At 38.1% G+C, this 72,089-nt stretch overlaps 1 non-coding gene and 1 pseudogene across 1 annotated transcript; one reads left to right on the forward strand and one right to left on the reverse strand.

The window, feature by feature from the left end:
- Nucleotides 1-12,738: 12,738 nt before the first annotated feature.
- LOC789990 (zinc finger protein 3-like) lies at nucleotides 12,739-13,642 on the forward strand (annotated as a pseudogene).
- Nucleotides 13,643-15,646: 2,004 nt separating this feature from the next.
- On the reverse strand, nucleotides 15,647-15,718 carry TRNAC-GCA (transfer RNA cysteine (anticodon GCA)). Its single transcript has one exon. It is a non-coding gene; the product is annotated as a tRNA-Cys (tRNA).
- Between the last annotated feature and the right edge of the window lie 56,371 nt (nucleotides 15,719-72,089).

A 72,089-nucleotide genomic window follows, 5' to 3' on the forward strand; every position in this document is an offset into this window, starting at 1 on the left:
TGGTGATGGACAGGGAGGCCTGGCGTGCTGCGATTCATGGGGTCGCAAAGAGTCGGACACTACTGAGTGACTGAACTGAACTGAACTGAGAAAATAGGAAAGATAATGGACTTGAGATATGGAGAAGAATTTCTAGTTGGTTAAAAGTGGAAACCATGAGTACATTTTAAGACACAAAACAATTTTTAGGATATTATAGTTCTTACAGTCACTTAGGCCAAATCCTTGGAGTTATCCTTGAATATTGTTACATTTTGTAATCCATCAGCAAACTCTGTTGATTGTGAATAGAAAATATATTTACAATTTGGCTATGTTTTTTAATTTGCACAATCTCCAAATGAGTTCAAGTTTATAATGATCCCCCTGTGTTACTTAGTAGCCTTTCACTCTTGCTGTCCTATCATATATTATGCTCTTTTCTCTTCTTGTACACACCAAGGACACTCCTGCCACAAAGCCTATCCATTTGCCAGGTGTCTTTATGGTTCAATTCATCACTGCATTTAGTTGTCCTCTCAAATGCCACTTGGCTTTATTTGATTTCAAAATATCATATGGTACACACACCATTGACATTTTTGCCTTCCATTATTTATTTTGGACTGACAAATTCATTTATTTAGCTGTTCCTTTGTTAACTGCCATTCATTTCTACTAGAATATAGGCTCTATCAAAGAAGGGCCTTTGTTTTATTCAGTGCCATTTCCTTTACTTAGCACCAGTGCAGTGCCCAGATATAGCAAATAATCAATATTAGAAAAACATTTTTTAAATGAGTGAATGAATGGTAAATTGATGCAGTTATCTTGAGCTCTATTCAATTTATTAAGTGTGGCAGCACAGAAGCAGATTGAACCACATTTTTTCCTTTTCTCTTTCAAATTGTGCAAGTGAAGTCGCTCAGTCATGCCTGACTCTTTGAGACCCCATGGACAGTAGCCTGCACCAAGCTCCTCTGTCCATGGGATTTTCTAGGCAAGAGTACTGGAGTGGGTTGTCATTTCCTTCTCTGGGGAATCTTCCCAACCAAGGGATCAAACCCAGGTCTCCCACATTGTAGACAGATGCTTTACTGAGAAGCATTTACCCCAAATATCTTGGGGATGGTAATAAGTGTAGTTGGTAAGTTGAAGAGATGAATCATTCACTCTAAGTCAATAAAATTGAAGAGCAGATGAGATTGATAGCTTTGAAGAAATAGATCAGCCTCAACAAAACTGAAAATACTTTGTAGGAAAACACTAAGAGTTTTGTAGCAAAGAGATTGTGTTCAGAACAAAGTAGGGAAAAAAGTGTCCTCAACACATGTACAGTATTTTATAGAAATTATTCATATGGAGTTAAAACTCAATTTCTAAGCCTCTAAGCTTTAGGAATTTTTAAAATATACCAGATAATTTCTATATCCTTCAATCAAGCTAAATGTGTCCAGAAATTTTCTAGTTTTGTTTACTGATAGTTACCAAATATCTTAGTGAACACAGGAGGAATTTGATGCTTGGGTTTCCTCAGCTCTGCTGAGGGCTCCATATGCTCTCACTGACTGTAGACATTTGTATTGGCTAATGTGGTTCAGATCTTAGTGCATAGTCTTACTATTTTGATGGACACCAGTCATATGTTGCTATTTAAATTAAAATTCATACGTGCCTCTGTGTGTGCTAAGTTGCTTCAGTCATGTCTGACTCTGTGTGACCATATGGACTGTAGCCTGCCAGGCTTCTCTGTCCATGGGTTCTCCAGGCAAGAATACTGGAGTAGTTTGCCATGCCCTCCTCCAGAGGATCTTCCCAACACAAGGATCAAACCCAGGTCTCTTATATCTTGCATTTTCAGGTGGGTTCTTTACCATTAGTGCCACCTGGAAAGCTCCTAAAATTCATATTCATTACAATTAATGAAATAAAAATCCCATTCCTGAACCCAAGTAGGTACATTTTAAGTTCTCAAGAACCACATGTAGCTAGTGGCTGCCATATTGAGCAGTGCAGATATAGAATATTTTCTTATTTCCAAAAGTACTATTGGAGAGTGCTAGTGGAGTAGCTGATTAACAAGGCTCTGTGGGAGCCCAGGAGAGCTGCAAAATTTCTATATCTATAGAAATAGATGTCTATTATATTCTATATAATTTTATACCTATATTCTTAATATAAATAACCTGTTAGTTTGCTAATTTTGACATACTAGTTAGTAAGTTTATTCACTTGCATGACAAATAAATAACCATCATCTCACTCAAAAGGTAACAGTTGTATGCTTGAATAAATTGATAAAAGGTATGGTAATTATTAGGTACTGAAGATCTCTGGACAGATATATTCCCCTGGACTCTAGTAACTGACTAATTAAAAAAAACATTTGACTAATTTTCTCATAGACAGAAAAGAGAGACATTCTTTGTACTTGATCATTTCATACTAGAAGTGAAACTTAGCAAACAATTCCATGTTTTAATTTCAATTGAACAATATATTATTCCTGTAATTTTCAGATGGGTTTGAAACAAAATGAGTTGCTAAAAATATATCAGAGAATAGTACGCTCAAAGATCAACATTATTGGACATATATACATTCACTGCAAAGTGTGAGGATGTTCAGCAGGAAGGATTTGGACCACAGGAGTACGAACTTACTTGCATATAATTGAAAGGTTGTTGCGGAACCATGAAAATACGCTGGGATACTTGGCCTCTGGAGGAGAAGAATTCAATCCGGGGCCAGAGACGAGGCTTGATCACTCAGAGCTTTTATGTAATAAAGTTTTATTAAAGTCTAAAGGAGATAGAGAAAGCTTCTGACATAGGCATCAGAAGGGGGCAGAAAGAGAGTACCCCCTTTCCAGTGTTAGCAATGGAGTTATATACTCTCTAATTAGTTATTACAGTGAATCAAAAGAGTGTCTGGAGGTTGTAAAGACCTCACTAGACCTACTCCCATAATTTACATTTTAAGATAACAGGATTAGCCAGAAGATTTTTTCCAGAGACTGTCCTCAAGCAGGATACATTATTGCTATATAATCCTAAGGAATGTAGAAGGAAAAAAAAAAAAAAAGTTTGCCCTTTCTTCCTCCTTGAGAACTCCAGACTCCTCTCTCCTTGGGGTTCCCTAGCCTTCTTATCAACCTGCCTAGGAAATGACTCTCTCATCCCCACCTTTTCTTTTAGGAGAATTATGTTGCCAAGGGAAAGGGGCATCATTTTCTTTCCATAACTACTTCCTGCTGTTTAGGGGCATGGTCCCTAAATTGTTGAGGCAATATATTCTCCCAACCCTCATATTGAGGGTCTCTGAAACAGGGGCCCCAAGTAATAGTTGGAGGAGGCTGTGGCACTCGTAGGAGCCCGGACAACCATTTGTAACTTAAAAGCTTTTAGAGGGTTAGAAAACCCTATTATACAATTACAGACATAAGGCAAAATAGTCATTAAACCAAGTTAAAATCAAAATGAAAAGTCATATTATGTCCATAGTTACATCAGTCCATCTTAAGGTTGTTAGATGTCATCAATTTAAGAAGAGGCATCACATGCGATTGTTGTTGAAGGTATTTGCAGACTTGGAGAAAGTCTTTTCCTCAAAGTGGAGATGTCCACCATGGGAAGTCTTCCACTGATGAAGAGGGGAGTGCTCCATAGACCCAGTAGTTAGACTGATTGTGGAATTCAGCGTAGGAGTGAGCCCAGGACAGGAAGGCATTGTCTTGAGGATCAAACCGCAGACTCATGATTTGTTGGAGTCAGCAGAAGTGGGCTCACATAGATTATCAGGCCCATGTGAAAAGTACAAAGTCAGAACATAGAAAATAAAGACAAAATTAAGTCACTTAGTTCTGGTCAGGGTGCCACCTCTTAACTCGAGTATGATGTATCCATGAATCAATTTCTGGCACTTTGACAGCTATGGGAGAAGAAAGAATAACTTGGTAAGGGCCTTCCCAGAGGGCCTCAAGAGGTGGACCCCCAGACCCCAATGTTTTTATGAGGACCTCGGTTTCTGGCTCAAATAGAGGCTTGCTTGACTCAGAGGCTGGATCAGGAGTCGTCTCCTGGAGTTCTGTTAATGCCTGTTGCAAAGCTGAGAGCTGAGTTACATAATTAGTTAATTCCAAGGCTTTAGGTTCTATAACAATATCTGTGCATAAGAAAGGCCGTCCATAAGTACATTCAAAGGGGGACAGTCCCTCTTTTTTGGGGGCAGTTCGAGCCCTCATTAAAGTTATGGGTAGGACTTTAGTCCAATTGTCCTGGGTCTCTTGAGTTAATTTGCGCAGATGTCTTTTGATAATGTCATTACCTTTTTCAACCTTTCCTGAGGATTGGGGTCTCCAGGAACAGTGTAAGTGATATTCTAGTCCTAGAGCTTTAGATACCCCCTGAGTTACAGCAGCTTTAAAGGCGGAGCCATTGTCACTCTGAAGGCTCTGTGCCAGCCCAAACGTGGGGATAATTTCATGGATTAAAATCTTTATAACCTCCTTAGCCTGTTCACTACGACAGGGAAAAGCCTCAATTCATCTAGTAAAAGTATCCATCCAAACTTGTAAGCAAGAATACCCATTAGCTTTTGGCATATGAGTAAAATCAATTTCCCAGTCCTCTTCAGGATACTTTCCACTTCGTTGTAATCCAGATTCTGCTAGCTTTTCAGTCTTTGGGTTATTTTTCTGACAAACCTCACACCTTTTGATAATGTTCTTTAAAGTTTTCATTACATTTTAACCTTCAAACAAGTGAAAAGCCATCTGGTAAGTACTCTCTGCACCCAAATGAAAACTCTGGTGTAAACCCTTAAGAATTTTTCATTGAGAATTTTCAGGAATTATTAATCACCCATCTTTGGGCTGTAACCATCCTTTATCAGTAATCTTTGCTCCTCGTTTCTCATATCTTTCTAATTCTTCCTCAGTATATTGTGGTTTTCCCTGTTCCACAGGACCTGTCCAGATCAAAGGCTTCTGTAGTGAAGGGGTTTCATAAAGTGCCGCTTTTCTGGCTTGACAGTCAGCCAGCTGATTACCTTCAGCTACTTTACTCCCATCTCTGTTGTGTCCTTTGCAATGCATAACAGCTACTTCTTTAGGACAATATATAGCAGTTAAAAGTCTCTTGATCTTTCTGAAATGTTTATTAGGTGCTCCTGTTGCTGTTTTGAACTGTCTTTCTTTCCATATTGCAGCATGAGCATGTAAAGTCAAATAAGCATACTTAGAATTAGTGCAGATATTTACCCGCTGCCCTTTGCTTAACTCTAGAGCTCAGGTCAGAGCCATAAGCTCTGCTAACTGAGCACTGATTCCCTGGGGGAGAGATTTTGCTTCTAAAACCTGTTCAGCAGTCACCACGGCATAACCTGCTTTATGCTTTCCATCCTGAACAAAAGAACTGCCATCGGTAAATATTTCCATGTCAGGATTGTCTAATGGGGTATCCATTAGACCTTCCCAAGCTGCATAGTTTAAAGTTAGGAAGTGGGAACAATCATGATCAGGTTTTTCATTTTCCTTCTCAGGAAGGAAAGTGGCAGGATTTAAATTTCCACAAACTTTAAGCTTAGTTACTGGTCTTTCTAACAACAATGACTGATATTTAAGAAGCCTATTGTCTGTCATCCAAATATTAACCTTAGAATTTAAGATTCCACTCACAGCATGAGAAGTCAGTACAATAAGGTTTCATCCATTAATTATTTTTAAAGCTTCAGGTGTTAATAAAGCTGCTGCCCCAATTACTCTTAGGCAGTGGGGCCACCCATGTGAAATTACATCTAATTCTCTGCTTAGATAAGCAATACGTTGCTGGTGAGGCCCTCAGGGTTGTGTCAAAACTCCCAAGGCCACACCTTTTCTTTCAGTGACAAACAAATTAAATTCTGACCCTGTGGGCAAGCTTAGAGCTGGAGCTTGCAGGAGAGCAGTATGAAGAACCTTAAAAGTCTTTTGAGTATCTGGAGACCAAACCAGTTTTTTGGTTTGGGCCTGCTGAGTTTCAGCTATAAGTTTATAATGAGGCCAGGCAATTTCCCTGTAACCCGGAATCCAAATACGACAGTAGCCTATGATTCCCAAAAGTCCTCTCAATTGTCTTAAAGTCATAGGTAGGAGATGATTTAGTTTAGGTTTAATTCTCTAGGGCCTATGGCCCTAGTCCCTTCTGATATGATTAGGCCCAGATATCTAACAGATTGTTGACAAAGCTGAGCCTTTTCTCTTGATGCCTTGTAACCGCAGCCTGCCAGAAAGTTTAAGAAGTCTTCTGAGGCTCTTGAACAAGCTTCCTCTGTCTCAGCACAGAGCAAAATATCATCTACATACTGTAACACCACTGCTTTGGAGCTATTAAAGTTTTGTAGATCCCATGACAAACTTTGTCCAAATAAGTGAGGACTGTCACGAAATCGCTGGGGCAAAATGTCCAGGTTAACTGAGAAGCTGGTTGTGTCGGGTCCTCAAAGGCAAATAGAAATTTACTTTCCTCCGCCAAAGGCACTGAATAAAAGGCATCTTTTAAATCAATTACAGAGAAATATTTGGCTTGTTCAGGAATTTCAGACAATAGCATGTAACGATTAGGCACCACGGGGTGTAAAGGAACTACGGCCTCATTTATTATTCATAAAACTTGAACTAGTCTCCATTTACCATTTGATTTCCTTATACCCGAAATAGGAGTGTTGCATGGACTGTTACAGGGAATTAATAGTCCCTGTTCCTTTAAATTTTCGATGATGGGTTTTAACCCTTCCTTAATCTCAGGTTTCAGTGGATACTGCTTCTTATGTGGAAATAAGTGCAGGTCTTTGAGCTTGACAACTATAGGAATAGCATTTTTCGCTCGACCCACAGATTTTCCATCAGTTCATACTCTAGGATTTACATTTTGTTCAATTAAAGGGAGATAAAGGGAAGGCTCCATATTTATGAAAACTGAGGCATGGACTTTGCTCAGTATATCCCTCTCCAAAAGGGGTGAGGGAGACTCTGACACAATCAGAAACTCGTATGAAAATAGCACAGAGTCCCAGTCACAACTTACAGAAACAATACCTTTTGGCTCGTTCAGACAGTCCTATTACGGAAGCAGATTGGGAAGAAAGTGGGCCAGGGGCTTCAGTAAGCAAAGAGTAAGTTGCCCAGTGTCTAAAAGGAAATCGATGGATTGGCCCCCCACAGTTATTAATACCCGGGGTTCCTCAGGTGTAATTAGGACAGGAGCTTGTGTGGGGACCCCTGGGCACCTTCAGTTCTGTTTGTCTTGAGAGTCCGACCACTGAAACCTATGCCTCTGGGGGCAGTCTCTCTTACAGTGTGGTCCTTTGCAGACCCGACATGGAGCTGGGGGCAGCTTGGATGTCTGAGGGTAATCTCACTTGATGTGCCCCTCCTTTCCACAGTAATAGCAAGCCCATCCCTTTTCACCTGGGTCCCCTGGGCATTTTTCTCAGGCTGTTTAAGAACGGTTCTCATAGCCATTGTGAAGGCTTCCGCCTGTTCCTTTGTCTTTTTCTGCCTTTCTTTCCTTTCCTCATATTCCCTACCATAATAAACTGTCTGAGCCAGTTGTAACAGATTATCTAAAGACTGATTTGGTCCATATGCCCATTTTAATAGCTTGCAGCAGATATCTGGAGCTGACTGAGTGAGAAATCTATCTTTTAAGATCACTTTTCCCTCTTCACTTTCCAGATCAATTTCAGTGAATCTGCGAAGGGCTTCTCTGTCTATCTAGGAATTTACCAGGAGCTTCCTTCTCCTCCTGTTCTATGTTTGCCAATTTGCCATAGTTTAAAGGCTTAGCATGCGCCTGCCTGAGTCCTTTAAGAATACACCTGACAAAATGACTCTGATCTCATCTTCCTTTAGCTGTGTTGTAGTCCCAGTCTGGTTCTGTACTTGGGACCGCCTGATTCCCATTGGGGAGGGCAGTTATCTCGTCCTCCCTCTTCCCTACTGATTAATTACCAAACCATTCATCTCCATAAGCAATCGCTTTCCCCAAAACTCGACTTTTTGAGTCAGCATTTGTCCCAAGATATACATCACATCCTTCCAAGTAAGGTCATAAAGCAGAGTAACACCTTTAAAAGCTCTAATATATTTTTCTGGGTCCTCTAAATAGTCTCCCAGATCTTCCTTGATTTTTTGTATTTCTTGATAAGAAAAAGGCTTATTAACTCTCATAGACTGATTATTTCTCCCGGTGGGTGCTTCATGAAGAGGCAACAGCTTGTGTGGCTGTTTCTCAGTCTTTCTGGCTGCTCTGTGCATATGATCCCAGGGATAGATTGGAGAAACCTGCTTTCCTTTTTCTCTTTGTCTCCTGTCCTCCTTCTCATCTAGCAAAGTAGGAGGACAGGAGGGAGCTGAAGGAGTCACACCCAAATCTATACCCTTAGGACATAAGTCTGGCATATTTCTCAGAGAGAAAAAGGGCAACACATATGCTACTTCTACACATTTTCCTTATTTTCTACAGAACCGGTGTAATTGTATAACAGTATTATACTTAAGAGACCCTCCAACTGGCCACTGTTCGCCATCCTCCAGTGGGTACCACGGCCATGCAGTATCACATAGGAAGACCAGGTGTGTCTTCTTTAAGCCCTGGGGATCAAATCTATGCGTTTTTCAGGATACAGTTCAAAGGAATGAGGCTGGAATTGTTAGCTCCCATCTGTAAGAGAGAAAAAAATGGACCAGCACCCTCTTTCTACTAGAGGCGTCCCTCCCTATTCTAGATGGGGGTGTAGACAGACTTTACACCAAAGCTTTTCTTTCCTGGTTGGACTTAGTCTGTCCCTTACCAATGCAGGTGACCTACTCGTCCCTCCAGGTTCTATCACCGAGATGGGGTGGAGATGCACCAGGGGTAGACCTGATGGCATCCCTGACTGACGTCCAGCTCCTCACCATTAAAATCTTGCTTGCCTCTGATGCCACCTGGGTTGCAATCAGAGTAACTTTCCAGAATGCCTCCAAGGTTTAACCGATGGGGGAAACATTAATCACCTGAGTGCCTGTGCACAACCCTGAGTATATTCCTGACCACAACAAGACCAATACGAACATAAAACTGAGATGTTCCTTCCAAGCATCACCACACCAGTATAAGAGCCTCCTCTGGTCCACTAAAAGCCAGCATTACCAAAGGAAAAACAAATCCCTTGTAGTTCCAATCTGAGTAACCTTTAACCTCAGAGATGCTCTTGGAGCTAGAGCTCCATCTAGCTTCCAAACTTACCATGCCTAGCGAGGCTAGGCGCCTCCTGACTACCAATCCAAGCTTGGGATCTAGGTAATAGTACACAGTAACAGCATAGATCACAAGTCCCTTGAAAGTGTATGATCTGATAGATTAGGTTAGTACTTCTTATTTCCAAGGAATTACAAAGTGGTCAGAGAGACTGAAAAGTTTGACTGAGAAAGGAGAGTTTGGTCCACATGCTTTGCCCATTTCTGGTTGGTCCCCAAAGGAGACACTGGGTGCCTTTTGGCATTGGCAAGTCGGTATAAACCCCCGACAGGTTTCAGCCATAAGCCATATGAGGTCACCGCAGAACCACAGAGCAGGGTTCCTCACTTGCTTCACGCAGGGCATTTCATTCATTCACGCTCAGCACACTGTAGAGTTAGTAAAGTACAACAGAAAACATGTTCGCTAGGAGAACAAAGAACTAGAGCTCCAAGCATCCTTACCTTGTCCTGAAGAATCCCGGATGAGCCCCCAGGATGAAAAGTTTTCACAGAACCACAAAAAGACGCCAGGATTCTTGGCCTCCGGAGGAGAAGAATTCAATCCGGGGCCAGAGACGAGGCTTAATCACTCAGAGCTTTTATGTAATAAAGTTTTATTAAAGTATAAAAGAGATAGAGAAAGCTTCTGACATAGGCATCAGAAGGGGGCAGAAAGAGTACCCCCTTTCCAGTGTTAGCAATGGAGTTATATACTCTCTAATTAGTTATTACAGTGAATCAAAAGAGTACCTGGAGGTTGTAAAGACCTCACTAGACCTACTCCCATAATTTACATTTTAAGATAACAGGATTAGCCAGAAGATTTTTTCCAGAGACTGTCCTCAAGCAGGATACATTATTGCTATATAATCCTAAAGAATGTAGAAGGAAAAAAAAAGTTTGTTCTTCCTTCCTCCTTGAGAACTCCAGACCCCTCTCTCCTTGGGGTCCCCTAGCCTTCTTATCAACCTGCCTAGGAAATGACTCTCTCATAATCAAAGACAGTAGTTATAAGATTGCCCACTTACACCTCAATTTATGCTGCAGTGTCATTCCTGGAATATATTTGACTTGATAGACGATTAGCAAATAATGCCCAGTAAGATGAAAGTTCATGAGAAAAGAGTGTCACAGGATGAGCGACTAGAGGGGTTTAGAGAAGAGCCACTTTCACAAAACATTCATAATACATAACTGAGGGTGTACCTAGGTACCCACATCCCTTATTGGGAGAAATGACTAATATCAGTAGATTGTAACCAGTACTTCCTATATGTATACTTACAAGCTAGGTTTCATTAGGGAAGACTTCATGGGCTAGTGAAACTGAGAAGTGTTAGTTGCTCAGTTGTGTCTGACTCTTTACAATCCCATGTACAGTAGCTCACCAGAGTCCTTTGTCCATGGGATTCTCCAGGCAAGAATACTGGAGTAGGTAGCCATTCCCTTCTCCAGGAGATCTTCACAACCCAGGGTTCGAACCCAGAACTCCTTTGCAGGTGGATTCTTTGCTGTCCAAGCCACCAGCAAAGCCCTCTCATAGGCTAGTAAAGATACTTAAATAATTGGATTTTAACTGGTCATTCATAATACCAAGGGCAAGGATCTGTCTCTGTCAGACTTACGTTTCTGTGTGCCACCCAGGGATGTGGAGAATAGTTAATAAAAACACCACAAGTAAAAGGCAGCATAAGTTTGAAACAGTATTGAAAAATAGGAGGAACAGTTGACATTTTTTTTGTTCCATCAATATTTTACTTAAGAATGAACTATATATGTGGAATCTAGAAAAAATGATACAGATGAACATATTTGTAGGATAGGTAGGACACAGACTTACAGAACAGACATGTGACACAAGAACAGGAGGGTGTGATGAACTGGGAGATTAGGATTGACATAAATGCACTACTATGTGTAAAATAGATAGCTAGTGGGAACTTACTGTATAGCACAGGGAGTTCAGCTCAGTGCTCTGTGATGACCTAGAGGGCTGAGATGGAGGGGGAGGGAGGGAGGTCTGAGAGGGAGGTGTATGTATGTATGTATACATACTTACAGCTGATTTGGGCTTCCCTCGTGGCTCAGAAAATAAAGAATCTGCATGAAATGAAGGAGACCTGGGATCAGCCCTTGGGTTGGGAAGATCCTCTGTAGAAGGGAAAGACTACCCACTCTAGTATTCTTGCCTGGATAATTCCATGGACAGAGGAGCCTGATGGGCTACAGTCCATGGGGTAGCAAAGAGTTGGACACAACTGAGTGAATAACACTTTCACTTTCATAGCTGATACACTTCATTGTACAGCAGAAACTAATACAACAATGTAAAGAAATTATACTCAGAAAAAAACAAAAAAAGAAGAATGAACTGCATTTCACCAACTTGATGTTTAGTGCTCCTTCAGGGGCTGTTAAGAATACTAATGACAGAAGGGACTCCTGGCATCCTCTTTGTGGCAGTGATTTTTTCGTGCCCTTTGGGTCCTTTCCAGCTCCAGACCATTGTGTCAGGATCGAGGTGACCACATCAAGAAGGTCTGAGAGGAAAGCCTGTTTCCGCTGCGCGGAGGCAGATCTGAGACTCGGTAACATCGCCCAGGGTGACCCGTGTTAGGCCTGGGAGAGGCCTTGCAGTGCTTGAGTCCTCAGGCCGCTTCCAGCCCTCCTCCGGCCAAAGTCCGATGGCAGCAGCAGCGCGGAGGGACCCGCCTTAGGGTGGTGTGACCTTTGAGAACATTGCCCTGTCCTTCATCTGGAAGGAATGGAAGATTCTTGACGTGGCTCAGAGATGCCTGTACCGCGATGTGATGCTGGAGAACTTATATCCTCACTGTGTTTCTTCAGTGGAGAGGAGAAATTGAGGCTTCCTTTGAACAAAGTGTTTCTGTGGCAGTGTCACAGGCCAGGACTTCCAAGAAGCCTTGATCTTCTCAGAAGACTCACCCATGTGAAGTTTGTGGTCTGTCAAGTTTGTGGCTTTACATTGTCTCTCAAGCCTGAGCAGCAGGGTACACAACACAGCAAGAAACAACTGAAGTGTAGGGAATGTGCAAAAGTATTTTATTTCAGTGCAGACCCTCAACAGCACCAGGAGCAGCACATGCAAGAGAAACTATTCATAATCAGTGTGGACAGGCCTTCATTTATGCATAGCTCCAATTTCCATGTGTCAGAGAAACCTTTAACCAGCAAGGAAGTTGGGGATGACTTCTGAGCCACCTCAGAGTATCTGAAGCAACAGGTCAGTCACATTGGGGAGAAGCCAAATACAGTTACCTACTGCATGGAAACTTTACAAAGCAAAAAAAGTCATTGTACCAGGGGAGAATGCAATAAAGTCTTCAGCCCCAAACACACACTTGTTCAGGACCAGAGTGCCTACACTGAAAAGGAGTTTTGTGTGCAGTAAATGTGGGGGGAAAATCAAGTATAGATCCTCATTTGTTGTGCACCAGAAAGTCTACACTGGTGACAGGCTTTGAGTGTGGTGACTGTGCAAATCTTTTAGAGGAAGTTCAGCCCTCATTCAACATCAAAAAATTCATACTAGGGCAAGGCAGTACAAGTGCAGCAAATGTGGGAAATCCTTTAGCCAAGAATTTGCTCTCATTTATCCTCAGAGGAGTAACACTGGAGAAAATTGCCATGGTGCTATCATTGTGCACAATCTTCTGGCCATAGCTCCATATTTATTCAGCAACAGACAGTTCACACTGGAGAAATGAGTTATGAATGCCCTGAATGTAGAAATTTCTTTAAATGAAAATCTGATGTAATTGAATACTGGAGGGTTCATACAGGAGAAAAGCCTTATGAGTGCAGTGAATGTGGGAATTTTTTTACTTCTAGCTTTGCCCTCCATTGTTATCAGAGAGTTCACACTGGAGAGAAGACTCATAAATGTCGGGGATGTGGGAAGTCTTTACCTCTAGCTCTGGCTTGCATTATCAACAGAGAATTTACGCTGGAGAAAGGCCATATGAGTGTACTGATTGTGGGAAGTCTTTTACCCAAATAAATCACCTCATTATACGCCGAAGAATTCACACAGGAGAAAGGCCTTATGAGTGCAGTGAATGTGGGAAATCCTTTAGCCATAAATCTTTCCTATCTCAACATCAGAGAGTTCACACTGGAGAAAGGGCTTTTGAATGTAGTGAATGTGGGAAATCTTTTACCTCTGGTTCTGCCTTCTGTTATCTTCAAAGAGTTCATACAAGAGAAAAATCTTATGAGTGCAGTGACTGTGGGAAATCCTTTACCAATGGACCAATACTCCTTTGACACTGTAGAGTTCACACAGGAGAAAGGCCTTATGAGTGCAGCAAATGTTTTACCTCTAACTCTGCCCTCCATTGTCATCAGAGCGTTCACAGAGTAGAAAGGACTTTTGACTGAAGTGAATGTGGGAAATCTTTTAGGGATAGTTCCCAACTGAATAACACCAGAGAGTTCACACTGGAGAAAAGCATTATGAATGTACTGATTGTGGGAGATCCTTTAGCCAGATTTTCATACCTCTTTAAACACCAGAGAGTTCACACTGGAGAAAGGCCTTATGAGTGCAGTGAATGTGAGAACTCTTGTACTTTTGTCTATGCCCTTGGCTATTATCAGAGGGTTCACAATGGAGAATGAACTTATAAGTGCGGTGACTGTGAGAAGTCTTTTACCAATAGCTCAATATTCATTTGACATTGGAGAGTTGATACAGGAGAAAGGCCTCGTGAATGTAGTGACTGTGGGAAATCCTTTACCCAAAGAATTCACCTCATTATTCATCAGAGAGTTCACACAGGAGGAAGGCCTTATGAATGCAGTGAATGTGGGAAGTCTTTTACCTCTCGTTCCACCCTTCATTATCATCAGAGAGTTCACACAGGAGAAAAGCCATATGACTGACTCAAATGTGGGAAGTCTTTTAGCCAAAAATCTAACCTCTCTCAGCACCAGAGAATTCACACTGGCAAAAGGCCTTAGACTTATAAGGAATGTATAGTTTCCTTGTTCAGTGTAATGCCACTGGACCAAAATTTGAGACATTAATTGCCTCATAAATCCAAACACTAAGAGTAAAGAGATTCTTCATAATTACATGAAATAAGTGTAACTGTGTTTCACACTAATCTGCTCTTGATAGATTAACATCACTTCCAGTTTCTGTCACCATATCCATTTCATCTCTAACCTGGCAGGTCTCCAAAGTATGCATTAGTCACTACCCTAGAAAGCTCAGGGAGGTACACTCTGTTCTCTCATTTGTTGGAGGAAATTAGGATTAGCCTGAATCCTTGGGATGTCTTCCTTTCCTTTCAGAACAGCTTGTGCATGGGCATGATGCAGTATTGGCCCAGAGAACGTCAGGAGTTCATCTGGCAGCATGCAGAGAAGGACCACCATTTTCAGGGACATGTTGGTATGAAGATACTTGTGATGACTTTTTCTAGTCTCCGAGTCACCAATTAAGAATTTACAGGGATTGCTGGCATATCTGCCTGACCATTGCTTTGGTGTGTACCATAACCAAGACTTTACTGTTTAAGACCTCCTTAATCTTGGACATTCCATTTATGATGTAGTGTGTTTTATAAACAGAATTGGGCTCTATAAGCATGAAGAGGTGTACAAATTTCATGTGGGTATCAAACTTTCTGTGCCTCATAAGAATCAATACAGAGGCAGAAATTAACTTACTAGTTTTTGCCAAATATGCATTTCTGCCCATTGCCTTCTGTGAAAGACTGCAGAGCTTTCTTGTCCTCACTTCAGGCCTGGATGTTATGATGAGTTTCAGGAGACTTAGATCACCCTGAGGAGGGGTCAGGTGCGACAATATAACTGCTTCTGGGAGCAGCATAAATATTTTCTCTTGTTCACAGGGGATGTCAGCAGTGCTGAGGGGAAAATTTCCCCCAGGTTCTACCAAGAGCAAGGCAGGTAAAAAAGAATAAAGATAGAAAAAAGGAGAATCCAGTCCACAAATGTATCTGTGACCCAGGTCACATTCCTGTTGGCTCAGGTGGAAGGTCCTTCAATGCTCACTCTATTTACTGTCTTTGAGGTAAAACCGATCTACAAAGGGCCTGAGAAAGTGGAATGAATGTAGGATTACCAAACTTACTTTCCAGAAAGTTGGACATAGAGTTTTTTTTTTGTTGTTGTTGGTTTTTTTTTAATCATGAATCATTTCAAAAGCTATCTGATAAGTTCTGAAACATGTATGGAAGTAAAAGCATGATCACAGTGATGGTAATGACTATGTTAGTGAAGTGAACGTGAAGTCGCTCAGTCGTGTCCGACTTTTTGCTACCCCATGGACTGTAGCCTATAAGGATCCTCCATCCATGGGATTTTCCAGGCAAAAGTGCTGGAGTGGATTGCCATTTCCTTCTGTAGGGGATCTTCCCAACCCAGGAATCGAACCTGGGTCTCCTGCATTGCAGGCAGACGCTTTACCGTCTGAGCCACCAGGGAAGATTCCAATGACTATGTTACTGTATATTAATTTCATGACCTTTTATACTCTCTCTTCTTGTCCTCCACAGCCCTCCATGTAACCACTGGTTTATTTTCCATTATAATAGATAACTTTTCATTTTCTAGAATTCAAATGATGGAAATCAAAGTATTCACTCTTTCTCCTGCTTTTATTTATGTTGGATAAATACTTGAAGAGTCATCAATAATGTATGCGCAGCTCATACTTTTTTTTCTAAGAAATATTCCTGTTTTAGGATATACCACTATTACCCATTCATTTGCTTATGGACATTTGCTGTTTTCCTAATCTTTCACTATTGAAAAAAAAAAAAAATCTGGTAAAACATTTGTGTATAATTCTTTATGTGGATATATGTTTCATTTATCTTTTCTTCAATAACTCAGAGTGCAAGGTGTGAGTCATAAGATAGGTGAGTGTTAACTTTAACAAATTAGCAAATTATGATCTGAAATAATTATTCCTTTTTTTCCTTTTTTTTTTTTTTTTTTTTGCCACACTTCATGGCTTGGGGGAATCTTAATTTCCCAAGTAGGGATTGAACCTGGGCCCTGAGCACTGAACACCTAGGTCCAGGCACTGGACTGCCTGGGATTTTATTTTTTTCCATTCTTCCCAGCAGTGTTTGAGAGGTCCATTTCCTCCTGTATCCTAGTGAATACTTCACTTGGTCAATCTTTTTTTTAAGGAAGCTGTCACTTTAATATATTGTATACATATATATATATATATATATATATATATATATATATATATATATATCTTTCTACATACATAGGGTAGAGGATAACCTTCCAGGTTATTAGTGTTTTTATTAGGAATATGCTTATCTTTATTTTTTAATTATTATTTTTCTTCTGATCCATTATTGTTAACTTTAAACCTTTTGATAAGTTTGTCATGCTATCTCACTGTTGTTTTATTAGCATTTACCTAAGGATTAATTATCAGTTTTTTCAGATGTGTATTTACTATCTCTACATCTTTAGTGAAATGTTCATATTTGCCACCTAGTCTATGAATTTTGGCTATTTTCTTCCTTTCACGAAAGAACAGTGAAACAGACAAGTCATTGTCTGTTTTCACTCATGGAATTTCACTCATTTTGTGACTTTTTAATTTATGGTGTATTTTTATACCAGAGTAATATGTTCTAATTTTTTAAGTTTTTTAATGCTGTGTGCAGTATAATGTACATCATTCACCTTTAATCTGTTATTAATGTACTCTCCATCACTTTCTAAAGTACAGACATTTAATAAAACCACAAATCCTTGCTTAAAAAAAAAGAACACTAATGACAAGTGGCACCTGAAAATATCCTATAAACCTGCACTGCCCAATACAGAGCTGTTAGCCACTGTCCCTACTGAGCATTGAAATGTGGCTGATCCAACCTGAGATATACTCTCAGAGTAAAATGCAACATAATCCAAAGTAGGACAACAAGATGTAAAATATGTCATAGTAACATTGCATTAATTACAAGTTAACATAATAAAGTTTTGGATATGTAGATGTGCTGGTGAGGGACTAATTTAATCAATAAATTATTTTCTATCCAATTTGACCAGTAATTTCTTTTCTATCCAATTTGACCAATGCCTACCCTAATTGGCCCACTGCAAAATCCAGTTAATTATATCACTACTGGTCAAAAATAAAAGTCTAGTTGTTATTACAACATAGTGTGCTAGGATTTAGATTGAATCTGAAAGGTTTTCTTTTCCTGTATATTAATGATTTACTCTGATTTGAAATAATAAAAAGTAAGTGCTTTTAGATAAAAGTTGGATAAGAATCCATATATTGAAATGTGAGGGAGAAATTAACCTCTAATGTTTAAAGTTCTGCTCACTGGAAAAAAAAAACTTACAGAGGCACTGCCCAGCAATCTGTGCATTAACAAGCCTTCTGCATTTCTCTGATATCTACTAACTTTTGAAAACCTCTGCCCTCAAAGTAATTTGAAATCATTTCTTCTGGAAAAAGAATCCCAAACTTGTGGAAATGGCTGGATAATTTTATGATTGTTTTACCAGAGATTTCCATCTCAGGAGTTTCCTTTTAACAATTTGGGGGTGGGAGGATGGGAGAGGGGGGCAGCCCCAAGATGGCAGAGGAATAGGACAGGGAGACCACTTTCTCCCTCTCAAATTCATCAGAAGATCATTTGAATGCTGAGAAAATTCCACAAAACAACTTCTGAATGCTGGCAGAAGACACCAGACATCCAGAAAGGCAGCCCATTCTCTTCGAAAGGAGGTAGGACAAAATATAAAAGACAAAGAGAGAGACATTCTGGGGAGGGAGTTGTGAATGAGAAGTTTTCAAACAGCAGGAAGCCCTCTCACCAGCGGGTCTTTGGGGAGTTTTGGAATCTCAGAGGGAAACATAACTGGGAGGGAAAAAAAAAAAAAAAAAGGAGTTGCCTAACTGCAACTCCCAGCAGAGAAGTATCCCAGATGCTCTCTTCCACTACCAGCAAGCAGGGGCTGAACAGGGAGGTGAGGGTTGTGTGCTAAGGGTAAGGACTGGGCCTGGATGCCCTGAGGACAATCTGAGGGAGCTAACGTGAAGTAGCAGTCCAAACAGTGGATAGCCAGAGAGAGGGGAAAAAAAAAAAGAGAGAGAGAACTTTCCCATCAAAGACTCTAACCTAATACACAGCTTGGCCCACTCACAGAACAAAGGATTGAGCGAATATGGAAGGAGGGCTAGTCAGCTGCAAACAGGCCCCTCCCCCAGCACCGTAGGCAGAGAGGCAGGCATGCAACAGCCAGAGCTGGAAGACAAGGGGCAATCTCATCCCCAGAGACTGGCATTCTCAACCAAACTGTGAGCAGGCTCCCAGTTGCTGACCACGTCTTCCTGGGATCCTGAATTGTTGACAACTGCCAGGAGGGTCTAAGCCTGAGATCAGCTCCCCAGAGGAGACACACTGCAGACCTCGGACAGTGCTCTTGTGGTGCACCCGGGAAACCAAGTGGCTGGGACCATAGAAGTGATTAAGACACACGTCCCACCTGGGAGGGTGTGCTTGCCAAGCACCTGGTCGTCTGAGCTGCTCAGACCTGGGAAGGGGAAAAAATGTACACCCAACCAAGTCTGTGCACTTGCGGAGTACATGAGAACCTAAACCTGAGCATCTCAGACCTGGGAAGTGCATGAAATGTAGGGTCCATTTTGGACAGTACCCCTGCAGAGCAACCTGGAGCCTGAGCAGTGTAGACCAGGAAAGCACATGCTGCCATGAGCTAGGGCAAACCCAGTGTGGTCCATACACAGTGAGCACTCTTCATACACACCAGTGATATTTGTTTGCAATGTTCCTCCCTCCCCACAACACAACTCAACAAGTGAGCCTAAATAAGTGACCACCTTTACCCCCTTGTGTCAGGGTGGAAATTAGATACTGAAGAGACTTGCAATCAGAGGAATTCAAAATAAACAAAGAAGAGGGCTCTGCTCTGGAAATGACAGGTACAACAGATTAAAACCCTGTAGTTAACATTGACTAAGCATTGGATGGGAGTTGGTGATGGACAGGGAGGCCTGGCGTGCTGTGATTCATGGGGTCACAGAGTGGGACACGACTGAGTGACTGAACTGAACTGAAGCATTGGAAGGGGCCTATAGACCTTGAGAACAAGTACAAGCTGGAATAAGGAACTATCTGAAACGGAACTGACCCATCATTGCCCACAGCAGCTCCAGAGAAATTCCTAGATATATTTTTACTATTTTCATTAAAACAATTTTTTTTTTTACTATTTAAGTTCTTTATTACTCCCTTAATTTTAATTTTATAAACTACTATTACATTGCAAAATAAAGACCCTATTTTTAAAGCAAATTTCATATTCTTTTAACAATTTTTGTGATTGATTTTGTTTTGTATTTTTAATATTGTATTTTTGAGAGTGTAACGTCTAATCTAGATTTTTAATCTTTGCTTTTTGTATTTGTGATCAATTTCATACCTTTAAGAATCCAATCTTCAGTATCCATTTTTACTTAGGGGTGTGCTTACTGTCTTGATTGCTCTCTCCCTTTTTGACTCTGCCTTATCTCCTCCCTCCCACTTCTCTTCTCTACTTAACTCTATGAATCTGGATAATCCAGGCTGTGGAGAACACTTAGGGAACTGATTGCTGCTAGATTGGTCTCTACCCTTTTGATTCCCCTCTCCTCCTCCTGGTCACCTCTATCTTCTTACTCTCTCTTCTCTTCTCCATGTAACTCTGTGAATACCTCTTGGTGGCCCTCACTGTGGAGAATTATTTCACCATTAGATAGATGTTTTACCATCTGTACTGTATGGATAGAGATGTCTTGAGGCTACTGTAAGAATAAGACTGAAAGCCAGAGGCACGAGTTTAACTCCAAAACTTGACAACATCAGAGAACTCCTGATTGCAGGAAACATTAATAGACAAGAGCTCACCCAAATGCCTCCAAACCTACACTGAAACCAAGATCAAACCAAGAGCCAACAAGTTCCAGAGCAAGACATACCATGGTAATTCCCCAGAAAAACAGGAACATAGCCCTGAGCATTAAAAGACAGGCTGCCCAAATCCATGCCAAACCCATAGATGTCCCAAAACTCATTACTGGACACTTCATTGCACTTTAGAGAGAAGAAATCCAGCTCCACCCACCAGAACACAGACATAAGCTCCCCTAACCAGGAAACCTTGACAAGCCACTAGTACAACCCCACCAACAGGGAGCACTCTCCACAGTGAAGAGGAACCATGAACTTCCAGCCTACAGAAAGGGCATCCTAGACACAGTAATCCTAACAAAATGAAAAGGCAGAGAAATATGCAGCAGGTAAAGGAACATGATAAATGCCCACCAAACCAAACAAAAGAGGAGGAGAAAAGGAGTCTACCTGAAAAAGAATTCAGAATAATGATAGTAAAGATGATCCAAAATTTTGAAAACAAAATGGAGTTACAGATAAGTAGACTAGAGACAAGGATTGAGAAGTTGCAAGAAATGTGTAACAAGGACCTAGAAGAAATAAAGGAGATTCAATCAATAATGAATAATGCAATAACTGAGATCAACATCACTCTGGAGAGAACTAACATAAAATAACTAGGCAGAGTATAAGATAAGTGAATTGGAAGATAGAATGGTGGAAATAAATGAAGCATAGAAGAAAAAAGAAAAAAAGAATTAAAAGAAATGAAGACAACCTCAGAGACCTCTGGGATAATGTTAAGTGCCCCAACATTTAAATCATAGGAGTCCCAGAAGAAGACAAAAAGAAAGGGCATGAGAAAATACTTGAGGAGATAATAGTTGAAAACTTCCCTAAAATGGGGAAGGAAATAGCCCCGCAAGTCCAAGAAACCCAGAAGGTCCCAAACAGGATAAACCCAAGGCAAAACACTCCAAGAACACATTAATCAAATTAACAAAGATCAAACACAAAGAGCAAATATTAAAAGCAAAAAGGGAAAAGCAACAAATAACACACAAGGGGATTCCCATAAGGGTAACAGCTGATCTTTCAATGGAAACTCTTCACGCCAGAAGGGAACGGCAGGACATACATAAAGTGATGAAAAATAAAAACCTACAACCCAGATTATTATACCCAGCAAGGATATCATTCAAATATGAAGGAGAAATCAAAAGCTTTACAGGCAAGCAAAAGCTGAGAGAATTCAGCACCACCAAACCAGCTCTTCAACAAATGCTAAAGGATCTTCTCTAGAACACAGAAACACAGAAAAGGTTTATAAACTCGAACCCAAAACAACAAAGTAAATGGAAATGGGATCATACTTATCAATAATTACCCCCAAATGTAAATCGATTGAATGCACCAATGAAAAGAAAAAGACTGGCTGAATGTATACAAAAAGAAGACCCTTATATATGCTGTCTATAAGAGACCCACCTCAACACAAGGGATGCATACAGACTGAAAGTAAAGAGCTGTAAAAATATATTTCACACAAATGGAGACCAAAGGAAAGCAGGAGTAGCAATACTCATATCAGATAAAATAGATATTGAAATAAAGGCCATGAAAAGAGAAAAAGAAGGACACTACATAATAATCAAAGGATCAATCCAATAAGAAGATATAACAATGATAAATATACATATACACCCAAACTAGGAGCACCACAATATGTAAGGCAAATGCTAGCAAGAATGAAAGGGGAAAATAACAGTAATCCAATGATAGTGGGAGACTTCAATACCCCACTCACACCTATGGAGAGATCAACTAAACAGAAAATTAGCAAGGAAACACAAACTTTATATGATAAAATGGACCAGTTAGACCTAAATGATATCTATAGGACATTTCAGCACAAAACAATGAATTTCACCTTTTTCTCAAGTGCACACAGAACTTTCTTCAGGATAGATCACATCCTGGGCCATAAATCTAGCCTTGGTAAATTCAAAAAAATTGAAATCATTTCAAGCATCTTTTCAGATCACAATGTGATAAGATTAGATGTCAACTACATGAAAAAATTATTAAAAATACAAACTTATGGAGGCTAAAAAGTACGCTTCTGAATAACCAACAAATCACAGAACAAATCAAAAAATAAATCAAAATATGCATAGAAATGAATGAAAATGAAAACATGACAACCCCAAACCTATGGGATTCAGTAAAAGCAGTGCTAAGCGGAAGATTTAGAGCAATACAAGCTTACCTCAAGAAACAAGAGAAAAATCAAATAAATAACCTAACTCTACATCTAAAACAACTAGAGAAAGAAGAAATGAAGAACCCTAGAGTTAGTAGGAGGAAAGATATCATAAAAATTACGGCAGACACAAATGAAAAAGAAACAAAGGAGACTATAGCAAAAAACAAAAATTTAAAGCTGGTTCTTTGAGAAGATAAATAAAGTAGACAAACCATTAGCCAGAGTAATCAAGAAAAAAAAAAAAAGGTGGGGGAGAAGAATCAAATCAACAAATCAGAAATGAAAATGGAGAAATCACAACAGACAACACAGAAATACAAAAGATCACAAGAGACTACTATCAGCAACTAATGTCAATAAAAATGACAACTTGGAAGAAATGGATGAATTATTAGAAAATTATAACCTTCCAAAACTGAACCAGGAAAAGATAGATTTTCTATCTTAACAGACCAATCATAAGCACGGAAATCAAAACTGTAATCAAAAATCTTCTAGCAAACAAAAGCCTGGGACCAGAAGGCTTTACAGGTAAATTGTACCAAAAATTTAGAGAAGAGATAACACTTATCCTACTCAAACCCTTCCAGAAAATTGCAGGGTAAGGTAAACTTACAAACTCATTCTATGAGGCCACCACCACCCTAATACCAAAACTACAAAGATGCTACCAAAAAAAAGAAAAAAGAAAAGAAAAGAAAACTACAGGCAAATATCACTTATGAACATAGATGTAAAAATCCCCAACAAAATTCTAGCAAACAGAATCCAAAAACATATTAAAAAGATCATACATCATGACCAAGTGAGCTTTATCCCAGGGATGCAAGGATTCTTCAATACTTGCAAGTCAATCAATGTGATACACCACATTGACAAATTGAAAGATAAAAGCCATATGATTATCTCAATAGATGCAGAGAAAGCCTTTGACAAAATTCAACATCCATTTATGATAAAAACCTTCCAGAAAGCAGGCATATAAGGAACGTACCGCAACATAGTAAAAGCCATACATGATAAACCCACAGCAAACATTATCCTCAATGGTGAAAAATTGAAAGCATTTCCCCTAAATTCAGGAAGAAGACAAGGGTGCCCACTTTCACCACTACTATTCAACATAGTTTTGGAAGTTTTAACCACAGCAATCAGAGAAGAAAAGGAAATAAAAGGAATGCAGATTGGAATAGAAGAAACAAAATCTTCCCTGTTTGCAGATGACATGATCCTCTACTGAGAAAACCCTAAAGACACCACCAGAAAATTACTAGAGCTAATCAATGAATATAGTAAAGTTGCAGGATGTAAAATTAACATACAGAAATCCCTTGTATTCCTATACACTAACAATGAGAAAACAGAAAGAGAAATTAAGGAAGCAATTCCATTGACCATTGCAATGAAAAGAATAAAATACTTAAAGAAACAAAAGACCTATATATAGAAAACTATAAAACACTGATGAAAGAAATCAAAAATGACACAACTAGAAGGAGAATTATACCATATTCATGGATCAGAAGAATCAATAGAGTGAAAATGAGTATACTACCCAAAGCAATCTATAGATTCAATGCAATCCCTATCAAGCTACCAATGGTATTTTTCAGAGAACTAGAACAAAGAATTTCACAATTTGTATGGAAATACAAAAAATCTCGAATAGCCAAAGCAATCTTAAGAAAGAAGAATGGAACTGGAGGAATCAACCTGCCTGACTTCAGGCTATACTACAAAGCCACAGTTATCAAGACAGTATGGTACTGGCACAAAGACAGAAATATGGATCAATGGAACAAAATAGAAAGCCCAGAGATCAATCCATGCACCTATGGACACCTTATCTTTGACAAAGGGGGCAAGAATATATAATGGAGAAAAGACAATCTCTTTAACAAGTGGTGCTAGGAAAACTGGTCAACCACTTTTAAAAAATGAAACTAGAACACTTTCTAACATCATACACAAAAGCTAAAAATGGATTAAAGATCTAAATATAAGACCAGAAACTATAAAACTCCTAGAGGAGAACATAGGCTCTCACTCTCTGACATAAATCACAGCAGGATCCTCTATGACCCACCTCCCAGAGTAAAGGAAATAAAAGCAAAAATAACCAAATGGGACATAATTAAGCTTCAAAGCTTTTGCACAATGAAGGAAACTATAAGCAAGGTGAAAAGACAGCCTTCAGAAAGGGAGAAAATAATAGCAAAAGAAGCAACTGACAAATAATTGATCTCAAAAGTATGCAAGCAGCTCCTGCAGCTCAATTCCAGAAAAATAAATGACCCAATAAAAAAATGGGCCAAAGAACTAAACAGACATTTCTCCAAAGACATACAGATGGCTAACAAACACATGAAAAGATGCTCAACATCACTCATTATCAGAGAAATGAAAAGCAAAACCACAATGAGGTACCATCTCACCCCAGTCAGAATGGCTGCTGTCAAAAAGTCTACAAACAATAAATGCTGGAGAGGGTATGGAGAAAAGGGAACCCTCTTACACTATTGGTGGGAATGCAAGCTAGTACAGCCACTATGGAGAACAGTGTGGAGATTCCTTAAAAAACTGGAAATAGAACTGCCATATGACCTAGCAATCCCACTGCTGGGCATACATACCAGGAAACCAGAATTGAAAGAGACACATGTACTTCAATGTTCATCGCAGCACTGTTTACAATAGCTAGGACATGGAAGCAACCTAGATGTCCATTAGCAGATAAATGGGTTAGAAAGCTGTGGTACATATACAGAATGGAATATTACTCAGCTATTAAAATAATGCATTTGAATCAGTTCTCATGAGGTGGATGAAACTGGAGTCTATTATACAGAGTGAAGTGAGTCAGAAAGAAAAACATCAATACAGTATATTAATACATATAAATGGAATTTAGAAAGATGCTAACTATGACCCTATATGTGAGACAGCAATAGAGACACAAATGTAAAGAACAGATATTTGGACTCTGTGGGAGAAGGTGAGGGTGGAATGATTTGAGAGAATAATATTGACACATCTACATTACCATATGTGAAACAGATTGCCAGTCCAGGTTTGATGCATGAGATAGGATGCTCAGGGCCAGAGCACTGGGATGACCCTGAGGGATGGGAAAGGTAAGGAGGTGGGAGGGGTTTTCTGGATGGGCAACACCTGTACACTCATGGCTGATTCATGTCAATGTATGGCAAAAACCACCACAATATTGTAGCGTCATTAGCCTCCAATTAAAATAAATAATTAAAAAAGAGAAAAACACCAATACAGTATATTAATGTATATATATATGGAATTTAGGAAGATGGTAATGATGACCCTATATGCGAGACAGCAAAGGATGCACAGATATAAAGAACAGACTTTTGGACTCTGTGGGAGAAGGTAAGGGTGGGATGATTAGAGAGAATAGCATTGAAACATGTATATCATGACATGTGAAATAGATGACCAGTCCACATTCGATGCATGAAACAGGGCACTCAAAGCCAGTGCACTGGGATAACCCTGAGGGATGGGATGTGGAGGGAGGTGGGAGGGGGGGTTCAGGATGGGGAACACATGTACACCCATGGATGATTCATGTCAATGTATGGCAAAAAACACTGCAATATTGTAAAGTAATATACCTCTAGTTTAAATAAATAAATTTTAAAAATTACACATAGGCCATCATGGGAAAGACCGGTTAAGGAAACTATAATAATAATCAGAAATTCTCCTAAACCAGTTCTGAGCATTTCCACTTAGAAGTCCATCACTAGGGTATGGAGAGACTGTGGCGGCCACTGCAGAAAGGTTGAATGGTAATGTGGGAATAAGAATGTCTTGTGCTTGTTCATGAAATTCTCCCTCTCATCTAGTTTTATGTTAGAGGTATTTGTGGATGGGGTAGGTATTGTTTCCCTTAATTATTAGGATCAAGGTGCTTTATAATTCTGTCATTTAGTTGGGGAGCACTTCTAATTGGAAAGAACATATTGGGTAACCAAAACTTCTAATAGTCTCTGAAAAACATTGTTTGTATATCTCTATACAAACGGGCTACCTCTAATGCTTTTTCAATTCAGGTAGGAAAAGCTTCTACCCATCCCGAGAACATGCATACTATGACAAGCAGGTAATGGTAGTGTCGGTGAGGTTTCATTTCAGTGAAGTCCACTTCCAGGTCCCAGTTGGGCCTCTCATCAGGGGTGGCTAGTTCTGCCCACTGCTGCAGGTTTGCATTACCCTCAGGTGCCATTTCTCTTAACCATTTAACCATTTTCTGGCCTGTTCTGAATCTGTGTCTGTCCTTAGTGCTGAAGAGGGAGACTAGTAGTTGGATTATGTCATCCCATGTAGGGCAGTGGGTTTGAAAAATAGTCTCCATTAGCCTAATCTGGTAATAATAGGCTATGGGAGGCTGATGGTAGTGGCCGTCTTCACCCTGAACTGGAGGCTGCTGTAACTCTCTGAGGGGCATTTGTGGCGGGACCCGTTCCTCTGGCTCCTTAGTGAAGTGCAGCCTCTGTTTGATTCTGGTGTCACCTTTCCCCTTCCTGTCAGTACTTACCAGGAGAGGCATGTATAGCTGGGGTGGCTGGCTGGAGCTGGGTCCTGGAAGTGTTGGCTAGAGGCTTCTGCCACCGGGATCGGAGCCTCTGAGGAAGCGGCTCTACGACCTCTGGGAGAGCTGGCAGAGGAGCAGCGGCTGCTGCAGGAACTTCACCTGGCCCTGGATTGGGCATTAAGGGGATCACTGGGTGGCGGGTGCGTCATCATCCAGTATAGGGGGTGGGGCACAGGTCATCCTCGACCAAACCCTGCCAGATCCCAGAGGGAGAAGGGGGATCAGCATGTCTTCACCTGCCGGTCAGCATGGCAGAACCAGAACACCATGTGGTCCAAGACTGTTTCTCCCTTAAAGTCCATTCTGCCTTGGTAGGCTTGATCAGGTGTGGATGAAAACACAGGTGGGTTAAATATCCCACGTCCCAGGCCATCTCCAGAAAAGCCAATTCATACTCATTTATATATCCCCCTCCTTCTAGCCTGACAATTGCGAGGGGGTCAAGAATTTCACAGCAGATGGGACACCTCCTGGGGGAGGGTACAATATGAGCACACAAGGACCAAGTTTCTTCTCCTAAAAAAATCCCCTAGTGATTGCTTGGTAATAATGTCCCCCGAGACAACGTGGACACACCTCCTAAATGACCTTCACAAATTTCCTTCCTAAGCCCTAACATGCTCGTTGACCCGTGTACCAAGCAAACCTGCCACCTGCCTATTCCAGGTTCCTGTGGGTCCATGCCCCTACTAATCCCTCCCAGGGGTGTGATTAGGCCCCTTCTTCCACCCTGCTGGGTGGGTTCCTCTTCACCTGAGCACTCAGTTCTCTTGCTGCTGTCCACTACCTTCTAATGTGAAAGGTCTAGGTGTTGAGAAGCAGAATCCTTCCAGAAGGGCAAGGAACACCCCCCCTCCCCCCGCCTCTTGAAGATTCAAGCCACAAGGCCTCGGAGTAGCCCCAAATTGGACTTGTCTCCTCAAAGGGAGGAGTTTCCCAGCCAATGCACCAAATGTTGTAGCTACGTGCTCTGGGAAACAAACTCACTCAGAAGGACAATGCAGATAGTGGAGTGCAGTTTATTCCACCGGCGGGCCCAAGGCAGTTTTCTCTTTGCCAAGGACCCTGACCAGTTTTTGTGAAAACCTTATATGCCCTAAGTGTATAAGGACCTGAAACTGGTCTGAACAAAGGAAAAAGAAAGATAAAATCAAAGTTAACCCATGATCATATGCCTTAAGCCTAGGTAGTTTAACAGTGGACACTTATCAACAGGCCTGTGGTCGTACTTCAATAAGCATAATAGAATGCATGATTCTGTTCAGTTACACAGATAATTAGGGTATTCTTTTAGGCGATGGAGAGCCCTGGGGCTCTTTTTCCAGGGGCCTACTTTTCCGGTTGGTATGTCATTTCCATAGATACTGGACATATAGCTCAAAGTCCACAGTCTGGCCCAAGATGGAGTCCCGCTTTCAAGATAGAGCCTGTTCTGTTTCCTCCTTCTACAGGACTGGGAAGAGGGGGGTTGGAGGGTTAGGAAGTAGTTGAAAAAAAGAAAGCAAGAGCTTTCCTCAAATGTTCATAGGATTGAATCATCAGAGTTAAGAAACAACGTTCTATGATATAAATGATAAAATAGAATCCCAAGTTTTGGAGACCTAGCTGTCTCAGTAATGAGGTAGTGAAAGTAATGGACATTTGCCTACCTTTCCAGGCCCAGTGTTGCCATTTTCCTTTCATGTTCTCATTTCACGCTGCTATTGCAATACAGATGTTAGAGTCTCCTTAACCATCATGGAGAGACAGGGAAATAGTGACAGCAGCCACAGGGTTTCTGTGACTAGATAAGCCTCCCTATGAGACTCAAAACATCCCTAAGTGTGATTAGAGAATGTTTCTAACAATGCACAAGCCTCTTCCAAAACCATGATTGCAAAACAATCCATGTGAGAGCAGTCTCACTTTCCAAACTCTAGTCTATGCTGTGTGAAATGTATGCCAAATAAAAACCCCATCTAAATATATATTTTATATATTTATGCTTCTTCAAGTCACTGGATTTTTGAGCCATCAATAAAATAGCTACATATCCTTCTTTATCAGTTTACATTTCTTTGGTCTATTAAATGATAACTAGAACAATCAAGCAGCTTTCAATAGCTGTCATTAAAAAGATACTTCTGGAAAACATTTAGAAATCAGAATTTAAGACAAACAAAATTCAAATGTAGACCATGGTTTCATGACATGATGGTTTATTTAATTGATTTAGAGTATAAAGAGTCATTTATGGTGCATACAGTCCTTCTGAAAAGCCTTAATTCAACAAAACATGAGGACTGAAAATCTAAGTTTGCTTAAAGGTTTGTATTTTTCCTTTTAGCAATATAGGTTTGAAGAATAATTGATGGTGTAGTATAAAATATAAAAATCTGAATTGCCCTCTCCTATTGCACTAAGTAATCTCTTACAGGTTAATGGGAGGTTTAATGAGATGATTCATGCATTTGTGATGACAGTGAGTGGCAAGGAGCAAAGAAGCAGTCAAGACAGAGCCAGACATGGAGATTCAGCTTGTTTTCTTTTGCCCTTAAAGATGCTCTATGTGGGAACCCTGGTTTATCAACTACCGTTCTGGTCAGATGGAACTTCCAAGAGAGCGAAGACAAATGAAGAGAGCAAAAGGTTCCTCTATACAGAGTGTAATAAGGAAAAAAATGTATAGAAGCACAGCAGAGTTTCCACTGAATATTTTATGAATAGAAGTAGGGGTGGGATATGGGGAGGGTGATACTGATTCAGAAAGTCAATGCAAATAAAATGAAGTATCACAGACAATGGAAATATTAATAAATTGATAATACTATTTGGACTGCTTCATTTCATACCTAACAATATAAAGGGTAATAAAAGTATGTTATTGAATAAAATGTTCAGTTATGAAGAGAAACTCAGGCGATACAAATTAAAAGGTTACTATAGGTTCAAAATTAAGATATGAAAATAATATTAGTGACAATAATAACAATATTGCCAAGATCTAAAATAGTAATACTACTACTAGTAATAGTAATACTATTACCAGTATTACTAGTGACTAGTAATACTAGTCACTCTAGTAATTTCTTGCTTAGGACAAAATTTTGACATTACTTTAACATCTCTTATCTCTCACACCTTACATCTCTTCTGCCAGTAAATCCTACCAAATTTATCTTTAAAATGTATCCAGGTTATGATCATGATAACTGTGGGAAATTCTTAAAGAGGTAGGAATACCAGACCCCTTACCTGCCTCCTGAGAAATCTGTATGCAGGTCATGAAGCAACATTTAGAACTGGACAAGTAACCATGGACTGGTTCCAAATTGGGAAAGGAGTACGTCAAGGCTGTACACTGACACCTTGCTTATTTAACTTATATGCAGAGCACATCATGCAAAATGCTGGACTTAATGAAGCACAAGTTGGAATAAAGATTGCAGGGAGAAATATCCATAACGTCAGATTCGCAGATGACACCACCCTATGGCAGAAAACAAATAGGAACCAAAGAGCCTCTTGATGAAGGTGGAAGAAAACAGTGAAAAAACTACCTTAAAACTCAACATTCAAAAAACAAAGATCATGGCATCTGTTCACATCACTTCATGGCAAATAGATGGGGAAACAATGGAAACAGTGAGACTTTATTCTTTGGGGCTCCAAAATCACTGCAGATGCTGAGTGCAACTATGAAATTAAAATATGCTTGCTCCTTGGAAGAAAATCTGTGACAAACCTAGACAGCATATTAAAAAGCAGAGACATTTCTTTATCAACAAAGGTCCGTCTAGTCAAAGCTATGGTTTTACCAGTAGTCATGATGATGCTGTAAAAGTGCTGCACTCAATGTGCCAGAAAATTTGGAAAACTCAGCAGTGGCCACAGGACTGGAAAAGGTCAGTTTTCGTTCCAATCCCAAAGAAAGGCAATGCCAAAAAATGCTCAAACTACCGCACAATTGCACTCATCTCACACGCTAGTAAAGTAATGCTCAAAATTCTCCAAGTCAGGCTTCAGCAGTATGTGAACCATGAACTTCCAGATGTTCAAGCTGGTTTTAGAAAAGGCAGGGGAACCAGAGATCAAATTGCCAACATCCGCTGGATCATCAAAAAAGCAAGAGAGTTCAAGAAAAACATCTATTTCTGCTTTATTAACTTTTCCAAAGCCTTTGACTGTGTGGATCACAATAAACTGTGGAAAATTCTGAAAGAGATGGGAATACAAGGCCACCTGACCTGCCTCTTGAGAAACCTGTATGCAGGTCAGGAAGCCATAGTTAGAACTGGACATGGAACAACAGACTGGTTCCAAATAGGAAAATGAGTACGTCAAGGCTGTATATTGTCACCCTGCTTATTTAACTTCTATGCAGAGTACATCATGAGAAACGCTGGGCTGGAAGAAGTACAAGCTGGAATCAAGATTGCTGGGAGAAATCTCAATAACCTCAGAAATGCAGATGATACCACCCTTATGGCAGAAAGTAAAAAGGAACTAAAAAGCCTCTTGATAAAAGTGAAAGAGGAGAGTGAAAAAGTTGGCTTAAAGCTCAACATTCAGAAAACGAAGATTATGGCATCTGATCCCATCACTTCATGGGAAATAGATGGGGAAACAGTGGAAACAGTGGCTGACTTTATTTTTTGGAGCTCCAAAATCACTGCAGATGGTGACTGCAGCCATGAAATTAAAAGACGCTTACTCCTTGGAAGGAAAGTTATGACCAACGTAGATAGCATATTCAAAAGCAGAGACATTACTTTGCCAACAAAGGTCCATCTATTCAAGGCTATGGCTTTTCCAGTGGTCATGTATGGATGTGAGAGTTGGACTATAAAGAAAGCTGAGTGCTGAAGAATTGATGCTTTAGAACTGTGGTTTTGGAGAAGACTCTTGAGAGTCCCTTGGACTGCAAGGAGATCCAAACAGTCCATTCTGAAGGAGATCAGCCCTGGGATTTCTTTGGAAGGAATGATGTTAAAGCTGAAACTCCAGTACTTTGGCCACCTCATGTGAAGAGTTGACTCATTGGAAAAGACTCTGATGGTGGGAGGGATTGAGGGCAGGAGGAGAATGGGACGACAGAGGATGAGATGGCTGGATGGCATCACTGACTCGATGGACATGAGTCTGAGTGAACTCTGAGAATTGGTGATGGACAGGAAGGCCTGGCGTGCTGCGATTCATGGAGTCACAAAGAGTCGGACACGACTGAGCAACTGAACGGAACTGAACTGATGTATGGATATGAGAGTTGGACTATAATGAAAGCTGAGCACCAAAGAATTGATGGTTTTGATCTGTGGTGTTGTAGAAGTCTCTTGAGAGTCCCTTGGACTACAAGGAAATCAAACCAGTCAATCCTAACAGAAATCAGTCCTGAATATTCAATTGGAAGGACTGATGCTAAAGCTGAAACTCCAATACTTTGGCCACCTTATGCGAAGAACTGACTCATTGAAAAAGGTCCTGATGCTGGGAAATTTTGAAGGCAGGAGGAGATGGGGATGACACAGAATGAGATGGTTGGAAGGCTTCACCGACTCAACAGACATGAGTTTGAGCAAGCTCCAGGAGTTGGTGATGGGCAGGGAAGCCTGGCATGCTGCAGTCCATGGGGTCTCAAGCAGTAGGACATAATTTAGCAACTGAACTGTACTATGATTATGATAAACCATACTGATATTAGTTATCATCACAGGCTTTTTAGACCTACTCTTCACCAGAGTATATAGGAATTGCCTCCTAATTGGTGACCCATCTTCACAGCTTAATTGCTGTCATTCTATTCCCTACATAACAGCCAAGGGGAAACCATAAAATCTCATTAGACCACATCCCTCTTTGCACATTGCTCCAATGGCTCACCATCGGGTCAACGTCCTTCCCGTTACTAAAGCCTCTCAACATAAGAGTCTTGAAAATGACTTCAATTCAGTTCATCCTTCACTCCTTTTATCCCACTCCAGTACTGGGGGCCTTCACTCTGTTTTGGACACACAAAGTAGATGCCTGCATCATGGTTTTGGATTTGTTCTCTCTGCCCTAAATGATCTTCTGTGTCTGCATGACTTATATCTTCCAGACATTTATCAAATGTGGATTTCTTTTCAGTCTTACCAAAAATATTCACACTCATCCATTCATATTCCTCTTCTTTGCTTTACTTTTTGATTTTAATCCTACTCACTTTCTGGCTTACACTACTCATTTATGTTTTCTTTGTTGCCATATCCTATACTGGAATGCCAGTTCCATGAAAACAAAGGATATTATTTATCTTCTAGCCTGCTGAAACTTCAGCTGCTGGTCTACTGCAGGCACTCAATAAATATTTGGAGAATGAAATGATAATAAGGCCTTCTGAAGAAATAATAGTTAATATTGATTTACTATTAATACTTAGTAGGCACCAAAGGCATATTTAATGCATTCTATATATAATCTCATTTATTCTTTACAATAAATCTATGGGATATATACTAATAACTAGACTTATTTTATAGAGGAAGCAATAGACTAGGGGGATTAAATAGGGTTATAAGGCAGTTTTGTTGATGTAATTTGAGTCTCCTGACACCAGAGCTTCTGTTCTTTAATTTGCATTTATCTAGATATGATTTAAAGCTTTCATTGATTTATAAGTGAGAAGAGCTTTATATAGTTATTGAGACAAAACATTGGATAGAACTGTATATATTAATCCTATAAGCAAGGTAATAGACTAAAAATTATTTGCAACTACAATGTATTTACTTTGTTTTAGTAACTAATATTAGAGAAAATTTATCCTTTTGAAAGAACAGAATTCAACCAAGTTGAGCTTTATCTTTCAGGAAATGTTATTATGTTACCATTTCCCCCTGAAGGGCCTCAGAATCTGTTTTGTAAAGCAAAATTAATACAGGACAGAGTGATGCTCTTCACTGTTTTTCAGTTCAGTTCAGTTCAGTCGCTCAGTCGTGTCTGACTCTTTGTGACCCCATGAATCGCAGCACGCCAGGCCTCCCTGTCCATCACCAACCCCCGGAGTTCACTCAAACTCACGTCCATGGAGTCAGTGATGCCATCCAGCCATCTCATCCTCTGTCATCCGCTTTTCCTCCTGCCCCAAATCCCTCCCAGCATCAGAGTCTTTTCCAATGAGTCAACTCTTCACATCAGGTGGCCAAAGTACTGGAGTTTCAGCTTTAGCATCATTCCTTTCAAAGAACACCCAGGACTGATCTCCTTTAGAATGGACTGGTTGGATCTCCTTGCAGTTCAAGGGACTTGCAAGAGTCTTCTCCAGCACCACAGGTCAAACGTATGATTTCTTCGGTGCGCAGCTTTCTTCACAGTCCAACTCTCACATCCATCCATACATGACCACTGGAAAAACCATAGCCTTGATGAGATGGACGTTTGTTGGCAAAGTAATATCTCTGCTTTTTAATATGCTATCTAGGTTGGTCATAACTTTCCTTCCAAGGAGTAAGCGTCTTTTAATTACATGGCTGCAATCACCATCTGCAGTGATATTGGAGACCAAAAAAACAAAGTCTGACAATATTTCCCCATCTATTTGCCATGAAGTGATGGGACCAGATGCTATGATCTTAGTTTTCTGAATGTTGAGCTTTAAGCCAATTTTTTCACTCTCCACTTTCACTTTTATCAAGAGGCTTTTTAGTTCCTCTTTACTTTCTGCCATAAGGGTGGGGTCATCTGCATATTTGAGGTTATTGATATTTCTCCCAGCAATCTTGATTTCACCTTGTGCTTCTTCCAGCCCAGAGTTTCTCATGATGTACTCTGCATATAAGTTAAATAAGCAGGGTGACAATATACAGCCTTGATGTACTACTTTTCCTATTTGGAACCAGCCTGTGTTCAACATTATTCTGTTTCAAAGGGTATTGTGCACTTACAATTCATTTCTTTTGCTGTGACTGGTATCTATGACAGGAGAAAGCATAACACTCAAGAGTAGAAAAAGAAAAATTACTTAAAAACGTAATAGTGGTTTAAAATAATTACTGAGATAGATACCACCTGGTCATGAGTCTTTTTAAGTATGATACCCATTGATGACTAATTACCACTGTAAGTCACACAAGTACAGGTAACAAGATAGTAGTCACACTTACATTGTTACTTGAATTATATCATTCAAGGAACAATTTGCTTATGCTAGTAAACTGAATTTCAAATTATTCTGAATTATGTTTATGCTAGTAATCTGAATATTCAAATAATCAATTAAGCACCAAGGTAAAGTTGGAAATTTTAGGTCAGATCATAGCAATAGAAACTATTCAGTGGTTTGAGTCCAGTAATATATTTATGTTCCTATCAATTTTTAACTATTTTCAAGCATTTCTTGAAATATTTCATAATTTCATGTTTGAACCATATAATCTCCAATTTTCCAAGCTGATTGATCTTTTTTGCATGATAAAAGAATTAAATAATCTGATGTATTTTGCTCATCAACATCAATTTGAAAGCCTATCAGAATTAATGAGAAAGACTACAACTTTTGATGACATATCAAATTAATCAACAAGCAGCTCTTTATTGAAAATGTTCTATGTATATGAAATATCCTAGGGCTAGGAGTGGATAAAACTATAAAGTCTATTCTTCAAGTAAGAATATTCTACTTAAAATGTGCAGCTATAAAATAAAACAGGGCAGTGTTGCTGGCACCAGGACTGGGACTCCCCAGCTGATGCAGCCAATCATGTCAGAATTTGTCCCCACCGACCAGCACTGGCAGCCTATGCATAAGGCAGGATCTGGCAATCAACCTGTCTAGGGACCAGCCATGCTTACCAGCATACCCACAGTAGTCACCCCCCACCATAACAGAAGGGCCCATATAGCCCACATAGGAGACACCCTTGAAGTATATCGATCTGATGAACAGAGGGGAGTATGCCCCTGGCGGAACCCCAAAGGTCATGTCCTACATAAGGCCACTTCTCCAAGATCAGGAAATGTAACTGACTTACCTAATACATAGAAATGAAAACATAAAATCAAGCAAAATGAAGTGACAGAAATTTCTTTTAAATGAAATAACAAGAACCCAGGAGAGCTAAGCAACATGGAGATAAACAATGTACCCAATAAAGAGTTCAAGAAGGTAATGTTTGTAATTATGTGCAATAGACTCCAGATAAGAAAAGATGAATACAACAAGTTTAACAAAGAATTTTTTTAAAGGCCCAGAGATGAAGAATAAAAAAAGTACCAGAATAAATCAAAGGTAAATTAGATGATAAAAAAGAATAGGATCAGCAAACTGGAAGACAGAGTCATAGAAATCACCTAGCCTGAACAGAAAAAAGAATTACAAACTTTAAAAAAAATGAGTATAAGATGCTTTGGGACACCACCAAATGTACTAACCTTTGTATTACAAGTATGTAAATAAAAAAAGAAATGGAAAGGAGCAGAGAACATATTTGAAGACACAAAAACTGATAATTCCCTAACCTGGGAAAGCAACAGACATTCAAGTCCAGGAAACACAGAAAGCCCCAAACAAGACCAACCCATAGTGGCTCAAACCAAGACACAATGTAATTAAAATGGCAAAAATTAAAGACAAAGAGAGAATGTTAAAATCAGTAAAGGAAAAGTACCTTGCTACATATGAGGCTGTCAGGTGAATTTTCAGCAAAAACTCTACAGGCTAGAAGGGAATGGCATAATATATTTAAAATAATGAAAGAAATGAACCAAAAACCAATAAAATTCTACATGGCAAGGCTATCATTCATATTTGAAGGAGAGGTAAGAGTGTTACAGACAAGCAAAAGCTAAAAGAGTACCAATAGACCAGCTTTACAAGAAATATTGAGGACTTATTTAAGGGGGAAAGAAAGGATCACAACCAGAAATATGAAAACTTAAAATAGAAAATAGGAAAAATCTCATTGGTAAAGGCAATTATACAGTAAAGGTAGTATATCAATCACTTATAAAGCTAGTAGAATCATTAAATGACAAAAGTAGTAAAAACATTTGTATCTATAATAAACAGTTGAGGAATATGCAAATGGAAAGATATAAAATATGATCTCAAAAACCTTAAAAGTGTAGATGGAGGAATAAAAATACAGGGTTATTGAAATGTATTTGATCTTAAGGATGTATCAACTTCAGTTCAGTCACTCAGTTGTGTCTGACTCTTTGCGACCCCATGAACTGCAGCACACCAGGCCTCCCTGTCTATCACCAACTCCTAGAGTCCACCCAAACTCATGTCCATTGAGTCAGTGGTGCCATCCAGCCATCTCATCCTCTGTTGTCCCCTTCTCCTCCTGTCCTCAATCTTTCCACAGCATCAGGGTCTTTTCAAATGAGTCAGCTCTTCACATCAGGTAGCCAAAGTATTGGAGTTTCAGCTTCAACATCAGTCCTTCCAATGAACACCCAGGACTGATCTCCTTTAGGATGGACTGGTTGGATCTCCTTGTAGTTCAAGGGACTCTCAAAAGACTTCTCCAACACCACAGTTCAAAAGCATCAATTCTTCAGCACTCAGCTTTCTTCACAGTCCAACTCTCACATCCATACATGACCACTGGAAAAACCATAGCCATGACTAGATGGACCTTTGTTGGCAAAGTAATGTCTCTGCTGTTTAATATGCTGTCTAGGTTGGTCATAACTTTCATTCCAAAGAGTAAGTGTCTTTTAATTTCATGGCTGCAATCACCATCTGCAGTGATTTTGGAGCCCAGAAAAATAAAGTCAACCACTGTTTCCATTGTTTCCCCATCTATTTGCCATGAAGCGATGGGACCGGATGCCATGATCTTAGTTTTCTGAATGTTGAGCTTTAAGCCAACTTTTTTACTTTCCTCTTTCACTTTCATCAAGAGGCTCTGCCATAAGGGTGGTGTCATCTGCATATCTGTGGCTATTGACATTTCTCCCGGCAATCTTGATTCCAACTTTGCTTCCTCCAGCCCAGGATTTCTCATGATGTATAAGTTAAATAAGCACAGTGACAATATACAGCCTTGATGTACTCCTTTTCCTATTTGGAATCAATCTGTTGTTCCATGTCCAGTTCTAACTGTTGTTTCCTGACCTGCATACAGGTTTCTCAAGAGTCAGGTCATGTGGTCTGATATTCCCATCTCTTTCAGAAGTTTCCACAGTTTATTGTGATCCATACATTTAAAGGCTTTGTCATAGTCAATAAAGCTGAAATAGATGTTTTTCTGGAATTCTTTTGCATGTATAATATATAGATGCTGTATATAATTCTAATAGTAACCAAAACCCCAAAATCTATATAGATACACACACACCACAGGCAAAAGAAAGAAATCCAAGCATATCAATAAAGGTGTTTATCAAATCGCAAGGAAATAAATCAAAAGAAGAATAAAGAAATAATAAAGAACTGCAAAAAGAACCAGAAGACAGTATACAAAATGGCAATAAGTACATACCTATTGGGGGTGCTTCCTCAGGGGCTCAGCGGTAAAGAACCCACCTGTAATGTAGAAAAGCTGGGATCAATCTCTGGGTCAGGAAGTTTCCCCTGGAGTAGGGCATGGTGACCCCTCCATTATTCTTGCTTGGAGAATCCCATAGACAGAGGAGCCTGGCACTACAGTCCAAAGGGTTGCAAAGAGTCGGATGTGACTGAAACAACCGAGCATGTGTGCACATATCTATTGATGATTACTTTAAGTGTAAATGGACTGAATAGATCATCAATCAAAAGACTAGCATGACTGAATGAGTGCAAAAGCAGGACTCTTTACAAGCTGCCTACAAGAAACTCATTTCAGGCTAGGGGATGGAAAAAGTATTCCATGCATATAGAAAGAAAAGAAAGATGGATAGCAATAGTTATATCAGACAAAATATACTTTAAAATGACTCTAAGAAGAAACAAAGAAGAAAAAGCATAATAATAGATCAATCCAAAAAGAAGATAAAACAATTGTAAAATATATGCACCCAACATAGGAGTGCCTCAACACATAAAGCAAATATAAATATAGATAAATAGAGATAATGACAGTAATACAATAATAGTAGGGGACTTTAACACCCCACTTAAACATCAATGGACAGATCACCCAGACAGAAAATCAAAATGGAAACACTGGCTTTAAGTGACACATTAGACAAGATAAATTTAAATAAAGTTTATATATGTATATACACAACTGTATATATATATAATAAATTTATATGAAGTTTATATATATATATATATACGACTTTCATCCAAAAGCAGTGATATACACAATCTGCTATTTGGAAGCAAGAGAATCAGGAAAACCAATGGTACAATTTAGTCCAAGTCTGAAGGCTGAGAACCAATGAAGCCAATGGTATAAATCTGAGTCCAAAGACTTGAGAATCTGAGGGCCATTTGTGTAAGCCTGGTCCAGGTATAAAGGTTTAAAAATCAGGATCACTGATAACCAAGATAAGATGGATGTCCAGTTCATGCCAATAGGAAAATTTGTTCTTCTTTACCTTTTTGTTCTACACAGATTTTCAGTAATTTGGATGATGCTCACTAGCATTGGTGAGGTCAATCTTTACTTAGTCTATTGCTTCAAATGTTAATCTCTTCCAGAAACATCCTCACAGGCACAGCCAGAAATGTTTTACTCACTATCAGGGCATCCCTTAGCCAGTTAAACTGACAAATAAAATCAAGTATAGTAGGAGTTGCATTTGGTTTTGCTGATTTTGACCCAAATTATGGCCCTCAAACTCCATGACTTAAGACATAGATTTGTGTAAAACCTGTTGCCCCCTTTCTGTTTCAGTGTCATAGTCAGTAGTTATACAATTCAGAATTTCAAACATCCTCAAAATTCTAAGGCTGTGATTATATCTTTTCTTGCAATAAAAATAGGAGAATTTGTTAGGTATTTTAGATTCCCTTTCCCAGAAAATGTACACGAGCCATATACAATACAAAAGAATGAAACTAGAATCACTATTTTACACCATACACAAAAATTAACTCAAAATGTATTAATACTTAAATGTAAGACATGGAACATAAACTCCTAGAAGAAAGCATATACAGGGAGTTCCTTAACATGGGTCTTATCAATGAATTTTTAGATCTGACTCCCAAAGCAAAGGCAACAGAAGCAAAAATAAACAAATGGAGTGACATCAAACTAAAAAACTTATGTAAAGCAAAGAAAATCACCAACAAAATTTAAAAGCAACCTACTGAATGGGAAAAATAATTGCAAATCCTGTATCTGACAAGTGGTTAATATCCAAAATATATAAATAACTCATATGACTCAACAGAAAAAATAAATAATCCAATTAAAAACTGGACAGAGGTGGTATCAAATTCAGTCCCCTAAATTACTAATTTCTCTTGAACAAACAGAATGTAGTGGAGTGACAATGTGAGACATGTGTGGCCAGCTAGAAAAGTCTATATAAATTATGCCAAACATGCTCCCTTGGGCATTCGTTTTTTAGATTCTTCAGCTCTCATGTAAGAAATTCAGCTGACTGAAGGCTGCTATGTGAAGTGACAAGGGTGTAGAGACCACTTGAAGAGAAAGAAAGAAAGAGAAACAGGTAGAGAGACAAACATACAGAGAAACAAAGGGAGAGATCCACATATGGAGTCCTAACTATTTTAGACATCAGCTATTTAAGTCTTACCTTCCCAGTAACCAGAGAAGTGAAAAAAGAAGCTTAGAGAAGACCTCAGCCCAACCACCATCTAACTGCAACCTCCTAAGGAACCCTGAGTGGCAACTACCTAATTGAGATAGTGAAGCAAAATAAATAAAAAATAATTATTTTAAGCCATCATTTTGGGGTCATTTGTTACACAGCATAGACAACTGAATCAACTTTCATTTTTAGAATGTATAATCATTCAGTTGAACCAACACAATCATTTTTAACATATGCCAAAAATTTATACACATGTAGATTTTCACACTTGAAAGAATATTCTTATAAACTGTTATGAAATTATTTTTACTCAGAAATATAGTGCATGCACATATACAGTACACACATATATAGCATGATATGATGAATGACTTTCCTTTCAATATATTCACTGACATTTTAAAATCAAGAAACAAAATGGTGCCAAATACTCCTTTATCCCTTTGTTTAAAAGCAAAGGCAAAACCACAATTAACAAAGGTCCCTATAATCAAAGCTACAGTTTTCTCAGTAGTCATGTATGGATATAAGCGTTGGACCATAAAGAAGGCTGAGCACCAAAGAACTGATGCTTTTGAACTGTGGTGTTAGAGAAGACTCTTGAGAGTCCCTTGGACTGCAAGGAGATCAAACCAGTCAATCCTAAAGGAAATCAATCCTGACTGTTCATTGGAAGGACTGATGCTGAAGCTGAAACTCCAATACTTTGGCCACCTGATGCGAAGCACTGACTCGTTAGGAAAGGCCCTGATGCTGGGATTAATTGAAGGCAGGAGAAGAAGGAGACAACAGAGGATGACATGGTTGGATGGCATCACTGACTTTATGGACATGAGTCTGAGAAAGCTCTGGGATATGGTGAAAAACAGGGATGCCTGGTGTGCTGCAGCCCATAGGGTTGCAGAGTCAGACATGACTGAGAGACTGAACAACAACAAACTTTTTGCCACCATTATATGCCATCAAGGCTAAAGCAGATATATGAAGAGTTTGCAGTAGACATTATAGTGAGAACTCCTTTGGTGAGGTGTGGTGGTGTAATATGAATCTCATCCCTCCGCATGAAAGAGAAAATATAGTGATCACTAATTTGAAATCAGCCAAATGGATGAAACTTCAGGGAAATATTGGAAAGTGGAGAGAACCAAGACTGGTGTCAGATTCCTGCCAGAAGAAGTCTAAGATGAGAAACTGATTAACAGTAACACACTAAGGCTAGTAATCAGGGTTGAAGGATGACAGGTTATATATTTTTAATTTTAAAATAAAAGTAACACTATCACAAGTTACATAAAAGCAGACGATTTTTACACAATGATCTTTGAAAGAAAAATATTTGAATACATTGTGACATTTGTAAGAACACCACAAAATTTCTGTACCTTCAGCTAATATTTAAAAGAAACTGCATTTATCATAATCAAAATATCCAATATTTATCACAGTCCATTTTTGGAAAGTTCATAGTGTTTTCTGGACAAACAAAGCATTTCCTCATTCAGTTACATTCCCAAACCTGGTAGTCTCCTATATGTGTGTGTCACACACATTACACACCACAGTGATTACAGACCAAGAGCACTGGAAGGAGCCTTGTGGATCATTTGTCTACACACCTCACTTACAAAGGAGGGAACTAAAGTCAGAGAGACTGAGACACATCCTTATGGTATCCGAGCCCCACATCAGTGTTCTTCCAATAACTCATAAGTAAATAATCACAGGTTTCAAAAGTTAAGAATTTCACTGTTATAAGATTATAAAAATGAGCTCTTGTATTTTCTTAGTGTTTACATATTTAATCTTTCTAAAATTTATATGCTACATTTTGAGCTAGGCTGTATTTCTATCTCAATGAGTAATCAAATACTTTATTCATTTAATGAAGAATATATCTCTCCCTTATCCCTAAAAAAATCTCAGTTACTACATGTATTGATGACTTTGTTCTCTTTAAGTTGCTGCCTCTTTTATATTTGATGTTTTGTTTAATTTCATTTTCTATTTATTTAGACTACACTTCATTTATTTAAAAAATCCCAGTAATTTACAAGAAAGGGCTGAATATAACCACGAAGTTTGGGGAGAATACAAATATATTTTTTACACTTAGGCCCAACAAACTATTAAATCCTAGGAAGAATTCATCTACCAACATATTAAGTGCAAAGGATACTGATGATTTAGTCAAGTAAATCAGTGAGTAAAACAAAGCTGACTTAGCTGACAAAGGTTAAAAAATATTTCATCAGTGGAAGTCTAGTATTCAGAATAGAGAAGAAGGCTGGTCTTCTAACTTTATGCAGTTTATATAAAAGCTAGATTTAAAATCCACAATGAGTTCTGAAGTTTACGACTATAACTATGTAGGTCTTCAGACAAATTGCCCAGTAGTAAGAAAACTGGGCTATATGTCATATGGACAATTGTGCAAAATCAATTGAGATTTGTGGTTGTATGGGTGGTAGGAAAAATAGCTTCACATGCTAATAGGAAAGAAAATTTATATTCATTCTGTGTGAATTGCTTTGGTCCATTGCTCATTTGCAGACATTTCTATGCAAGAAGGCACTGCATTCCCTTAGCTCCTGTTTGGCTGCCAACAGATTAAGTTTATGGTTGGGTGACTGATTTATTCACACTCTGCTTTAGGCTGTGTGGGATAGCTCACATTCTTAGGGAGATAAAGGGTAGAAAACCTAAATTCCTTGTATTAGGGTATGTATTTATATATTTATACTTTTAATATCAGATTGAACTGTAACTATATAATACCAGATATTAAGCCTGAAAATTGGCTCCAAGTCAGTAGCTTTGCTTTGTTCTGGCTCACTCTGATTTTTCTCTTGTGCAAATTAGATATTTCCTATACAAAGTTATTCCCAGTGGTATTCTATTAATTTACTGCTAAATGGAACAATAGCTTAATCCAGCAAGTCCACAGTTTCTTTGTAAGGCCCAGTTGTGTGTTTGTGTGTGTGTGTGTGTGAAGGATGAGATTTAGAAGTTTAGTGGTAAAGAACCCGCCTGCCAATGCAGGAGATATGAGATGTACATCCAGTCCCTGAGTGGGGAAGATCCCCTAGAGGAGGTCATGGCAACCCACTCCAGTTTTCTTGTCTGGAGAATTCCATGGACAGGAGAGCCTGGTGGGCTACAGCCCATAGGGTTGCAAAGAGTTGGACACAACTCAAACGACTTAGCATGATGATCAGAAATACTTAAATAATCAGGACTGGGACTTCCCTGTGGTCCAAGTAGCTAAGACTCTGTGCTCCCAATGCAGGGGGCCCAGGTTCTATTCCTAGTCATGGGACTAGATCCTACATGCCACAATTAAGAGTTTGCAGGCCACAGTTAAATACCTCCCTTGTCACAGGGAAGATCAAAAATCCTGTGTGCTGCAACTAACACCCAGTGAAGTCAAATAAATAGATTGGCAAATATAAACAAACAAACAAAAAAAGCAAAAATCCATTAGGATAGAAAGGTTCTTGGAGGGATGTAGCTTCACTCTCAAATGATTTACAAATCAAAAAAGAATCACAGAAGCCAAAAATGGCAGTGATAGGAAATACATTTCCCCTATTGTTCATCCTATTTGCACAGGCATAGAGAAAAGGTGGTAGAATTACGTAAAGGACACTGTAGAGTAGGCCATCAAAGTTAGACTGAAAACTCTGATTTTTATCCCTCATCTTACCCTGTATTTCTTTGTCATTTGGAATCTTCAGCTAATTGTGTGTGTGTGTGTGCTAAGTCGCTTCAGTCATGTCCAACTCTTTGTGACCCAATAGACTGTAGACCGCCAGACTTCTCTGTCCATGGGATTCTCCAGGCAGGAATGCTGGAGTGGGTTGCCATTTCCTACCCCAGGGGAATTTCCCTATCCGGGAATCAAACCTCATGTCTTTTATGTCTATGGTATTGGCAGATGGGCGCTTTACCACTAGTGCCACCTGGGTCTGTATAACACAAGTCAACCAATTTATTTCAGTAAAGGCAAGTTTTTACTTCCCTTTGATGTTTTACAGACCATAATCTAAAATTGTCCTGACTAAACCATGACTTTAACATAGGAAATTAGGACTGGTCATTATAAATTATTTTTTTAAAAAGTTCTAACAGATTTGTCTTTACAAAGTAACGATGTCCCATCATTGCCTTCTGTGTCTTCACTAGCTCTCCACATTCTTTAATTATAGGGTTCTATGTTTCTAATAGAAGCCAAACTGTAACAATACTGAGAAATTGTATATTTATTTAAATGTCCATTTAGTGAATAATTGGTAACACAATTTCTAAGTGCAGGATTTGATTATATGACTCTACATAGTTTAACTTTTTCAGAAAGAGTTGTTCTCAATGGAGAATATGTAAGGGCCATCATGCCTCTGCAATGCAAGAGAGCCAGATTCCTGGGTCAGGAAGATCCCCTGGAAAAGGAAATGGCAACCCACTCTAGTATTCTTGCCAGAGAATTCCATAGACATTGGAGCCTGGCAGGAGAATATATTTGTGTGTGTGTATATATGTATAAAATGAGAGGAGAAACTGGGGTTCTATATAAATTTTTTACTATGGTTGGGCCAAACCAAATACAACTTTTAATTTAATTTTATATATTAAAACTTTTAGTTCACTCTCCTAACACATGAGCTTTGACTCATTTTTTTTGTTCTGCCATCTCAGAAATGTGCTTGAGAAAGTTCTTAAAGTAGAATGATATACTTTGCAAAGATGAATACGACTTGGTTATAAAAATGCCAACCATTAATATCTATCTACAAATCAGAATGTATTAGGCACATAATTGAAAACCCAGATGAATAAAATATCCTATATATTCTGATGATGCCAAAATAAATATGACAACCTAAATATTATACCCAGAGAAATAAATTATACAGAAAAGAGAAATTTCTCTCTCATATTGTGAATCAAATATATGGTCATGTCTGTTTTACTTACTCTGTATAAAATTATGTCACAAATGTAAATTGATAGCTCTATTAAAACTGTCAAAGGTACTGGTGAAATATATTTGCTGGTTCATGTTTTGTATGCAACTGTTTTGCATTTGTTGAACAATTCATTTAATCTGACAGCTCTAATTTTACAGAATTGCTCTTTCAAGAAGTATGGTTGAGGTTGCTTCTTATATCAATATTCTATAACCTCCTTCATATTTCTCCACTCTATCTCTGGACATAATCCTTCTCAAAATGACCCACATATTTTGTTGTGAGTGTTACTGCTGTCACTGCCAATATGCAGGAAAAGTCAAGGTATGGTCTCTAGAGGAAAACTTCCTGGCAGCAAGCATTTCAAGAGTAAAGCTCATAACTTTAATAAACATTATCCTAACAAATGCTCTGAAAAAGCACTGAGCATTTTGCATCTTATTAATCTATGAAGTCTGTCATATGCACCAGAATGTGTAAAAACCACAGTACTTTTTTCTATATAAGAAGGAATTCAGAATAATTATGTTAGTCTTCTGGCACCATTATAATACGATCAATTGCTTTTTTGATAAAAGTAGAAAAAGCACTGTTCTAAAACATTACAGAAAAATAATTCTCACTTCTATTTATATGACTTATCTATTTTATGTCTGGAAATCTGTACCTCTGAATCCTCTTCATTCATTTTACCCACCACTCAACCATCCTCCTTTTAGGCAACCACCAATTTGTTCCCTGCATGTATGAGTTTTGTTTGTTCACTTGTTTTTTAGAGCCAACATATGAATAGAATCATACTGTATCTGTCTATTCTGTTTGATGTTCCATTTAGCATAATATTCAAGGTTCATTCATGTTGTTGCAAATGGCAAGATTTCCTTGTTTTTATGGCTGAATAGTATTTCATTGTGCATGTATATACATACAGATATCATAGGCATATGTTATACATATATACATATATATGCACATATAAATGTAGGTTAGTTTCACCTAACAAATCATAAAATCAGTATCAGAATCAAAAAACTTCCAAGTAACTTGACTCTATCCCAGAAAAGACCTCAATAATGTTAGAAATATAAAACATCCAGGACAGTGACAAGTTAAAATTGAAAATGCCTGGCATACAGCAAAAGATTACCAAGCCTACAAGAAAGAAGTAAAATAAGATCAAGAATAAAAAGATAAATTAAATTGAGTCAGAATTGGAAAGATGTTGGAACTGAGAGTGAAAGGCTTTAAGCCAGTCATTAAAAATATTTTCCTAAATAGTACTATTTTCCTCCCATCCAGATTTCTTTACTATTATTGCCTTTTTGTTTTATTTTTATATATGTTATACATTGCACACTCCAAAGTTATTATTTTCAAACAAAGAGTCAATATAAATGATAAAAAACCTTTTGGATATGGTTATTTCTAATGCTCTTTAATCTTTTGTTACAGATGAATATTTCCATTAGGCATATTCTTCCTTCTGTCTGCAATCCTCTATTATTATGCTAGAAATCTGTGATTGTGTTGCTAAGGTGTGGGGAAGATGAAGCATTCTAGTCTTAGTCTTTAGAAATCCTATGTCCCTAGGTTATAACCTTCACAAATTTGAGTCAGGAAGTCTGAAGGAGACTGGTAGTGCATAAAGGCCCTTTCCACTGTGTAAGACAAGGCTGGGCTAAAGTTTTCTCCATGGACAGTAGGCTTTTGTTCATGACAATACTCCACACATATTTCAAGATGGTTGCTTTTTCTTCTCCTGCCAGAGCCACTAGGGGATTTTTCTCTCGGCTCTTCACAGTGAGAAATTATGTTTTACCTAGAGGTAAAACCCACAGAGTGTCAAGGCATCCTAAGATTACAAGAGTTTCTTTTATGCAAGGTAAACAGGAATTTGTCAAAATGATCATATAAGTGTTCCTACCTGTTTATTGCTCCAATAGCTTCTGACCAAGGTTAGACGATCTTTTCTGTTCTCTATATTTGTCTGAATCTCCAGAATTTTAGGTGACAGTTTACTTTGCTGGGCTTCCCTGGTAGCTCAGATGGTAAAGAATCCACCTGCAATGCAGGTGACTCTGGTTCCATCCCTGCATCAGGGAAGATCCCCTGGAGAAGGGAATGGAAACTCACTCCAATATTCTTGCCTGGAGAATTCCATGGAGAGAGGAGCCTGGTGGGGTGTAGTCCATGAGGTGGCAAGAAGTCGCACAGGACTAAATGACTAACACTTTCACTTTTAGTTTGCTACTTCAATTCTCTGTTAGTTTCAAGAAAAATAATGGTTAACTCATTTGTTCAATTTTTACTTGTTCTAGAAATATGTATGATATCTTCTAAGGTTTTTACTTTTTGAATCTGAAACTGGCAAGTAATACCCTATTAATAAGGTATTATTCGATATTCCTGGTATTACTGGATACCCAATCTCCAAGTTGGATGACATTCTCATTGACTCAGCTCAAGTAGTAGAATTACATAGCATTAAACAGAGCCCTAACAGGTATACAAACTTACCCACAGTTTAGTCAGTACATGATTGAATTAACTCAATCAATCTCTCATGAGAAACGCTGGGCTGGAAGAAGCACAAGCTGGAATCAAGATTGCCGGGAGAAATATCAATAACCTCAGATATGTAGATGACACCACCCTTATGGCAGAAAGTGAAGAGGAACTAAAAAGCCTCTTGATGAAACTGAAAGTGGAGAGTGAAAAAGTTGGCTTCAAGCTCAATATTCAGAAAATGAAGATCTATGGCATCTGGTCCCATCACTTCATGGGAAATAGATGGGGAAACAGTGGAAACACTGTCAGACTTTATTTTTTGGGGCTCCAAAATCACTGCAGATGGTGATTGCAGCCATGAAATTAAAAGACGCTTACTCCACGGAAGGAAAGTTATGACCAACCTAGATAGCATATTCAAAAGCAGAGATATTACTTTGCCAACAAAGGTCTGTCTAGTCAAGGCTATGGTTTTTCCAGTAGTTATGTATGGATGTGAGAGTTGGACTGTGAAGAAAGCTGAGCGCCTAAGAATTGATGCTTTTGAACTGTGGTGTTGGAGAAGACTCTTGAGAGTCCCTTGGACTGGAAGGAGATCCAACCAGTCCATCCTAAAGGAGACCAGTCCTGGGTGTTCTTTGGAAGGACAGATGCTAAAGCTGAAACTGCAGTAATTTGGCCACCTCATGAGAAGAGTTGACTCATTGGAAAAACTCGGATGCTGGGAGGGATTGGAGGCAGGAGAAGAAGGGGACGACAGAGGATGAGATGGCTGGATGGCATCACTGACTCGATGCAGGTGAGTTTGGGTGAACTCCGGGAGTTGGCGATGGACAGGGAGGCCTGGTGTGCTGCAATTCATGGGGTCGCAAAGAGTCAGACATGACTGAGCGACTGAACAGAACTGAACTGAACGGCCTAGAAAAGAAGGGTAAACTGACAGCACTAAAATGTGAAGTAGATAAATGTGAAAATAAGACAGGAGATTTTAGCATACGTTTTTTCAGTAACCAAAAGAAAAAAAATTTTTTAATTATTTGTGGGAATCTAGGAAGAGGGAATAGGAAGCATCAGAAATCTGTTTTTCCATCTAGATAATAATTGCACGAACATAATCTGCTTGGTGTAACTATTTTTGAACTCTAGATTTTATTGAAGACTTGCAATTTCCATGGGAATCCTTGGGTGGTAAGTTGCAGTTATATTTGGTCATTTTTAACTCTTAATATAGTAGCAGCTATGTAACATTCCTATGGCAAGTAAATGTGTACATGCTCCGAGGGCAGTTTGAATACAGCTTGTAGGAACCTGGGTAGGTAAAAAGACTTTGTTCTTTAAATAGTGGGGATCTCTGATCACTGATTATTGTTTCTGATCACAGAGATTCAGACACAGAGGGGACAGCCTTTGTTTTTGCACCCTTTCACATTGTTGTAGGCTCTTTCCCCTTTGGCTGAAGTGACTTCTAGGGGATTTAAAGGCCAGCACATTTCCTCTATTTTTATTTTTAATTTTCATCTTTAGGAGTAAAACATTAAAGACTAAGATATTTAAAACCTACTGCATATGTAGAGAAAATTAAAAAGACACAGTGCATGATTGTGGGAAAGCATAGACTCAGAAAAGACCTGAGAAGACCTTAAATTTACACTTAAGGCCAATCTTCAGCACAGAGACAGTCTATAATAATAATAATAATACAAACAACAGGCAAAATATTCCACAACAAACTCGGAAGAAAGAGGTAAATATGCTTTTAAGATTTACCACATTTTTCAATTCATGTATTCAGTTTTAAACAAAAAATTCAAAGCATATTAAAAAAAAAAAACAGAAAAACATGGTTCATTCAAATGAACAAAATAAATAAACAAAAACTGTCCCTGACAAATACCTGATTGTGACTCTTCTAAGGCTTCCTAGGTGGCATTAGTGGTAAAGAACCTGCCTGCCAATGCAGGAGACTAAGGGGTATGGGTTCGATCCCTGGATCTGGAAATCTGCCTGGAGAAGGGTATGACAATCCACTCCAGTATTCTTGTCTGGAGAACCCCATGGACAGAGGAGCCTGGCAGGCTACTGTGCAAAGGGTCGCATTGCAAAGAGTCAAAGAGTTGGACACAATGGAAGCTATTTAGTCACAACACATGAATCTTCTAGACAAAGACTTAAATAACTATCTTAAAGACATTTGAAGAACTAAAAGACAACATGGAGAAGGTTAAGAAAATGAAGTATGAACACAGAGAAATATCAATAAGAGGTAGAAAGCATAATGGAGCAAAAAAAAATTTGGAATTGAAAGTAAAATGGCTGATATACAAAAATCCACTGAGGATTCAAAGTCAGATTTGGGTGGACAGAAAAAAGAATCAGTAAATTTGTAAACAAGATGGTGAAAATTATCAGGTCTGAGAAACAGCAAACAAAAAGACTGAAGAAAAGTGAACAGAGCTTAAAGACCTGTAGGGCTCCAACCAGTGGACCAACATGTGCATTGTGGAAGTTCCAAACTGGGATATAAGAAAGGAAAAACAATGTTTGAAAAAAAAAATAATGTCTGAAATCTCCCCAGATTTGAAGAAAGATATAACTGTAATTATCCAAGAAGTCTGATGGACTCCAAGTCAGATGAACTCAAAGAGACCCTTAATGAGACACATGGTAATGAAACTGCTGAAAGACAGTGACAAAAAGAATCATGGAAGAAGCAAGAGAAAAGTGAATTACCACACACAAGCTCTCTTCAATAAGATTATCAATTGGTTCTCATTAAAAACTTTATAGACCTGCAGACAGTAGAATTCATATATTCAAAATGCAAAAAGAAAAAGAAAATACTAACCAGGAATCCTATATCCAGCAAAGTTGTCCTTCAAATGTGAGGGTGCTCCGAGGTAAACAAGACCTGAGGGAAATCATTACCATTAGATGTGCCTGGCAAGAATACTAAAGGAAGTGCTTCAGGATGAAAGGGCATCATCCAGTAACTGGGAATCTCATGAAGAAATAAAAACTTCAGTAAAGGTAAATAAATGAGAAATTATAAAAGCAGTATTACTGTACCAATGATGTGGTACTCCACTTTTTGCTTTTTACATGAATTAAGAGAAAAATATATTAAAAAGTAAAAGATATATTCATCTAAAAGTATTTTCATAATTTTGGTTTGTAACTCCTCATTTTATTTTCTATATAACATAAGAGATTAATGCCTTAAAATTATTAGTTTACATTTTTGAGAAAAATGTATAAACATGTAATTCTGTGACATAAACACCTTAAAAGGGTGAGGATAAAGCTGTTAAGGAGAAGAGCACTCATGTTTTATTGAAGTTAAGTTGGTATAAGTTCAAATTGAGTCTTATAACTTTATGATATTAAATCTAATTCCCATGGTAACCACAAAGAAATACCTATATAATATACATAAAAGTAAGTGAAAAAGACTGTTTCATGGATAACAGCCATGTCATGATGAAGGGGCTTGCATAACTCAATGAAACTATGAGCCATGTCCTGCACGGCCACCCAAGATGGATGGGTCATAGTAAAGCGTTCTGATAAAACATGATCCACTGGAGGAGGAAATAACAACCCATTAGTATTGTTTGGAAAACCCCATGGACACCATAGCTTATGGTGAACAATGTCGGATTTGTGATCTCCAAAGAAATCAGTGAACTAAAATGGATGGGAATGGGTGAATTTAATTCAGATGATAATTATATCTACAACTGTGGGCAAGAATCCCTTAGAAGAAATGGAGTAGCTCTCATAGTCAACAAAAGAGTTTGAAATGCAGGACTTGGGTGCAACCTCAAAAACAATAGAGTGATCTTGGTTTATTTCCAAGCAAACCATTCAACATCACAGCAGTCTAGGTCTATGGTGCTGAAGAAGCTGAAGTTGACCAGTTCTATGAAGACCAAGACCTAATAAAATAAACACCAAAAAGAAATCATTTTCATCATAGGAGACTGGAATGCAAAGTAGGAAATCAAGAGATACCAAGAATAACAGGCAAGTTTGGCCTTGGAGTACAAAATGATGCAGGGCAAAAGGTAACAGGGTTTTGTGAACAGAAAACAATGATTATAGCACACATATTTTTCCAAAAATCCAAGACATGAATCTACACCAGGATATCACCAGATGGTCAATAAAAAAATCAGATTGATTATGTTCTTTGCAGCCAAACATGGAGAAGCTTCATATAGTCAGCAAAAACAAGACCTGCAGCCAACTGTGGATCAGATCATGATCTCCTTATTAAAAAAATTCAAGCTTAAATTGGAGAAAGTAGGAAAACCACTAGGCCATTCAGCTATGACCTAAACCAAATCCCTTATGAAAATACAGTGGAGGTACTGAATAAATTAAAGGTATTATATCTGATAGAGTGCCTGAAGATGGACAGAGGTTCATAAAATTTTACAGGAGGCAATGACCAAACCCATAGTAAACAAAAATAAATGCAAGAAGGCAAGTAGTTTTCTGAGGAGACTTTACAAATAGATGAGGAAAGAAAAGAAATGAAAGGCAAAGGAGAAGGGGAAAGATGTACTCAACTGAATGCAGAGTTCCAGAGAATAGCAAAGAGAGATGAGAAAGCCTTCTTAAATAAACAATGTAAAGAAATGGAGGAAAATATTAGGACGAAAAAGACTAGAGATCTCCTGAAGAACATTGGAGATATTAATGGAACATTTCATGCAAAGATGGGTACAATAAAGGAGCGAAATGGCAAGGAAATAACAGAAGCAGAAGAGATTAAGAAGAGGTGGCAGGAATCCACAGAAGAACTATACAAGAAAGATCTTAATGACTTGGATAATCATGTGGTCACAAACCTAGAGCTGAACATCCTAGAATGTGAAGTCAAGTTGGCCCTAGGAAACATTACTATGAACAAAGTTAATGGAGGTGACAGAATTCCAGCTGAGCTATTTAAAATCCTAAAAGATGATGCTGTTAAAGTACTCCACTCATATGTCAGAAAATTTGGAAAACAGCACTGGCCACAGGACTGGAAAATATCAGCTTTCATTTCAATCCCAAAGAAGGGCATTGCCAAAGAATGCTCAAATTACCATACAATTATACTCATTTCCAATGCTGGCAAAATTATACTGAAAATCCTTCAAGCCAGGCTTCTACAGTACATCCTTCAAACCAGGCTTCTACAGTTCTTTAGTTCTTCGTCTCTTACTGCCATAAGTGTGGTGTCATCTGCCTATCTGAGGTTATTGATGTTTCTCCTGGCAATCTTGATTCCAGCTTGTGGTTCATCCAGTCTGGCATTTCACATGATGTACACTGCATATAAATTAAATAAGTAGGGTGACAATATACAGCTTTGACATACACCTTTCCCAATTTGGAACCAGTCTGTTGTTCCATGTACAGTTCCAACTGTTGCTTCCTGACCTGCATACAAATTTCTCAAGAGGCAGGTCAGGTGGTCTGGTATTCCTATCTCTTTAAGAATTTCCACAGTTTGTTGTGATCAACAGTCAAAGCCTTTAGCGTAATCAATAAAGCAGAAGTAATTGTTTTTCTGGAACTCTCTTGCTTTTTCAATGATCCAACAGATGTTGGCAACTTGATCTCTGGTTCCTCTGCCTTTTCTAAATCCAGCTTGAACATGTGGAAGTCCGTGGTTCACGTACTGTTGAAGCCTGGTTTGGAGAATTCTGAGCATTACTTTACTAGCGTGTGAGATGAGTGCAATTGTGCAGTAGTTTGAGCATTCTTTGGCATTGCCTTTCTTTGGGATTGGAATGAAAACTGACCTTTTCCAGTCCTGTTGCCTCTGCCGAGTTTTCCAAATTTGCTGGCGTATTGAGTGCAATACTTTCACAGTAACATCATTTAGGATTTGAAGTAGCTCAACTGGAATGCCATCACCTCCACTAGCTTTGTTCATAGTGATGCTTCTTAAGGCCCTCTTGACTTCACATTCCAGGATGTCTGGCTCTAGGTGAGTGATCACACCATCATGGTTATCTGGGTCATGAAGATCTTTATTGTACAGTTCTTCTGTGTATTCTTGCCACCTTTTATTAATATCTTCTGCTTCTGTTAGGTCTATACCATTTCTGTCCTTTATTGTGTCCATCTTTGCATGAAATATTCCCTTGGTATCTCTTTTTTTTTCTTAGAGAGATCTCTATTCTTTCATATTCTATTGTTTTCCTCTATTTCTTTGCATTGATCACTGAGGAAGGTTTTCTTTTCTCTTCTTGCTATTCTTTGGAAGTTTCATTCAAATGTGTATCTTTCTTTTCTCCTTTGCCTTTAGGTTCTCTTCTTTTCACGGCTAATGCAAGGCCTCCTCAGACAACCATTTTGCCTCTTTGCATTTCTTTTTCTTGGAGATGGTCTCGATCACTGCCTCCTGTACAATGTCATGAACCTCTGCCCATAGTTCTTCTGGCAGTCTTATAGGTCTAATACCTTGAATTTATTTGTCACTTCCACTTATGTGTAATCATAAGGGATTTGATTTAGGTCATACCTGAATGGTCTAGTGGTTTTCCCCACTTTCTTCAATTTAAGTAAGTCTTTGGCTGCAAAGAAAATAATTAAGCTGATTATGGTATTGACCATCAGAGTCGGACACAACTGAGCGACTGATCTGATCTGATCTGATCTGGTGATGTCCATGTGTAGAGTCTTCTCTTGTATTGTTAGAAGAGGCTATTTGCTATGACCAGTGCATTCTCTTGGCAAAACTCTTAGCCTTTGCCCTGCTTCATTCTGTACTCCAAGGCAAAATTTGCCTGTTAGTCAAGGCATTTCTTGACTTCCTACTTTTTGCATTCTAATCCCCTATAATGAAAAAAACCTCTTTTTTTGCAGAGTACATCATGTGAAATGCTGTGATGGATGAATCATTAGCTGAAGTCAAGTATGCAGGGAGACATGTCAACAACTTCATGCAGATGATACCTCTCTAAAGTCATAAATTGAACAGGAACTAAATAGCCTCTTGATGAGGGTGAAACAGGATAGTGAAAAGGCTGGCTTAAAACTCAACATGAAAAACAAAAATAAATAAATCATGGCATCTAGTCTCAGCACCTCATGGCAAATAGAAGGGGAAAAAATGGAAGAAGTGACATATTTTATTTTCTTGGACTCCAAAATCACTGCTGACAGTTACGGCAACCATGAAATTAAGACATTTTCTCCTTGGAAGGAAAGCTATGACCAACCTAGACAGTGTATTAAAAAGCAGAGACATTACTTTGTTGACAAACATCTGTCTAGTCAAAGGTATGGTTTTTCCAGTAGTCATGTATGGACATGAGAGTTGGGGTATAAAGAAAGCTGAGCACTGAAGAATTGATGCTTTCAAATTGTGGTGTTCGAGAAGATTCCTGAGAGTCCCTTGGAAGGCAAGGAGATCAAACCAGTCAATTATAAAGGAAATCAGTCCTGAAAATTCACTGGAAGGACTGATGCTGAAGCTGAAACTCCAATACTTTGGCCAATAGATGTGAAGAGAAGATACCTTGAAAAAATCCTTGATATTGGGAAAGATTGAGAGCAGGAAGAGAAAGGAGTGGCAGAGGATGAGACGGTTAGATGGCAGTGACTGAATGGACATGAAGTTAAATAAGCCCTGGGTTATAGTGGAGGAATAGGCTGATGTGCTGCAGTCCAGGAAGTTGCAACATTCAGATATGATTTAGCAACTGAACACCACCACTAACAATTGGCAGTAAAAAAACAAACAAACAAAAAAACAATTAAAACCAATTCAATGACCGAACTGTAGCTTAAAGAATTAAAAAAAAATAACTAATTAAGGCCAACATCTTTATAAAGAATAAATAATAAACATTAGTGTATATATAAACAAAATATACAATAGAAAAATCATAGAGAAAATCAGGAAAACCAATAGTTGATTCTCAAAAAATAAATACATAAAAACTGGTCTCTCTTTTTTTTTTTTTTTAAACTTTACAATATTGTATTAGTTTTGCCAAATATCAAAATGAATCCGCCACAGGTATACCCACGTTCCCCATCCTGAACCCTCCTCCCTCCTCCCTCCCCTTCCCTCCCTCTGGGTCGTCCCAGTGCACCAGCCCCAAGCATCCAGTACCGTGCATCGAACCTGGACTGGCAACTCGTTTCATACATGATATTATACATGTTTCAATGCTATTCCCCCAAATCTCCCCACCTTCTCCCTCTCCCACAGAGTCCATAAGACTGATCTATACATCAGTGTCTCTTTTGCTGTCTTGTACACAGGGTTATTGTTACCATCTTTCTAAATTCCATATATATGCGTTAGTATACTGTATTGGTGTTTTTCTTTCTGGCTTACTTCACTCTGTATAATAGGTTCCAGTTTCATCCATCTCATTAGAACTGATTCAAATGTATTCTTTTTAATGGCTGAGTAATACTCCATTGTGTATATGTACCATAGCTTTCTTATCCATTCATCTGCTGATGGACATCTAGGTTGCTTCCATGTCCTGGCTATTATAAACAGTGCTGCGATGAACACTGGGGTACACGTGTCTCTTTCCCTTCTGGTTTCCTCAGTGTGTATGCCCAGCAGTGGGATTGCCGGATCATAAGGCAGTTCTATTTCCAGTAAAAACTGGTCTCTTAAAAGATCACCAAAATTGACAGACCTTTAGCTACATGGACTTTAAAAAAGAAGAAAATATTCAAATTACTAAATTTGGCAATCAAATTGTGAATTTTTCCACTGATTTTACAGAAATAGAAGGATTATAATAGAGTACGGTAAGCACCATAAGCTAATAAATTAGATAACCTAGATGAAGTAGACAAATTCCTAGAAGCACAAACCCCACAAGTACAAAAGCATGAAGAAATAGAATATAGGAAATATATTACTAGTTAAGAAACTGAATCAATAATCAAAGATTTCTCAACAAAGGAAAAATTCTGAACCTAATGGCAAATTATACTAAGATTTCAAGAAGAACCAATATCAATCTTTCCAAAGTTTTCAAAAAATCTGAAGAGAGAAAACACCAAAAAATAATTTAAGAAGACAATTCCATTTACAGTATCATCAACAAGGAAAAAAAATGCTAAGAGCTTACTTAGAAGGTAAATGATTTGTGCAATTGAAAACTACAAGCATTGCTAAAAGAAATAGAAGACAGAAGTAGAAACATAGCCAGTTTTCAGGGAGTAGAAGTCTTACTATTGTTAAGATGTCAATACTACCCAAAACAATATTAGATTCAATTCAATCCGATCAAAATCCCAACAATATTTTTGAGGAAACAGGAAAAATCATCATAAAACTCATGTGGAATCTTATAGAACCCCGAGTAACCTAAAATATCCTGAAAAAGAAACACAGAGCTGGAGGACACACACTTAATGATTTTAAAACTTACCAAAAAAACTACAGTAATCCAGGGCTTCCCTGGTGGCTCAGTGGTAAAGAATCCCCCTACCAGTGTAGGAGAAACATGGTTTTGATCCGTGATCTGGGAAGATCCCACATCCTGTGGAGCAACTAAGCCTGAGTGCAAGAGTTACTGAACCTGCGCTCTGGAGCCTGTGCTCCACAACAAGAGAAGCCTCCAGAATGAGAAGCTCATGCACCACAACTAGAAAGCAACCCCCACTTGCCACAACTAGAGAAAGGCCCACACAGAAGGAGTACCCAGCAAAGCCAAAAATAAATAAATAAATAAAATTTTAAGAGTATCAGTTCAGTTCAGTCGCTCAGTCATGTCTGACTCTTTGCGACCCCATGAATTGCAGCACGCCAGGCCTCCCTGTCCATCACCAACTCCCGGAGTTCACTCAGACTCACGTCCATCGAGTCGGTGATGCCATCCAGACATCTCATCCTCTGTCGTCCCCTTCTCCTCCTGCCCCCAATCCCTCCCAGCACCAGAATCTTTTCCAATGTGTCCAACTCTTCGCATGAGGTGGCCAAAGTATTGGAGTTTCAGCTTCAGCATTATTCCTTCCAAAGAACACCCAGGACTGATCTCCTTTAGAATGGACTGGTTGGATCTCCTTGCAATCCAAGGGACTCTCAAGAGTCTTCTCCAACACCACAGTTCAAAAGCATCAATTCTTCGGCTCTCAGCTTTCTTCACAGTCCAACTTTCACATCCATACATGACCACAGGAAAAACCATAGCCTTGACCAGATAGACCTTTGTTGGCAAAGTAATATCTCTGCTTTGGAATATGCTATCTAGGTTGGTCATAACTTTCCTTCCAAAGAGTAAGCATCTTTTAATTTTATGGCTGCAATCACCATATGTGTGTGGTACTGGCATCAAGATAGACATTTAGACCAATGGAAAAGAGTAAAGCTAATAAATAAATCCTGATATATATAACATTAAATTCATTTCTTTGACTCTGCCAAACATGAATGAAGCTATAATTCATCCATAGACAAGTACCTTAATGTTTAAAGTGGCTTAATTGTTTAGAGATAAAACCTGGAATAAATTAATGTGTACATCAACAGTAAAATGGAGAAATGCATTTTAGTATTCTCAGTAAATGAAATGCTAAACATCAATGAAAAGGAATGAAAATAATTTACTGCATGATAATATTTGTATTTGCTTTGTAACCCAATTTATATAAAATTCAACAAGCATAGATATTTTATAATGTTAGTGTTCAGAATATTGCTTATGTTTGCAGATAAGTTAACTATGATGAGCATTAGAGTACTTTCTGAGTTTTGAAATTATTTTATGTGGTTGTATGGCTTTGCTCACCTTGTAAAAATGTACTGGGTTTTAGATTTGTGATATATGCAATTAATTATAATTATGTCATACATCAAACGAAACATTACATAGTCTTTCTGGCTTGCATTCACTAAGCCATGTTTTTCATAGGCATCATGGAAGCAAATATCTACAAATCCAGTGGAATAGTGGGTACCATCTAAATTTGACATACTATGCACAGATCCAGTCAAACACTGTCATGAAGGATTTTGAATCCAGTGTGGCCATATTTTCTAATACATTAAGGAAACTATAAATTTTGGATTTTTTGTGAAATTTTGTAATTTTAAATGTCTGTTTATCCCACCAAACAGTATGCCAGTGTAAAAACTATAAAATAAACTTGGTATGGGGGTATGCTCATTGTGATCTTGGTGTGATCATTAAAATTCTGAAAATAAATTTCTTTCTTTTGTAATTGCTTTTGGAAGAAATTTATACCTGCCTGTTTGTATGTATTTGCTTAGGCCACCTCTGGACAGTATTAGGGAATTTTGTGTTTTTTTTAAATCATGGCATATTTTCCCCTCTAGTACCTTGGCTTTCACAAGTCATTTTCATTTATTTTCCCAGATTAGCTGACTGTCAATGAATGCTACTCTGTACTGAATCACCAGTATGGAATGGTGGCAATCCAATTACTTGTCAGGGAATATAACCTGAAATCTGCTATTGCTCAATATTTATGAAAAGCACAGTTGAGAGAACACAATATTTATGGGGAAATTTCTGAACAGTAAGCAGTACACTCATATCACTAAATGCTCTAATAGCTATCCATAAATTATTCCATAGTATAAGTGTACTAGCTGCTTAGACCACATAATTTTACTGCCTTCTAGTATAATAGCATTTACAGAACTGCCTTTTTGGCAAGATTCTATCATCATACAATGAAAAATAGTAAAAGAAATATCTCTAAGTTATTTGTTGCTTTTATGCTCCATACCACGTTTCCTGTGACAGATCTGCAGAGAACTGTGTCTCTGTATCCAGTATCAGAAAAAGGTGTGCATAGTAACTGGATTGCTTTTGTTTCATGCACCCTCTGACTCATATGCTTCTTTGCTCTTCAAAATAAGGGTCCTTGAACTATGTCCATATACAAAAAACCAGACAATAAATATTGAATATGGATACTTTTTTCCTGGAAAATGAATTTCATTCAAAGATTTAGAAAAAAACATTTTGAATTTTTGTGCTCTCAAAACATTTTGTCACACATGGACATAAATACATTAATAAGAATTCAATGTCTTCAATTTGATAATTCATTATTTTTGGTTTGTCTTCTACTTTGTTCTGCAAATGTCTTAAAAGCATACATTTGCCTAAGTTTAAAGCTAGTAAAAACACACAGGGCTTGGAATCTAAAGAAGGGATAGAATAGTAAAGTTTATGACAGACATGGACTAGTTACCAACATAAACTTCAAAAATTTTGTCAAGTAATATAAAAGCATGGCTTCTCAGATGGCTCTAGTGATAAAGAACCTGTCTGCCAGTTCAGGAGATTTAAGAGAGGCTGGCTCGATCCCTGGGTCAAGAATATCTCCTGGAGGAGGGCATGGCAACCTACTCCAGAATTCTTGCCTGGAGAATCCCATGGACAGAGAAGTTTGGAGGGCTACAGTCCATAGGGTTGCAAAGAGTCAGACACGACTGAAGTGACTTAGCATGCAAGCACATTAAAGCATTAATCGATTATACTGAGCCATTTAGTAGAAAGCGTACTCAAATGATTAATTAAAATGTGCATTGAAGTAGAAATGAACTCTGATTCCAGTTATACTAAAAACCTTGAATTCTAACAACCTGAATATATAATTATTTAAATATAACTACTTAGCACTTTTTGGCTTTTGGTGCAAAGAAAGACTACACAAGTATATTTATTGAAATAGTAAAGACACACTTCCACAATTGTCATTTTGCCATATATTATTTCAACCTGGAAATTTCAGTTAAGTAGTACAAAAGAGGGTGGTAACTATTTTGAATTTATAGGAAAAGATTACTGAGTTAAAACTTCAGTGAGAGGTAATATCAATCAGTATCAGTTCAGTTGCTCAGTCATATCTGACTCTACGTGACCCCATGGACTGCAGCACACCAGGCCTCCCTGTAAATCACCAACTCTAGGAGCTTGCTCAAACTAATGTCTGTTGAGTTGGTGAAGCCATCCAATCATCTCATCCTCTGTCATCCCCTTATCCTCCTGCCTTCTATCTTTCCCAGCATCAGGGTCTTTTCCAATGAGTCAGTTCTTTCATCAGGTGGCCAAAGTATTGGAGTTTCAGCTTCAGTATTTGTCCTTCCAATGAAATTCAGGACTGATTTCCTTCAGAATTGACTAACGGTATCTCCTTGCAGTTCAAGGGACTCTCGAGTCTTTTCCAACATCATAGTCCAAGCTATCGCTATTTTGGTGCTTAGCTTTCTTTATAATCCAACTCTCATATCCATATATGACTACTGGAAAAACCATAGATTTGACTAGGTGGACCTTTGTTGGTTAAGTAATGTCTCTGCTTTTTAATATGCTGTCTAGGTTGGTCATGGCTTTTCTTCAAAGGAGTTAGTGTCTTTTAATTTCATGCTTGCAGTCACCATCTGCAGTGATTTTGGAGACCTAAAAAATAAAGTCTGCCACTGTTTACATTGTTTCCCCATCAACTTGCCATGAAGTGATGGGGCTGGATGCCATGATCTTAGTTTTCTCAATGTTGAGCTTTAAGCCAACTTTTTCACTCTCCTCTTTCACTTTCATCAAGAAGCTCTTTAGTTCTTTCCTTTATGCCATAAACATGGTGTCATCTGCATATATGAGGTTATTGATGTTTCTCCTGGCAATCTTGATTTCAGCTTGTGCTTCATCCAATCAGGCATTTCACATCTGCATATAAGTTAAATAAACAGGGTGACAATAAACAGCCTCGACATACTCCTTTCCCCAATTTGGAACCAGTCTGTTGTTCCATGTCCAGTTCTACCTGTTACTTCTTGACCTACATACAGATTTTTCAGGTGGTCTGTATTCTCATCTCTTGAAGAATTTTTCACAGTTTGTTGTGATCCACAGTCAAAAGCTTTGGCATTGTCAATAAAGTATAAGTAGATGTTTTCTGGAACTCGCTTGCTTTTTTGATGATCCAATGGATGTTGGCAATTTGATCTCTGGTTCCTCTACTTTTTCTAAATCCAGCATGAGCATGTGGAAGTCCATGGTTCACATACTGTTGAAGCCTGGCTTGGAGAATTTTGAGCATTACTTTGCTAGCGTGTGAGATTAGAGCAATTATGCAATAGTTTTAACATTCTTTGACATTACCTTTCTTTGGGCTTGAAATGAAAACTGACATTTTCCTGTCCTGTGGCCACTGCTGAGCTTTCCAAATTTTTTAGCATATTGAGTGCAGCGCTTTCACAGCAACATTTTTCAGGATTTGAAACAGTTCAACTGGAATTCCATCACTTCCACTAGGTTTTTTAATAGTGATGCTTCCTATGGCCCACTTGCCTTTGCATTCCAGGATGTCTGGCTCTAGGTGAGTGATTACACCATCGTGGTTATCTGGGTCATGAAGATCTTTTTTGTATAGTTCTTCTGTGTATTCTTGACACATCTTCTTAATATCTTTGACTTCTGTTAGGTCCATACCATTTCTGTCCTTTATTGTGCTCATCTTTGCATGAAATCTTTCCTTGGTATCGCTAATTTTCTGGAAGAGATCTCTATTCTTTTGCATTTTATTGTTTTCCTCTATTTCTTTGCATTAATCACTGAGGAAGGTTTTCTTTTCTCTTCTTGCTATTCTTTGGAACTCTGCATTCAAATGGGTATATCTTTCCTTTTCTCCTTTTCCTTTAGTTTCTCTTCTTTTCTCAGCTATTTGTAAGGCCTCATTAGACAACCATTTGCCTTTTTTCAGTTCTTTTTTTTTGGAGGATATCAAGAGGAGGATATCAAGAACAGTAACATCAATAGGAGGATAGTAAAATCTTCAAGACTAAGAATAGGATGATAACATTATTTGGAGTCCTATTAGAATCAATCATCATTAACAATATGGAATGCAAAAGGATCTATATGTTCAAATTGGTAAGTGCACCTAATTATGAACCTACAAGTCCAAAACAAATCAAATGAGGTAAAATAGACATTGCTATATATAAAGTCAGAAGTTAACTTCCTGTCCAAATTTTCCTAAAAAATCCTCAGGAATTTATGCACAGTTTAATAACAGACATAATTTGAATTATATAAATGTATAATATCACTGGTGAACACTATTTTCAATCACTATTTGATATCTAGAGAAAACAGTAGGCATATGGTCCTAGAGCTTGAGAACATAAATATATATAGTGCAAGAAATTTACGATTTCCTTTAAATGTCAAACATTTGCTATTTTCTTAATTATAAGTAATTTTCCATTTAGACAGTTTTGCTGAAGCATAGGTGATTTGTGAAGCAAAGTAAATCTGTAATATCATTATAAATAGCTTCCAGAAGATGGTGAGGGGGGTTAATCCACCTAGACAAAAGAAATCGCTGTTTGATAATCATCTTCTGTATCATGCTGCTTAGTATAAAAACTTTCTTTCCTATTCTAATTTCCCAAACAACATGCTGGTTTTACATGTCTCTAATGATGCAGAAGTAATTGGTAATTCAGAAGAATATATAATACAAAGTACTTGAATATCTCAATATGTTTGTCTCAGCCTAGGTAATCACCTAATTTTTTTCTTCTTATATTAGTTCATTAATATGGATTAAATACCTGAATATTTGCAGTGATATTCTCTTCAACTATATTGATATACACTATTGGCTATTAAAATATACATTCTAATAAGCTACTCATTCTCAGAGCTCTGAATATGGAGACTCTGAGCTAGCTTCCTTTTTCTTTTCAATTTTCTGTTAATGAGGAATAAAGTGAAAATTAATGGGATGAACAGTGATGCAAGAGAAAGATAACACTAAATAATAATTCAAAAGTCTTGTTTTTAAAAATGGAGTTTTTGCTTTATGATAGGAGAGGAATATGAAGAGGAATAGTATGGTTTTTAGTTTAATATCAACTGATCTTTAGTTTTTATAAGCAGAAGCATCTCCATCTAAACCTTGGCTATCCATTTACAATTACAGATCAGAAGCAAGCTACTTGAAGATGCTCATTATTTGTCAGGGTCCTCAGTTCTTTGCTCCATAATATCCAGGAAAAATTGAGGACAGCAATTTATAGACATGTATCCAAAGACATAAATGAATGAGTTCTGTTTTATTCTGTAGAGCTTGTCCTGTGAAAATATCACTTGCTTCACTTTTGGGCAGAGATGCTGTAGAGAACACAGCTTATGCAACTAATGTGAGCTGCTGCCAGAATTTCTGTCATTTCTCTGAAGTAGATGCAGACATCAGGCAAGAAAGATGTCAAGAAGTAGTTGCTGCATTATAGAAATTCAAATTCTGAAGTGAAAACATCAGATAGACAAAGCTCATCATACGATATAGGAATGCATGGTATAGCGTCAAGGCTGAGAAAGTACTTGGTCTTTACAGTGGAAGGCAAGCTCCCCTCTTTATAAAGTGAGGAATTCCCAAAGCAGAAAATGTGACTCAGATGTTAGGTAGTCAAAAGGGAGAGCAAGGAGATCAAATCAGTCAATCCTAAAAGAAATCAACCTTGAATAATCATTGGAAGGTCTGATACTGAAGCTGAATCTCCAATAGTTTGGCCACCTAATGCAAAGAGCTAACTCACCTGGAAAACAGTCTGATGCTGGGAAAGATTGAGGGCAGAAGGAGAAGGGGATGACAGAGGATGAGATGGTTGGATGGCATCACCAACTTAATGAACGTGAGTTTGAGCAGACTCTGGGAGATAGTGAAGGACAGGGAAGCCTGGTGTGCTGCAGTCCATGAGTCTCAAAAGCAGACACATGTGAATGACTGAACAAGTCAAAAAGAATGGCAAATCTCTACTGTGGATGATCTAGAGTAAACTAGATGCACCACTGACTAATATCAGAGAATACCATAAGCTTAAATTTAACTTAAAAATTCTAATGCCTCTAATTTTGTTTTAACAGAAGTCTATTGAAATAATTTTTCAGAAAGAATGATGCATTATTCAGGAACTTTTTGAAGGTAATAGAGCTTTTGTTCACAGGAAAACAACTATTATCCAAAGGGAAGTATCTCATGGTCCTTTGGCAATGGTTCCCTGAGCAAATAATCTTCTTAAAAAGAAATTCTTCCTGCAGGCAAATCTGTGAGTTTTTATATTTCTAGTTTAAAAGATTTTCTTTTTGTTTGCTTATTCTTTTCTGTTAGCTCTTCACCAAGACAAGCAAAAGTATATGTTGACGGTAAGAACATAAATTGGATTTCCTTACATTGAACTGGCTATGCTTAATCATACTGTCTAATCATACTATCTAAACTCTGTAATTTCAACTATATCTATGAAGACCTTTTGTTTATATGAATCGCTATCTCATTATAGATGAAAAGTATCTCTGTTTTGCAGATGTCCAAATTAATCTATTTTATTTCAGTTAATCGGCTGGATAATGATGGTTTTTCTTTGGTTATCTCACAGCATTGCTTATTAAGCTAAAATTACCAGAATTTTATCTAGAAGATGCAAGTCTACCACCTAGCATGTAAAAATCAGTCAAATATAAAATAAAAGTTATTTTAAAATGAGTAACATCCAATTACTGTGTATTTGTTGAGCACTATACCGATTTCTTTTCCAGTTTTTTTTGGTTTTGAATTTTATATCTCTATAAAATTCTACATTAAAAATATATACTTTCATTTAAAACAATATAAATATTAAATATTTTATGCAGGGAAGTATTCAATAAAAATTTGTAAAAGATGATACTATTTTCAAATAAGGAGGTGAAAGACATAGAGTTAAATCACTCTCTTGTGAATTCTAGGAACATATCCTGCTAATTTTCTCTGCTATATAATTACATTTCCTTTAACTGTCCTAAAGATTTCATTGTATTTAACTGTCATCCTGTCCACTTTCACCTTACAGTACTTGTCTTTTGCCTTTAAGCCTAATCAATATTTTTAGTCCCATAATTCTCAAATTCCTAAAAGCTTGTGAAAGTGTTAAGTTTCTTAGCTGTCTGACTCTTTGTGACCCCATGGCCTGTAGCCCACGAGGCTCCTTTCTCCTTTCTCGATGGGATTCTCCAGATAAAGGGATCTTCCGGACCCAGGAATCAAACGCAGGTCTTCTGCATTGTATGCAGATTCTTTACCATCTGAGTCACCAGGAAGCTCCTAATACTTACCCCAATCTAAATCATGGATCTCATTAACTTTACATTCTAATGATGATTTCCCTTCAAGCCATGTAAAAGCACTGGCTGAAATACTATGTTTATACTATTGAAATAGCAAGACTACAACACAGTTAAAAGAATTGTTTCTACGATTCTCACAACTTCGCTCCTAAAAATAAGATTGTTTTGTTTTTCTTTTCTAAGCACTGAAAACACTAACATCAACTATGCTCAAGACACTTCTTTCATGGAAAGAAGAATTGGCATGGGGTGTTCACAAACCATAAAATTTAACACATATAAAGGAAAGATATAAGCATCTGAATGCAGAGTTTCAAAGAATACCAAGATGAGAAAGAAAGCCTTCGTCAGCAATCAATGCAAAGAAATAGAGGAAAACAACAGAATGGGAAAGACTAGAGATCTCTTCAAGAAAATTAGAGATACCAAGGGAACATTTCATGCAAAGATGGGCTTGATAAAGGACAAAAATGGTATGGGCCTAACAGAAGCAGAAGATATCAAGAAGAGGTGGCAAGAAAACACAGAAGAACTGTACAAAAAAGATCTTCACAACCCAGATAATCACGATGGTGTGATCACTCACCTAGAGCCAGAGATCCTGGAATGTGAAGTAAAGTGGGCCTTAGAAAGCATCACTACAAAGCTAGTGGAGGTGATGGAATTCCAGTTGAGCTATTTCAAATGCTGAAAGATGATGCTGTGAAAGTGCTGCACTCAGTATGCCAGCACATTTGGAAAACTCAGCAGTGGCCACAGGACTGGAAAAGGTCAATTTTCATTCCAATCCCTAAGAAAGGAAATGCTAAACAATGCTCAAACTACCGCACAATTGCACTCATCTCACATGTTAGTAAAGTAATGCTCAAAATTCTCCAAGCCAGGCTTCAGCAATACGTGAACCGTGAACTTCCTGATGTTCAAGCTAGTTTTAGAAAAGACAGAGGAACCAGAGATCAAATTGCCAACATCCGCTGGATCATGGAAAAAGCAAGAGAGTTACAGAAAAACATCTATTTCTGCTTTATTGACTATGCCAAAGCCTTTGACTGTGTGGATCACAATAAACTGTGGAAAATTCTTCAAGAGATGGGAATACCAAACCACCTGACCTGCCTCTTGAGAAATCTGTATGCAGGTCAGGAAGCAACAGTTAGAACTGGGCATGGAACAACAGACTGGTTCCAAATAGGAAAAGGAGTACGTCAAGGCTGTATATTATCACCCTGCTTATTTAAATTATATGCAAAGTACATCATGAGAAACGCTGGACTGGAAGAAACACAAGCTGATCAAGATTGCCAGGAGAAATATCAATAACCTCAGATATGCAGATGACACCACCCTTATGGCAGAAAGTGAAGAGGAACTCAAAAGCCTCTTGATGAAAGTGAAAGTGGAGAGTGAAAAAGTTGGCTTAAAGCTCAACATTCAGAAAACAAAGATCATGGCATCCAGTCCCATGACTTCATGAGAAATGGATGGGGAAACAGTGGAAATAGTGTCAGATTTTATTTTTCTGGGCTCCAAAATCACTACAAATGGTGACTGCAGCCATGAAATTAAAAGATTCTTACTCCTTGGAAGGAAAGTTATGACCAACCTAGATAGCACATTCAAAAGCAGAGACATTACTTTGCCAACAAAGGTTCGTCTAGTGAAGGCTATGGTTTTTCCTGTGGTCATGTATGGATGTGAGAGTTGGACTGTGAAGAACGCTGAGCGCCTAAGAATTGATGCTTTTGAACTGTGGTGTTGGAGAAGACTCTCAAGAGTCCCTTGGACTGCAAGGAGATCCAACCAGTCCATTCTGAAGGAGATCAGCCCTGAGATTTCTTTGGAGGGAATGATGCTAAAGCTGAAACTCCAGTACTTTGGCCACCTCATGTGAAGTGTTGACTCATTGGAAAAGACTCTGATGCCGGGAGGGATTGGGGGCAGGAGGAGAAGGGGACAACAGAGGATGAGATGGCTGCATGGCATCACTGACTTGATGGATGTGAGTCTGAGTGAACTCCAGGAGTTGGTGATGGACAGGGAGGCCTGGCGTGCTGTGATTCATGGGGTCACGAAGAGTTGGACACGACTGAGCAACTGAACTTAACTGAACTGAAAATCATAAAATTTAATACTTATAAAACCATAAATTTAACACTTATAAAACCCTGGACTAGAACTTTCAGGCAAACCTTTAAACATTGGGTAAAGGAGAGGGTACAAAAATAATCAATTTTCTACTATCTGCTCAAATTGTCTCAATTGTGCCTTATATATTTGTTTCTTTTTCCTACTAGTCCATAAACTCTTAGACTTTTGACTCTATATGTCACCTGCTGTATTATTTGAGAATATAAGAAGCAAAATATTTGTTTGTCTATTATCTAATTTATTTATACATGATGAAGTAAGATTTTTTTTTACTTCAGTTTCATCCAAGATCATAGCCCAACAATTCAACTAAGAAGGATCGGATATTATACGATAAACCTTAGAATTACACTCACTTTGGCCCAGTCCCAGCCTCACTGATTTTAGATGAGAAGCACTGCACAAGTTGATCAACTTATATAAGCTCTTTTTAGAAATGGGATGATTACTTATTTATTTATCCCTGACTTTTATTTAGAAAATAAAGATTACAATACTTTCTTTCCAATATAAACTTGAGGTTTGAGATGGCTTGTGCTCTAATAATAGTACTATTTCTTCTGTTATTATTTATTATGGTATGGTACAATAATAGCACTTTGGGGATTGAACTAATGACATATTTTTATTACTTATTCTTTCTGAACAAAGACACATAATATAGGTGACTAATACATTCTTTAAACTTTATGTCTTAATTATAGTATAGAGTTAAATATCTCCTGTCAACATATCAGGAAAATGCCCTTATAAGCAAAATACAATAACCAAAATTAGGAAGCTATATAATGAATAATACTATTATCTAAAATGAAGGCTATACTCAAATTTTGTCAGCTGTTTCAATAACATCATTTACAATGATTCTCTTTTCTTTAAAATTAGAATTAAGTCTATGAAAATAAATCACATTTATCACATCCCTATAGTTTCTGTTAATTGTGAACCATTTCTCAATCTTTATAATTTTGCTATTATTTAAATGAACAGGTTAATATTTTTGTAGCATGTTCTTCATCTTAGGTTTGCAGAATTATTATAGAGACAGGGTATGCATTTTTACTAAGAACACTTTATGAATAATTTTGTGTTTATTTCACTGCATCTTATTAGGAGCATGATGTCAGCTTGGTTCTTTTTCAGTGATATTAACTCTGACCACTCAGCTAAGTAAGGCATTAACTATTCAATTTCCCACTGTTAAAAGTTTTACTCCTTTTATGATAAATGAGTTCTGAGAATAGATGCTATAAACAATTGCCCTTTAATTTTAGCAGAAATTAATGATACTTCTGTGAGTTGGTTATTAGTAGGATGACTGCAAATTGTGGATTTTTTTTCCTCTTTTTTTTTAAATTTAAATTTATTTATTTTAATTGGAGGCTAATTACTTTACAATATTGTATTGGTTTGGCCATACATCAACATGAATCCACCACGGATGTACACGTGTTCCCAATCCTGAACCCCCCCTCCCACCTCTTTCCCCATACCATCCCTCTGGGTCATCCGAGTGCACCAGCCCCAAGCATCCTGTATCGTGCATCGAACCTGGACTGGTTATTTGTTTCTTATATGATTTTATACATTTTTCAATGCCATTCTCCCAAATCATCCCACCCTTCCCTCTCCCAGAGTCCAAAAGACTGTTCTATCCATCTGTGTCTCTTTTGCTGTCTCTCATACAGGGTTATCGTTATCATCCTAAATTCCATATGTATGTGTTAGTATACTGTATTGCTTATTTCTGGCTTACTTCACTCTGTATAATAGGCTCCAGTTTCATCTACCTCATTAGAACTGATTCAAATGTATTCTTTTTAATGGCTTAGTAATACTCAATTGTGTATATGTACCACAGCTTTCTTATCCATTCATCTGCTGATGGACATCTAGGTTGCTTCCATGTCCTGGCTATTATAGGCAGTGCTGCAATGAACATTGGGGTACATGTGTTTCTTTCAATTCTGGTTTCCTCAGTGTGTATGCCCAGCAGTGGGATTGCTGGGTCGTATGGCAGTTCTATTTCCAGTTTTTTAAGGAATCTCCACACGGTTCTCCATAGTAGCTGTACTAGTTTGCATTCCCACCAACAGTGTAAGAGGGTTCCCTTTCTGCATACCCTCTCCAGCATTTATTGCTTGTAGACTTTTGGATCATGGCCATTCTGACTGGCATGAAATGGTACCTCATTGTGGTTTGATTTGCATTTCTCTGATAATGAGTGATGTTGAGCATCTTTTCATGTGTGTGTTAGCCATCTGTATGTCTTCTTTGGAGAAATATCTGTTTAGTTCTTGGCCCATTTTTTGACTTTATTATTTCATTTACATGTATTTTTGACAATTTCTTCTTACTTTTTAACTTCTATTTTATGTGTATATGCATGAATGTTAACTTATGCCTGTTTCCCTATACCAACAGAGTACTTTAGCACATTTTGAATTTGATAAAATAATAGGTGATACAATTTTTGATAAAATAATAGGTGAAAAATTATAATAGCATTGCTTGTTTTATATATTAGGGGTCAAGGTGAGAACAGTTTCCTGGGTTTAAGTGTCATGTGTATATACTTTTAAGATTATTTTTTCATATTTTGCAACTTCTGTTTTATTGAACTTTTGTTCTTTCATGATTCTCTGTTTTTAGATTCTTAATATTTCCAGATATTATGACAAAAGCTGTAAATTGTTGCTCCTATTTGTTGATTTTTGGTTTTGCTTAGCTATTTTTTTTTCTATTCTAAACTTTTTCCCCCTTTCTAAGTGGTTGGACTTAATTTTTTTATTGCATCTAAAATTTTAAGTCAAAGGTAAAATACTTTCCATCACACCTATGTTATAAGATAATTAATATTCATTTTCAAATTTATTTTCTTCCAGAATTTGCAGGGCTTCAGTGTTTAGATTTTTTATACATTCCGAGTAATTCTTTTGTGTGTTGTGTGAGAGATGAATCCAGTTATTCCTGTTTCTAAAAATCTACTACAAAGAGATATTGAATAGCACTGTTCTAATGTCTAGATCAGATTTCTTTTGGCCAATTGTTTTTGTCAATATTTAGTAGTCACAACCTCTTTGAAAATGTGATAATAGGAGCTCTCAATGAAAAGAGCATTTTCAGACATTTCTACATATAACATCAAGAAGTTTTTAGAAACCTTTAAAGTCATTTATGAATCATGGAATCTGTGAACCCTACTGGAACAATAAAAGAGGGGAAATTATCATAATCCTCAGAAAGTATTTTTAGAATAAACGTTTCCTTTCTATAGATGGATCCAGAGCACACAGTAGCATGGGGTAGTGAAAATGCCTTATCTTCCAAAACACTTACATGTTTTCATTGAATATGGGAATAAAAAACAATGAAATTATAAGGATATCACTGCCCTCTAGAAAACTGAGCTCAGACATTTTGCTACTGAATCTTCATATTACTGTCAAAGTAATTTCAAATATTTCTCATTAAAATACAAGTTATAGGGCTATGTATATTAAAGACAAAATGTTCTAATACAAATTTGTGTGGTTCTTGCAATCTGTTATATAAAAGTTCTGAGTACTGTATATTATTTTTTAATTTTATTTTTGAAA

This window comes from Bos taurus, chromosome 28, assembly GCF_002263795.3.
Source record: "Bos taurus isolate L1 Dominette 01449 registration number 42190680 breed Hereford chromosome 28, ARS-UCD2.0, whole genome shotgun sequence".
Lineage (NCBI taxonomy): Eukaryota > Metazoa > Chordata > Mammalia > Artiodactyla > Bovidae > Bos > Bos taurus.